The 60,948-nt window shown below is 35.1% G+C and overlaps 3 protein-coding genes, 1 long non-coding RNA gene, 1 other non-coding gene and 2 pseudogenes across 8 annotated transcripts; 4 read left to right on the top strand and 3 right to left on the bottom strand.

Moving 5' to 3' along the window:
• The first annotated feature begins 1,207 nt into the window (after nt 1-1,207).
• Nucleotides 1,208-2,211, top strand: LOC136217528 (probable ubiquitin-conjugating enzyme E2 24; annotated as a pseudogene).
• Nucleotides 2,212-7,977: 5,766 nt separating this feature from the next.
• LOC136217030 (probable ubiquitin-conjugating enzyme E2 24) lies at nt 7,978-9,109 on the top strand. Its single transcript, XM_066003600.1, has one exon. It carries the CDS (start codon nt 7,978-7,980, stop codon nt 8,992-8,994), a length of 1,017 nt encoding a protein of 338 aa, XP_065859672.1. The 3' UTR covers nt 8,995-9,109.
• A 7,102-nt stretch (nt 9,110-16,211) lies between these two features.
• On the top strand, nt 16,212-16,282 carry TRNAG-GCC (transfer RNA glycine (anticodon GCC)). Its single transcript has one exon. It is a non-coding gene; the product is annotated as a tRNA-Gly (tRNA).
• Nucleotides 16,283-20,839: 4,557 nt separating this feature from the next.
• On the top strand, nt 20,840-21,942 carry LOC136217527 (gibberellin 2-beta-dioxygenase-like; annotated as a pseudogene).
• A 4,112-nt stretch (nt 21,943-26,054) lies between these two features.
• On the bottom strand, nt 26,055-30,745 carry LOC136217028 (uncharacterized). Of its 4 annotated transcripts, none has more exons than XR_010683427.1 (5): nt 30,488-30,745; nt 30,216-30,407; nt 28,381-28,425; nt 27,644-27,752; nt 26,055-26,416 (listed from the first exon to the last, which is right to left on the bottom strand). It is a non-coding gene; the product is annotated as an uncharacterized lncRNA (long non-coding RNA). The 4 variants fall into 4 exon arrangements; XR_010683429.1 differs by having other exon boundaries at nt 27,644-27,723; XR_010683428.1 differs by lacking the exon at nt 28,381-28,425 and having other exon boundaries at nt 30,488-30,743.
• A 4,700-nt stretch (nt 30,746-35,445) lies between these two features.
• On the bottom strand, nt 35,446-36,729 carry LOC136220075 (probable ubiquitin-conjugating enzyme E2 24). Its single transcript, XM_066007766.1, has one exon. The coding sequence runs from the start codon at nt 36,724-36,726 to the stop codon at nt 35,707-35,709; it is 1,020 nt and encodes a 339-aa protein (XP_065863838.1). The 5' UTR covers nt 36,727-36,729; the 3' UTR covers nt 35,446-35,706.
• A 6,072-nt stretch (nt 36,730-42,801) lies between these two features.
• Nucleotides 42,802-53,612, bottom strand: LOC136217526 (probable ubiquitin-conjugating enzyme E2 24). Its single transcript, XM_066004113.1, has 2 exons — nt 53,519-53,612; nt 42,802-43,745 (listed from the first exon to the last, which is right to left on the bottom strand). The coding sequence occupies exons 1-2, from the start codon at nt 53,610-53,612 to the stop codon at nt 42,802-42,804; spliced, it is 1,038 nt and encodes a 345-aa protein (XP_065860185.1).
• Between the last annotated feature and the right edge of the window lie 7,336 nt (nt 53,613-60,948).

Genomic DNA, 60,948 nt, shown 5'->3' with positions numbered 1-60,948 from the left:
TTAGAATGTACCCAAAATAAAGAATCAGTAGAAAGCCTTTGACTTAAATGAATTTTCAAAATTGCATCCGCAACATCTGGTGAAAAATATCACCTTTGTGTTAGGAGGTATATTTTACTGCTCTAATTTGTATCTCTCTAGCTTTTTTTATCATATCATACTAAAACTTCATTATGTCTTTTTTTAAGATGATTTTTGTTATATTAATTAGTAAATAATCTGAACCGCTTATGAGCAATTATATGTTCGATTCAATAAAAATTGTGAATACGACAAAATTGGTTCGAAAATTTTGAAATTGATTCATGAACAAACTCGATTATAAAATTGACGAAGAATCCAACTTAATTTTTAATAATTATATTTTTATAGAAAAATAAAATAACGTAATTTTATATGTAAATTTTAGTTTTGTAAATTTAAAATTTATGTATTTTTGTATTAAAAAGAATTCACAACAAATTTTTTTTTTTTTTTGAGAAATTGCATGTAATTTCGTTAGATGAAAAAAGAAGTACAACAAGCAAAATGTAAGGAATAAAACCTAATAAAACCTTACATGAAGGGATGAAAATGACTACAAAGAGCAAAAAGAATCCATAAAAGGCATAAAAAACATAAAACAACAATATATTTCTCGTAAATCCAAATCTGTAGAAAGACATCTACAATCCAAACTTCATCCTTTAGACCATTCCGAACATTCGGATCTGAATCCTTTTTTTGTTACAGCCACGTAGATTTATTGATCTACGGACAAGATAAACCATTTCTACTCTTGCTAAATCCTAAAAAAGCATAAATAACAAAATATTAAACTTGAATTCTCGTCGAGAAATGATGAACCGATCTTGACTTGATTCAATTATATTACTAGATGGAATTATAAAATTTTAAGATAAAATTGTTATTTTTCAAAATAAAGCATAGTTGGAGAAGCTTGTGTTATATACCACAACAATCTTCTGTTAACTGCTCTTATCACCGTTGGATTAAAAAATACAGTGGGTCCACTGGTCTCTTTCCTACTACAGACACACATAGTTCCACGTGTCAAGTAACTTCTGACCCCACATAATACTCTCCCCTGAGAAATTCTATGGGACCCACACAGTAACAGTCCTATCAGAACTAAAATAGAATCTCTCATCTCTTCACCTTTAAAAGCCTTCCCTCATCATCCCTGAAGCTCCGATTTGCTCTAACAATGGCGCTCTCTGTGTCCTCCGGCGCCGTTTTCCCTCAATTCGACGTCGTATCAGGTTCAACCAATCACAAGTACCATTCCAATACTGCTAGCGGTAGAAAATTCCAGAAGAAGATAATGAAAGAGTGGAAAATCCTCGAGAAAAACCTCCCCGATTCAATCTTCGTTCGAGTATACGAGGATCGCATCGATTTAATGAGAGTTGCAATCATCGGAGCCGTCGGTACACCATATCACGACGGTCTCTACTTCTTCGACATTGCTTTCCCGTCAGATTATCCATCACGGCCGCCGCTGGTTTCGTACAAATCTTTCGGGTTTCGGATTAATCCGAACCTCTATGAAAGCGGCAAGGTCTGTTAAGCTTGTTGAACACATGGAGCGGGAAGAAGAAAGAGGAGATGTGGAATTCAGAGCAGTCGACGGTACTTCAGGTATTAGTCTCAATCCAAGCTCTTGTTCTTAACGAGAAACCCTATTTCAACGAACTGGGTATCGTCGGGTTTCGCGGCGTGTCTATGTGGGAGAAGGCGTCGAATGCGTACAATGCCGATATATTTGTTTTATGTTGTAAAACGACGCTGTTTCATCTACGAAATCCGCCGAAGCACTTTGAAGCTCTCGTCGCCGGTCATTTTAGAGAGCGAGGAGATGCGATTTTAACAGCTTGTAATGCGTACGTAAATGGTGAAGCTAGAATTGGGCATTATAATTCAAAATCAAGCTCTTCTTCTACTTCGTCTTCCTCGTCTGTATCGGTTTCATTTAAGATATCGATACAGCAATTGTATCCACAATTGGTTGCAGCTTTTGATAAAAATGGAGCTTCATTGGGCACTTTGATCGGAGAGATTGAGAAGGAGACGGAGACGGAGATGAAAACGACGCCGTGCAAGAGCCCAAAGCGAAGTAATGGAGGGGTTGCAAAGAGGCTTTTTGGCAAAGTAAACAAGGTTTTTGGATTCTTGAGTGTGAAGAAGATGAAGACGGAAAGGGCCACTTGAGAGGGACATAGTTGGAATATTTTTGATAAATTAGGGTAAAATAGTCAAAAGCTTTATTTTATGATTTATAAAATAGGTTTTAGAAGTAATAGAGTTAAAAATCAACTCTAACGGTCTCTAGGGACTTCTTAAATTAATCCTAAAAAGCATTTATATTATCTCTATTGATATATAGTCTATTTTTTTATTAATAATTTATTATTGAATTTTTTTATTATTGATAAATATAATAATAATTAATATATAAAATAATAAATATGAATAAATATGAATAATATTCTTAGAAGTAATATGTATTACTCTATTATTAAATTACTAAGAGTCAATTGTTTAGATTATTTGATACGGTATCGTTTAATTGGGCTGTTAGTCAAAAGGTTTCTAGCGTTATGCCGAAATCAACGTTCGAGTCTTGTCTTAATAAAACTCATGAACGAACCTTACTTCGGTCAAGTACCGACCTTCAGTTAAATAATACCTCTTTGGGACCAACACTTTCAATCACTAGTGAATAGTATGTTTGAGCCTTATTTAAGGAAATCTGTTTCGGTTTTCATTGATGACATACTAATATACATGTCCCTCATGATGAGCATCTGGTTCATCTAAAATTAGTATTTCAATTAGTGTCTTGTAATCAATTATTTGCTAAGGCATCAAAACGTGAGTTTGGAATGCTATCAATAGCCTATTTGGGACATATGCAACCACATGCAATCGTTGCGTTAAATTTTTTCATTTATAGCAACCATATGCAATCGTTGTTATAAATGCTTTCATTTACACCAACGACATGTCATTGTTGCTGTAAATATTTTCATTTACAACAATAACATACAATTGTTTACTTAAAAACTTTCATTTACATCAACGAAGCTATTGTTGCTAAAGTTGTCACCTTTTTCCCACAAATGTAAGAAATTTATGGCAACAACCTTTAGTAACGACACGAAAATTGTCGTTGCTAAAATCCATTTTTAGCAACGACTTCTTCTATTATTACCAAAACTCGTTGCCAAAAAGCAATTTTCTTGTAGTGCTGGAGTGATAGGTGACTTAGAAAAGATTTTTGTTATACAATGTCATAAGCAAACCATTACTATTCTTTTCAAAAAGAATTGTTTTAAGTAGTCTTTTCAAGGTTAATTTGCCTTTGACAAACTCAAAGTGATTATGACTCAAGTCCCAATCTTTATTCACCTGATTTTGAGCAACCATTCATATTTTACCGTCATGCTAATAGTACGAGGATAGGTGCAGTTCTTATGTAGGAAAGGAAATCCATATGCTATCTAACTCAGGATCTTAGTCCTATAAATCAACAACTTCCTACTTATGCGAAAGAACTCTTGGCAATCTTATAAGCTTGTTTTCTATGGAGGAACTACCTAGAGAACTCTCCTTTAATCATGAAAGCATCAAACGACTCTTAGAATAGAAGCTACACACATATGTTCAACATAATGGATTCCTAAGTTTTTTTGGACTGGATTACACGATATAATACAAAAAATAAACTGAAAATAAGGCTGCATCTGCCTTTTCTAAACAACAAAAAGGGTTGGATAATGCCAGTATCAGCCTACAAGCTCAACCGCCTTTTAGACCATCTCAAGTTGTATAGATTTTATTGTTACTTACCCATATATGGAGTAACAATAAACCATTAGGGAACTTTTTACAAAAAAGTAGTTTGTTACATATTCTATTCTAGTAACAAATAGTAAAACTATCCTTAAAATCCAAAATCATGTTTTTTGTAACTCGCGGAGGGCACCATAGACGTCAGATCTGGCGCGTGGCTCACATGCCCAAGATCCGACGATTTAGGCGCCCTCACTTTCTATCATAATCTGCTTTTTAGAGTAGAGTAAAACCAATTTTTGTCTGTATAAAATATAGTTATGTCCCTATTTGTAATTAATAATTGTTTTACATCACAAAATTTTAAATAATAACTCTCTTTTAATTGGATGTTGCTAAGACATCTAAAATCACAATGATTGTTACTAACTGTACTCTTAGAGCACCTCTCATGGATGTTACAAGAATGTTACTTGTAATTCCCAAACAAAAGGACTTGTCATTTTATTGTTAATGATTTGATAAATTATTAATAGAGATAACACAGAAAACATTTGATGAAAATTGAAATTATACAAATAAAAAGTGAAATTTGGCATCCATGCAAAGTAATGCCAATTGCTGCATATGGTGGTATGATACACGATTACATATAGTGATTGGTATCTCTTACATGAATGTGGTCACTCTCCTACCCTCAGCTTTACTGATTAATAAAATAAATTTATTTTTTATTTTTCAAAAGTTAACTATTAAAGTAAAAAAATAGCCAAAATTAATTTTTTATCGATTAAATTTTTCTCAACCTTACTTAAATGTTTTTTTGAAAACAACAACTCACATGCAACGATTGGTATCTCTTGTATGAATACGGCCACTCTCCTGTCCTCTACTTTAATAATTAATAAAATAAATTTATTTTTTATTTTCAAAACTTAACTATTTTTTTGTAGATCAAAACTTAACTATTTGAGCTAAAATTAATTCTTTATCAGCTAATTTTTTTCTCAACCATCAACCCAAATGCAATGATTGGTATCTCTTGCATGAGTGCAGCCACCCTCGCCCTCTACTTTACCGATTAATAAAATAAATTTATTTTTTATCTTTCAAAACTTAATTATTACTATTAAGGAAAACATTTTTTAAGCAAAATTAATTTCTTATCAACTATTTTTTTTTTCAACTATCAACCCACATGTAACGATTGGTATCTCTTGTATGAATGCAGCCACTCTCACGCCCTCTGCTTTACTGATTAATAAAATAAACTTATTTTTTATTTTTCAAAACTTAACTATTAAGGAAATTTTTTTAATCAAAATTAATTCTTTATCAGCTAATTTTTTTCTCAATCATGCTTAAATGTTTTTTTGAAAGTAACAATCCATATCCAGCGATTGGTATCTTTTGCATGAAAGTAGCCACTTTTCAGTCTTCTGCTTTGTTGATTAATAAAATAAATTTATTTTTATTTTTTAAAACTCAACTATTAAGAAAAATTTTTTTTTAGCCAATTAATTCTTTATCAGCTACTTTTTTTTCAACCATGGTTAAATGTTTTTTGAAAGCAGCAACTCATAGGCAGCGATTGGTATTAGGGATGACAACAGATACTCTACCTGCGGATATCTGACATTACTAAATCCTAATGGAACTATTCATACCCTCTATAAAAGGATTCGGGACGAGTATGAGATCAAAACAAATACTCGTTAGGGTAATGGTAAGGGTATGGGAATACCCCCAGGGTATGCGGTACCCGTTACCCTTCATAACTATTTTATATATTAAAAAATATTATTGTATTTTAGATGTAAGATGTGAGATTTGCACACCAACCTTTTGTTCTTTGACCGTTAACTAATACCACTAAGATACTTTATTTTTATTGATTAAGGTTCAAGTTGTTCAATTTTTAGATGGATGATTTATTAACTTATACTTTGTTAAATTAATAAATAAAACAAAAAATGAATTAAATGGATCGGATATGAGATGCAAAACATATACCTGTTAGAGTAATGAGACATGTACGGATAATTAAAAAATAAACGGGTAAGAGTTTGGGATTAACACTATCTGCGGATAGCCTACCTGTTGTCATCCCTAATTGGTAGCTCTTGCATGAATGCGGTCACTCTCCTGTGCCCTGCTTTACTGATTAGATCTTAAATAATAATCATAGTTTCTGGTATCCTTATAATAAAAGAACCATATCATGGTCATTACGGGTATAAAAGACCTTTGTTTCGGTATGATACATGTTTTTTGAAATCAACAATCCACATGCATCGATTAGTATCTCTGGCATGAATGTGGCCACTCTCATGTCCTTTGCTTTACAGATTAATAAAATAAATTTATCTTTTATTTTTTAAAACTTATCTATTAAGAAAAAGAAAATAGTCAAAATTAATTCAGCTTTTTTTTTCTCCACCATGCTTATATTTTTTTTGAAAGCAACAATCATGCTTAAACTTAATTTCTAAAAAATTAATTCCTTTTAAGTCAATTTTTTTTTAAAAACTTCTTTTTTTTTTTTTTTTTTTTGATAAAAATACCATATTTCATTCCATTAGATTAAAACGTACAGATACAACAGATAAGACTTCCTATCCATATAGGCTAAAGTCAGTAAAAGTTCCACAAAGGGAAGAAAAGAGACTACAAAGAGCAATAAAAGGACTACAAAGAGCAATACAAAGACTACAAAGAGCAATACAACAAAAAGTAAAAAATACAATAAAAATAGAAATCATATCCTTCTCGTAAATCGATTCCCGTTGAACAAACATTGTAACCCATACTTCATCATTTAGGCTCTTCCGGATGTTCGGATCTGAGTCCTTTCTTTTTTTGCAACCACGTAGATCTATAGATCTACGGACAAGATGAACCTTTTCCGCTCTTGCAAAGACCGAAAAAAGAATAAATGAAAGAAATATAGCTAACAAGTGCAGATCCGACGTAAAAAGAAGTTCAATAAGGAATATGGATTTCAAACTAACAAGAAAAAGTAGATCTAAACCTAAATGGGAGGAGGAAGAAGGAAGACAAACTTCCTTCTTCCTCCTCTAAGAGTAAATCTGATAAGAAGCAAGATCGGAAACATTAAACCACAATGATGATGGTAGAAAGTTACAAGAATGGGAGATTTAGAAGAGAAAAAAGGATAGAAATGTATGAGGAGTTAGAGAGAAGCTAGAGCTTCTCTCACTAGAAAAGCCACTTAAGAGTTATATTGATATTATTTTTAAAAACTTCTTTGTTTTTAATTAAATTAGGGATAAGGTATCAAAATAGGCCTAAGGTTTTTGGGGAAGTACTAATTTAGGCCCAACGTTCAAAATAGCACCAATATAGGCTTAACGTTTACAATATAATATCAATTTAGGCTTAACGTTTACAATATAGCATCAATTTAGACCTCACGTACAAAATAACACCAATATAGGCTTAACGTTTACAAAATAATACAAATTTAAGCTTAACGTTTTACAAAATATATACAATTTAAGCTAAACGTCACAATTTTAAATTACTTTTAGTTTACATATATTACATGAGCTATGGAATTTAGGAGTCATGGATATTTTGAATATAATATGGTTAATTTAATTGTGACGTTTAGCTTAAATTGTATATATTTTGTAAAACGTTAAGTTTAAATTCGTATTATTTTGTAAACGTTAAGCCTATATTTATACTATTTTGTACGTGAAGCCTAAATTGATGCTATATTGTAAACGTTAAGCCTATATTGATATTATGTTGTAAATGTTAAGCCTATATTGGTGCTATTTTGACCGTTGAATCTAAATTGGTACTTCTCCAAAAACGTTAGGCCTATTTTGGTACCTTATCCCATTAAATTATTTACTAATAATAAGTAATAAATAAATTAATTATTATTAATTAAGTAATGATATAATTATTTTAAGATAAATGGTAGTACTATTTAATTTTGAAGTAACAAAGATGGTGTGTTATTTATTGGGTATTTTTATACTTAAGACACACATCAAAAAGGTTCCACGTGTCAACTAATATCTGACCCCACATAATACTCTCCCCTGATAATAGAATCTGCATTGATCATGTAGGACCCACACGGTGACAGTTCTTTGACCTTTAAAAAGCATCCTCTCATCAGCCCTGAACCTCCATTTCGCACTAACAATGGCGCTCTCTGTGTCCTCTAAAAACCATGACGGCGCCGTTTTCCCTCAATTCGACATCGTATCAGGTTCCACCGATCACAAGTATCATTCCAATACCACTACCGGTGGACAATTCCAGAAGAAGATAATGAAAGAGTGGAAAAGTCTTGAGAAAAACCTTCCCGATTCAATCTTCGTTCGAGTTTACGAAGATCGCATCGATTTAATGAGAGCTGCGATAATCGGATCCGCCGGTACACCTTACCACGACGGTCTCTACTTCTTCGACATTGCTTTCCTGTCAGATTATCCAGCACGGCCGCCGCTGGTTTCGTACAGATCGTTCGGGTTTCGGATTAACCCGAACCTCTACGCAAGCGGTAAGGTGTGTTTAAGCTTGTTGAACACATGGAGTGGAAAGAAGAAAGAGATGTGGAATTCGGAGCAGTCATCGGTGCTTCAGATTTTACTCTCGATCCAGGCTCTTGTTCTCAACGAGAAGCCCTATTTTAACGAACCGTTTTTCGACGGGTTTCGCGGCTGGTCTAAGTGGGAGAAGAGGGCGAACTCGTACAATGCCGATGTGTTTGTTGTATGTTGTAAAACGATGCTGTTTCATCAACGGAAGCCGCCGATGCACTTCGAATCTCTCGTCGCCGGTCATTTTAAAGAGCGAGGTAGTGCGATTTTAACAGCTTGTATTGCGTATGTAAATGGTGGAGCTAGAATTGGGCATTATGATTCAAAATCAAGCTCTTCTTCAGCCTCTGTATCGGTTGAATTTAAGATATCAATGCGGCAATTGTATCCACAACTGGTTGCAGCTTTTGCTAAAAATGGAGCTTCATTGGGGACTTTGATCGGAGAGTTACAGGTGGAGGTGGAGACGGAAACGGAGACGAAAACGACGCCGTGTAAGAGTGAAAAGAAAAGTAATGGTGGGGTTGTAAAGAGGCTTTTTGGCAAAGTGAAGAAGGCTTTTGGATTGTTGAGTGCGAAGAAGAAGAAGAAGACGACGACGGAAACGGGGTCGTAAGAGTGATATACTTGGAGTAGGGTAAAAGAATTTAAAGGCATTAATTGTTAATTTTGGGATTCTAAGATTGCCAAACTTCTTGTCTAGATTGAATTACTTCTTTTTCATTTCACTTTTAAATTCTAAATTTTTGTTTTTTTTTTTTTTTTTAAAGTTTCATTTATTTGAAATACTATAAATGGGATAAATTAAATAAAATAAAGGGATAAGGTATCAAAATAGGCCTAAGGTTTTTGGGGAAGTACCAATTTAGGCCCAACGTTCAAAATAGCACCAATATAGGCTTAACGTTTACAATATAATATCAATTTAGGCTTAACGTTTACAATATAGCATCAATTTAGACCTCACGTACAAAATAACACTAATATAGGCTTAACGTTTACAAAATAATACGAATTTAAGCTTAACGTTTTACAAAATATATACAATTTAAGCTAAACGTCACAATTTTAAATTACTTTTAGTGGAATTTAGGAGTCATGGATATTTTGAATATAATATGGTTAATTTAATTGTGACGTTTAGCTTAAATTGTATATATTTTGTAAAACGTTAAGCTTAAATTTGTATTATTTTGTAAACGTTAAGCCTATATTTGTGTTATTTTGTACGTGAGGTCTAAATTGATGCTATATTGTAAACGTTAAGCCTATATTGATATTATGTTGTAAACGTTAAGCCTACATTGGTGCTATTTTGAACGTTGAATCTAAATTGGTACTTCTCCAAAAAAGTTAGGCCTATTTTGGTACCTTATCCCTAAAATAAACTATATTACACTTTTAAAAAATAAAATCATAGGATACCGGGGACGGATTTCTTTGAAACTCTGTATGGGACTCTGGAAAATCTGGTGCCAACGAAACACTAGTTTTTGGGAAGGTAAACTGCTCTCGGCACGGACTTCTGCTACTTTATGCCGTGATTACTATGACCAGTTCAGCAAAGCTTCTTGCAGTTCCGCGGACACAGCAGTGAGAGAGGGTCAAACAGTACACTGGAAGCCACCGATTAATGGATATTTGAAGTTCAATGTTGATGCGGCATGCTGCAAGGTCCGGAATAAGACGGGGTTTGGTGGAGTGCTTCGAAACTGCGAGGGGCAATTTGTTTTTGGCTTTGCAGAATGTCGAACGGTGCTGCTGAATCCCAAAATTGTTGAAGCGGTTGGCCTATGAAGAGCCCTCCAACTCGCTTGCAGCAGGAACTGGTCACATATAGTGTTCGAAACCGACGCTGAAGGTCTGTTTTTTGCTATCCAATCTGTTACACCGGATGTTTCGGAATATGGGATTATCGTGGAAGCCTGTCGTCACATACTATCGGTCAATTCGGATTTTTTTCTTCGCTTTAACCGTAGGTCAGCCAATAATGTCGCCCATGTAATTGCAAGGGAGGCCTTATCTTTGGTTACGCCTTGTTATTGGCATTTAGAGCATGTGTTTCTAAACCAGTCTTTAGCTGCTGATGTAATGATGCTTGATTTATAAAAGAACTATATTTTGTTTCAAAAAAAAAGTAATAAAATATATTGGAAGCGTCTCTCAAATACATTGGATAAATGTTTCTGATGTTAGCTAGTTTATCTCATATGTGAGAGTAGATATAAATAATTCTTATACTTTAATAATCACCATTATGATTCTGGATTGTGGAGTGATGTTTTGACGTTGTTATCTAGCATGACCCAACACTTCGGGTGTGCCTCGGCAGTGGTTGGATATCACATAACGTAATTGCAGGGTAATTGAATGATAGATTAAGCATTCATCGGTATATGAGAGATATATCAAATGCCACTTCATGGAAGAATTATTCTAAATCCTTGCAAGGAGATGAGTTATAGGTTGAACTGGGGTTTTCATGTAATCTATCTAGTTTGAGCAATTCGACCTGAATAAGTAAACAAACGTCTTTATATTTGAGACTTAACAGTTTCCATAGTCGCAATTCGTTTGGATATAGCTGATGAATGATTAAATTGCATCTATGCAGTAATAGGTAATGGTCAAATATCAACTTAACTTTTTATGGCTCTAGGGGATGAGACACTTCTTTCTTAAGTTGGTGTACTCATTCCGTTATACATTTGATTGAATTAATTTATACGAATTAATAGATAGAAATTTAAGAGTTAAATTATTATCTAAGAGTTAAATTATTATCTAATTCAGTTGAATTGCAATAAATTTATATGGCTAGTTATGATAAGAACATATTGAGTCACAATGCCAAATATAGATTAATAAATGATATTAAGTTGAACCAAACAAACATATGTCACAGAAATGATATTTTTAAGAGGAATTATTCAATTATCCATTTTTTTTAATTAAAACAAGTCATTTTATGGAGACATTTATTCAATTAAGGCGGCCGTTAAGGTTCTTCGAATGGTACTCTTTAACTTGCTAAGTTAGAGTTAAAGATTTAAATGTAACTATCTATTTATAGCGTGCAATTAGGTTAAATTTTAACTACCCACATAACTTAATCCGACCGATTTAAGTTATGGGTTGATATTTATTTATATATTTCACCAATTATACATTTCATAAAATATTACAATATTTTTAATTTTATTTGTTTTTTTGGTAAGAATGGAAGGCTTACAAGCCCGGACAAGCAGACAAAAAAAACAAAAAACAAAAGTGAAAGCAAGAAAACGAGGAGAGAAAACTGAGCTAGATACTGATCATTCTAGCCGAAGCTCGGCCAGTCCGATCCGCATAAAGAATATCCTGGAGGCCTGCAGGAGGCGCACCACACTCGTGATGTCCTAAGGCGAAAGAGCCTGCGAAATTTGCCATCCAGTCAGCTGCTTTATTTTCTTCCCTATAAGTATGAGTGAAACGAACTAGCCAATTACGATCCCGAATCTCCTGACAACCGCGGATTAACCATCCTAAAGGATGATGAGCACTCGAACTACTGGTCATAAGCATAAGAGCGGAGCTTGAGTCTAATTCAACAACTTTCTTGTATTCCCGGTTCCACGCCATTTTTAAACCAAAATAAAGCCACCAATAGATTGCTTAATTAAAACAAGTCATTTTATAGAGATATTTATTTAATTAAGGTGACGGCTAAGGTTCTTCATATGGTTTCTCTTTAATTTATTCCGTTAGGGTTAAAGATTATATGTAGCTATCTCTTTATAGCGTAAAATTAGATTAAATTTTAATTACCGCGGGTGGATATAAATCTATCTATTTATAGTGCGTAATTAGATTTAATTTTAATTACTACTGTAGATATTTATATTTTCAACAATTATATATTTTGAGGTTAAAAAAGCAATTATATATTTCATTAAATATTACCAAAAAGTTAATTTTATTTGTCAAATGTTGAAAAATTAATTTAAGAAAATTTTAATTAGTTGACTATCTAAAAAACATTGGGTAAATTTCATCTATGGTGTACAACATTTATCATATTTCACACTTTGGTGTACAACCTTCAATTTGTCTCACTAATATGTACGAACTTAGGGGTGACCTCACACTGTGGTGTATAGCCGGTGAAAATGACCGGTCAACGCAAGTCAACGCGCCACCTCACCATTTTTTAACTTTAATTAAACACACTGATATGCAATTACCAAAATGCCCTTTATAAAAAAAATAAAAATACAATCTCTCTCTTTTCATGGCTTCTTTCTCTCTCTAACTCTTATCCCACCCTAATTCCTTTCTCTCTCTAACTCATTCTCTCTCTAATTCGTTGCCATTTTGAATATCATCTACATCAGCAGTTTACAACAGCAGTTTTCTCCTAATCTCAATTCCCAAAGTATTTGAATATCATCTACATCTTAATCCATCTTTATTTGAAAGATCTTCTCTCCAACCTTCGCATTGCCAAGAGGTGCTAGATCGAATGATGCCATTGTGTTTTTAGAGCTCCTTCTTCCATAGTTAGAGAGAGAAGGAGTGGAGAGAGGAGTTGAGAGGGAAGAAGATGAATGGATGGAGAGATAGGGGTATAGAAGTAAATTTATATTAAGTGGTTGACTTTTTTTTTTTGACCGGTCAAAGCTGAGGTGTCGCGTTGACTAAGTATTGACCGGTTATTTTTACCTGCTGTACACCATAGTGGGAGGTCACCCCTAAGTTCGTACATATTAGTGAGACAAATTGAAGATTGTACCGATTAAATGACCACCGATATTAAAAAGTGTAAAATTTAATGCCAATACCGTTAAGAATTAAAGTTACAGCGGTCATACGTTCAAAATAGAGGACAATGGAAAAACCAACTGCCAAGGAGCTGTTGCTAGACCCCTCCCAATCGCTGTTGTGGGAGATTGATCCTGAGACCTCCCTACCAAACGCAGTCCCATGCTACCACTACGCCAACTAACGATTGGTTGAGGTTATTTATTTTTAGTTACGTGATATAATTATTTATTTGATTTTTTTTATTATATTCATGTGCTCATAAAATAACGGAATAAATTACATTTATGCCATTGAACTTTAACTTAATTAATATTATAACTACTAAACGTTACAATGTGACATGAAATTTGCTCGATTTTACAATTTTTAATATCATGTTTACTAAACTTTGATACGTTATTGAAAATGATAGTTGATGACTTTAAAATATAACATTTTAAGAATTGATGGTATTTTAAGCAATTTAATTTTCAATTTTTTTCGTTTTGAAATTATTTAGCTATAGTTTGATTATGAGAACAAAAATGAATGTCTAGAAAGCTCCATAAAGAGTGATTATTAATTTTTTGATGTTTCCATTTTACGGCTCTCAACGGTTATTTTGAGAAATTAATTAAAGTTCAATAATCATAATATCAAAAAGCGTAAAATTGAATGATTTTTATGTTACGATTTAAAATTTAATAGTGACATTGTTAAAATGAGTAAAGTGATCATGGAGGTAATTTACCCAATACTCATAATGTGCATTCTATTTCTTACATTAAAAATAATTATCTTAAAATATAATCCAAATTATTAGTAATATATTTTAATAATTTGTTGCTGCTTAAATGATAGATAGAAATCATTTGATGCTGAAGGTGGCTATTGATATTTTAGACTTAAAGTGTCATTCAACCCTTAATTTATTTAAAATGTTTATCATTTGACATTCCATCTATTATTCTGCCACATTTAGCCTCTAAACTATTTCAATTGGTAAAATTTTATCCAATTTAGATGAAGACAAGACAAGACAAAACTATTATCCCTTTAATATATGGTAATATTTTGATACATGGACTTGACACGTCACAACAACAACAACAAAGCCTTAGTCCCGAAATGATTCGGGGTCGGCTAACATGAACCATCATATAGAACCGTGAAATCAAGTCGTGTCAGCGAAACAAATTCGCTCCATCCACTCCCTCCTATCCACTACCATATTTTCCTCAATTCCCAGTAAACTCATGCCACTCTCGATCACCCTCCTCCAAGTTTGCTTAGGTCTTCTCCTACCCCTAACCACTACATCCCTTTGCCACTCTTCGGTTCTCCTAACCGGCGCATCAAGCGCTCTACGTCTCATATAGCCAAACCACCTTAATCGATTTTCTCTCATTTTATTCTCAATAGATATGACCCCTACTTTTGTCCTAATTATTTCATTACTCACCCGATCCTTTCTCGTATGACCACACATCCATCTCAACATACGCATCTCCGCCACCGACATCTCATGGATGTGGCAGTGTTTCACTGCCCAACACTCCGTACCATATAACAATGCTGGTCTAATTGCCGTCCAGTAAAATTTTCCCGTCAATCTATTAGGCATGTCAGGGTCACAAAGGAAACCCGTAGCACTCTTTCACTTCGACCAACCAACTTTAATCCTATGAGCAACATCTTCATCTACTTCTCCATCCGTTTGGATAATAGATCCTAAATACCGGAAGCAATCCGAGACCTGAACAACTCTCCCATCTAGGGTGATTGTCCCTGCCTCCCTACTCCTATTGCCACTAAACTTACACTCTATATATTTTGTCTTACATCGGCTCAACTTAAAACCTCTAGATTCTAAAGTTTGTCTCCATAGTTCCAACTTCATCTCCACTCCTTCTTTCGTCTTATCAACCAACACAATATCATCTGCAAACAGCATACACCATGATATACTATCTTGAAGTGGACTTGACATGTCACATGTTATTAAATTTAATTGCCACATAAATTCTTTTATGTAAAAATAATTAATTAGATTAAAAAATAAAAAGAAATCTCTAACTAAAATTTATCAACTTTAAGTGTCAAAATATCCTCAAGTGTCAATAGAATAATAATTTCATTACGTCTCCATTTGGGACCATATATAAAACAAATCATATATCAAATATCAAATCATAAAATCATAAAATTTTGGATAGATGAAGTATCAAATGGTTTAAGTTGATATTTTACATGTTAAGTGAAATAAGAGGTGACCTCCTTTTAAAAAATTAATGTTTTATTAAAAATTATACAAATAGGTATTATTACATTCACCTTATCTTATAATTTAATTTGATTAAGCATTTTTATAGTACCAATTAAGATTAATCTTCATATTTATGGAGTAGAAAATAATTAGTTTAATTAGATCAGAGCTCTAACATTAATAATAGGTAGGTAAAAGGCATCATTAAGCCTCTGATCTTTCATTTTTTGGTTCATTAAACCCTTCATCTTTTATTTGGATATATTAAGCTCCTGATCATTTATTTTTTGCCTCATTAAGCCATTGATGATCAAATTAGTAAATTGTGAACATTTAATTCTGTTAAAAATACGTTATTAACTTCATCTGTATTTGAAATTATTAAAAAAATTTTTTTTTTACAGTTTGAATTAAGGGTTGTACAGTTTTTCTATAGACACATAACACATCAAAACTGCTTTCAAACAATTAACAAAATACAAAATTCGAATGCATGTAGAATGAATAACAGTCTGTTAAACGAAATTTATGTTCACAACTTACTAATTTGGTCATTAAGGATTTAATGAGATAAAAAAATAAATGATTAGGGGTTTAATGTATCCAAATAAAAGATCAAGAGCTTAATAAACCAAAAAATGAAAGATGTGGCTTAATGATGCTTCTTGCCTAATAGGTATACATATGAAATCATGCCACGTGTCTTGATTATTCATTGCGAAGACGCTAACATCAAAGAAAGAATATGCCTTTATATATAATATTTATCATCATCATAGCATGAAGCACCAGTGGTCTAGTGGTAGAATAGTATCCTGCCACGGTACAGACCCTGGTTCGATTCCCGGCTGGTGCATTTCATTGAATGGGATCTATCTCTTTCATCTCATTTCAGGTGTTTCTGAGCTCTTTAATTTTTTTTTTATGCTTCCCTTTTTAGCTTTTCTGATCCTGTAATAATGAACCACATGTTTTTTTTAGATAGTCAACTAATTAAATTTTTTTTTTATGCTTTCCTTTTTAGCTTTTCTGATCCTGTAATAATGAACCAAATGTTTTTTTTAGATAGTCAACTAATTAAAATGTTGTTAAATTAATTGTTTTGATAATATTTAATGAAATATATAATTATTTGTTGAAAATATAAATATCCACTCGGTAATTAAAACTTAATTTAATCACGCGTTATAAATAGATAAATTTGTATCTACCCGCGGTAATTAATAGTTAATATAAGTTCACACTATAAATAGATAGCTACATATAATCTTTAACCCTAACTAAGCAAGTTAAAAAGTAGCTAAACGAAGAATCTTACCCGACACCTTAATTAAATAAATATCTCCGTAAAATCACTTGTTTTAATTAAGTAATCTACTGAATATTTTAAAATTTATGTATATATTTAAAGTTAAATTGATTTTTTTTAACATTTAACAAATAAAATTAAAAAAATTATAATATTTTATGAAATGTATAATTGGTGAAAATATAAATAAATATCCACCCGTAACTTAATCGGTCATATTAAGTTATGTAGGTAATTAAAATTTAGGACCCGTTTGGCTACTTGCTGTTTGATTTATATGGAATATGTATTTCCCCCACTGATCATGAGATTTCAGTGGGGAATTCAATTTTTCGCCACATGAAATGATATATCAGTGGGAACCCAATATATTCGACATAAAAGCATAATATATAGTGGCGAATATTTAATTCGCCACAAAATTAGATACATTTTTGTGTGGAATTTGTACTTTTACCCACAAAACAATGAAATTTCTTAGTGGCGAATACGTAATTCCCCATACAAAGCCATATAGTGATGAATTAAAAGTCACCTTTTATATATAATTTTGTGTACAGTGGAGAATTAGAATCCTCATAATATTATAGATAGGTTTGTGGCGAATTTGTGCACTTCCCCACAAAATAATAATGATATGTTTTAGAATAGGTAAATTCTATGGTTACTATGTTGGAAAAAAAAGTAATTATACTTTGTTTTAGTAACCAATAGTAATTAGACATGTGTTAATAGAAATAAGGTTAATTAAAATTAATAAAAAAGGTAACCTGCTATAGCAGGTAATATTGAATTATGGAAATTTTAAAGATTAATTACAAGGTAAATAATATATCAATCCCTATATTTTAATCTAATCACTATTTAGTCATTATATATTAATAATATGCTATTCAGTCCTTAATTTTAGCTCAATTCAACAGTTTAGTCCATTTTAGAGGGTTAATCTGTTCAATAATTTAAAAATTTAACTGACAAAAATGTTGATCAATTATAAAAAAATAAGAAGTAAACAATATATTATTAAAATACGAGAACTAAACAATATGTTAGATATTTAACATAGGGACTGATAAAATAAAAAATTTATGTAAAACTCTGTTTTCACAAAGTTCTTAAATTTGTTTCTCCTAAAATAAAAAGGTTACCTAAATTTAGCAAAATTATACGTAAATTATATCTGAAAATAAAATATTTACGTAAAGTTCAAAGGTTTTACGTAAAACTCTAATTTTCCCAAGGTTTGTGGATTTTTTCTTCTAAAATAACAAGGTTAAGTAAATTTAGTCAAACAATATGTAAATTATGTCTAAAAATAAAAGATTTATATAAAATTTATAGGTTTTACATAAAACTCTATTTTTACAAGGTTTGTGAATTTTTTTATCCTAAAATAAAAAAGTTACGTAAATTTGGTCAAACTATACGTAAATTATATCTAAAAATAAAATCTTTACGTAAAGTTCAAAGGTTTTACGTAAAACTCTAATTTTCACAATGTTTGTAGATTTTTTCTCCTAAAATAACAAGGTTACGTAAATTTAGTCAAAATATACGTAAATTATGTCTAAAAATAAAATATTTACGTAAAATCCATAGGTTTTACGTAAAACTCTATTTTCACAAGGTTTGTGATTTTTTTTATCCTAAAATAAAAAAGTTACGTAAATTTGGTCAAACTATACGTAAATTATATCTAAAAATAAAAGATTTACGTAAAATATATAGGTTTTACGTAAAACTCTATTTTCACAAGGTTTGTGGTTTTTTTTCTCCTAAAATAAAAAGGTTACGTAAATTTAGTCAAACTATACGTAAATTATATCTAAAAATAAAATATTTACGTAAAGTTCAAAGGTTTTACGTAAAAGTCTAATTTTCACAATGTTTGTGGATTTTTTCTCCTAAAATAACAAGGTTACGTAAATTTAGTCAAACATTACAAAAATTATGTGTAAAAATAAGAGATTTACGTAAAATTCATAGGTTTTACGTAAAACTCTATTTTTACAAGGTTTGTGAATTTTTTTTCTCCTAAAATAAAAAGATTATGTAAATTTAGTCAATCTATACGTAAACTATATCTAAAAATAAAATATTTACGTAAATTTCAAAGGTTTTACGTAAACGTCTAATTTTCACTATGTTTGTGGATTTTTCTCCTAAAGTAAAAGGGTTACGTAAATTTAGTCAAACATTACATAAATTATGTGTAAAAATAAAAGATTTACATAGGTTTTACGTAAAACTCTATTTTCACAAGGTTTGTGAATTTTTTTCTCCTAAAATTAAAAGGTTACGTAAATTTCGTCAAACTATACGTAAATTATATCTAAAAATAAAATATTTATGTAAAGTTCAAAGGTTTTATGTAAAACTCTAATTTTCACAATGTTTGTCGATTTTTCTCCTAAAGTAAAACGGTTACGTAAATTTAGTCAAATCTTACGTAAATTATTTGTAAAAATAAGAGATTTACGTAAAATTCATAGGTTTTACTAAAACTCTATTTTCACAAGCTTTATAATTTTTTTCATCTAAAATAAAAAGGTTACTTAAATTTAGTCAAACTAGATGTAAATTATATCTAAAAATAAAAGATTTACGTAAATTTCAAAGGTTTTACGTAAAACTCTAATTTTCACAAGGTTTGCGGATTTTTTCTCCTAAAATGACAAGGTTACGTAAATTTAGTCAAACCTTACGTAAATTATGTCTAAAAATAAAGATTTACGTAAAATATATAGGTTTTACGTAAAACTCTACTCTCATAAGGTTTGTGAATTTTTTTCTCCTAAAGTAAAAAGGTTACGCAAATTTAGTCAAACTATATGTAAATTATATCTGAAAATAAAATATTTACGTAAAGTTCAAAGGTTTTACGTAAAAGTCTAATTTTCACAATGTTTGTGGATTATTTCTCCTAAAATAACAAGGTTTCGTAAATTTAGTAAAACATTACGAAAATTATGTCTAAAAATAAAAGATTTACGTAAAATTCATAGGTTTTACGTAATACTTTATTTTCACAAGGTTTGTGGATTTTTCTGATAAAATAAAAGTGTTACGTAAATATAGTCAAACATTACGTAAATTACGTGTCAAAATAAAATATTTACATAAATTTCAAAGGTTTTACGTAAAACTCTAATTTTCACAATGTTTGTGGATTTTTCTCCTAAAGTAAAAGGGTTACGTAAATTTAGTCAAATCTTACATAAATTATGTCTAAAAATAAGAGATTTACGTAAAATTCATAGGTTTTACGTAAAACTCTATTTTCACTAGGTTTGTGAATTTTTTTCTCCTAAACTAAAAACGATACGTAAGTTTAGTCAAACTATACGTAAATTGTATCTAAAAATAAACTATTTGTGTAAAGTTCAAAGGTTTTACGTAAAACTCTATTTTAATAAGGTTTGTGGATTTTTTCTTCTAAAGTAAAAGGGTTACGTAAATTTAGTCAAATCTTACATAAATTATATCCAAAAATAAAAGATTTTGGTAAAATTCATAGGTTTTACGTAAAACTCTATTTTCACAAGGTATGTGAGTTTTCTTCTCCTAAAATAAAAAGGTTACGTAAATTTAGTCAAAATATATGTAAATTATATCTAAAAATAAAATAGGGGAAAGTACAAAAATAAACTTTGTGGTTTGGGTCATTTTCAAATATAGACTATGTGATTTAAAAGTTGGCAAACATGTACCTTGAGGTTCATTCCATTAGCAAACACATACCAAATTGACTAACGTTGTTAAAAGTCAAAGGGAAAAGAGTTAATTTTGTCCTTATATTTATTTATTTTTATAAATTAACCCCATAATTATCTAATTATCACAAACAAATCTCAAAATAAAAAATAAAAATCAAATACACCATCTTCTACATCTCTCTTTAATTTTTTTTTTCTCTTCTATCTATATGAAAAAATAGAAATAGTGATTCATTCTCGACAGCAAGACAGACAAAGGCAACCAGATGGCTTCTTCTTATAGTTCGTAACGCCTCTGTCCCAATTCTCCATTTATATATATATCCCACCACCTTTTACCTTTCTTTGTCATTCCTTCTTCTCTTCTATTCTCTGAAATATTGTAGCCATGGTTGTTCTATCTCAGGCTGCGTTAAACCATTACGGATTAAACCTCTGCTTGGGGCTGATTTAGGAGTTAAATAGAGAGATAGGAATAGTTAGGAAATTATTCCATGGGAGGGGCTGTTTTTAACTTGGGTTAAGGGAAGGTGCCCATTCCGACGCACTAGGCGCCGGAATGGGTACTGCGCACTTGCGCAGTGGAATGTCAAATAAATTGTCTTGTACCCATTCCGGCGTCTGATACGCCGGAATGGGTACAAGTCTGCGCAAAGTCTAATTAGGCTTTGCGCAGAAAGGTACAATTGTACCCATTCCGGCGTCTGGTACGCCGGAATGGGCACATCTCTGCGCGAAGTACTACTTTGCGCAGAGAAGTGACGGGTGGTACCCATTCCGGCGCCTAGTGCGCCGGAATGGCTATGTTTTTTAACTCCAGTTAAAGAACAACCCCTCCCTTGTAAATATGTTTTAACTACTCCCACCTCCCTATTTATCTCCTAAAATTGCACCACACAGAGGTTTAATCCAACCATTGCTCCCTACTCAAAACATGCAAGCCCACTTCCCTGTTTACTGAAATTCCAGTCATAGACCTCAAACACCCCCAAACTAAATCTCTCATAGTTGATGCCTATCACGAATTCAGCTTCTTCAAATTAGTGAATCATAGTGTTCCATTGGAACTCATGTCCAATTTAGAAACTCTAACTACCAATTTCTTCAATCTCCCTCAATCTTAAAAAGACAAAGCTGCTCCTCCTACCTAGTCCTTTTGGCTATGGTAACAAAAGAATTGGTCCTAATGATGATGTTGGTTGGATTGAGTATCTTCTCCTCAATACCACTTCCCATAAATCTCTCCCCATTATCCATCCTGTAATTTTTTCAATTTTAATGTTTCCTCTGTTTTTGACAGAGGAAAGAAGTGAAGAGAATGACATATGAAGTATTGGAATTAATGGCGGATGGATTGGGGATAGAGCCGAGGAATGTGTTGATTAAGCTGTTAAAAGATGAGAAAAGTGATTCTTGTTTAGGTTGAATTATTATCCACCATGTCCGAAGCTTCAAGCATTGAATGGTAGAAATTTGAACCCAATTGAATAATTTTTCTCTGTGAAATAAGGCAACATCCATGGTTTCAAAAGGGAGCAATATTGAAGCCAATTGAATCAGAAGAAACTGATCAGAAAGTTGTTCAAGAAGAGAGATCGCCGAGATTTCGTCCATTTCTTGTGGATTTGATCTTTCAAGCATGTTTGATTTTTAGAGAGAGAAATTAACAAAGAGGAGAGAAGACAGAGAAAGAAGAAAAAAAATAAGACATTAAAAAATTATAGAAAAGATGGTGTTTTTTATTTTTATTTTTGATTTTGAGGTTTTTTTATGATAATTAGATAATAAAAGGGTTTGATTTATAAAATAAATAAATATAAGGACCAACTTAACTCTTTTTTCTATGATTTTTAACACCGTTAGTCAATTTGGTATGTGTTTGCTAACGGAATGAACCTCAATGTACCATTTTGTAAATTTTTAAACCACAAGGCTGCGATCGAAAACAGGTGTAACCACAAGGTTTATTTTTGTACTTTTCCCAATAAAATATTTACGTAAAATTCATAGGTTTTATGTAAAATTCTATTTTCACAAGGTTTGTGAATTTTTTTCCTAAAATAAAAAGGTTACTTAAATTTTGTCAAACTATACGTAAATTATATCTAAAAATAAAAGATTTACGTAAAATATATAGGTTTTACGTAAAACTCTACTTTCACAAGGTTTGTGATTTTTTTCTCCTAAAATAAAAAGGTTACTTAAATTTAGTGAAACTATATGTAAATTATACCAAAAAATAAAATATTTACGTAAAGTTTAAAGGTTTTACGTAAAAGTCTAATTTTCACAATCTTTGTGGATTTTTTCTCCTAGAATAACAAGGTTACGTAAATTTAGTCAAACATTACGAAAATTATGTGTAAAAATAAGAGATTTACGTAAAATTCATAGGTTTTACGTAAAACTCTATTTTCACAAGGTTTGTGAATTTTTTTTCTCCTAAAATAAAAAGATTATGCAAATTTAGTCAATCTATACGTAAACTATATCTAAAAATAAAATATTTACGTAAATTTCAAAGGTTTTACGTAAACGTCTAATTTTCACAATGTTTGTGGATTTTTCTCCTAAAGTAAAAGGGTTACGTAAATTTAGTCAAACATTACATAAATTATGTGTAAAAATAAAAGATTTACGTAAAATTCATAGGTTTTACGTAAAACTCTATTTTCACAAGGTTTGTGAATTTTTTTCTCCTAAAATAAAAAGGTTACGTAAATTTACTCAAACTATACGTGAATTATATCTAAAAATAAAATAGTTACGTAAAGTTCAAAGGTTTTACGTAAAACTCTAATTTTCACAATGTTTATGGATTTTTCTCCTAAAGTAAAAGGGTTACATAAATTTAGTCAAACCTTACAAAAATTATGTTTCAAAACAAGAGATTTACGTAAAATTCATAGGTTTTACGTAAAACTCTATATTTTCACAAGGTTTGAGAATTTTTTTCTCCTAAAATAAAAAGGTTACGTAAATTTAGTCAAACTATACATAAATTATATCTAAAAATGAAATATTTACGTAAAGTTCAAAGGTTTTACGTAAAACTCTAATTTTCACAATGTTTGTGGATTTTTCTCCTCAAGTATAAGGGTTACGTAAATTTAGTCAAATCTTACGTAAAATATGTCCAAAAATAAGAGATTTACGTAAAATTCATAGGTTTTACGTAAAACTCTATTTTCAAAGCTTTGTGAATTTTTTTCTCCTAAAATAAGAAGGTTACCTAAATTTAGTCAAACTATACGTAAATTATGTCTAAAAATAAAATATTAACGTAAAGTTCAAAGGTTTTACGTAAAACTCTAATTTTCACAAGGTTTGTGGAATTTTTCTCCTAAAATAACAAGGTTACGTAAATTTAGTCAAACCTTAGGAAAATTATATCTAAAAATAAAAGAATTACGTAAAATTCATAGGTTTTACGTAAAACTCTATTTTCACAAGGTTTGTGAATTTTTTTCTCCTAAAATAAAAAGGTTACGTAAGTTTAGTCAAACTATACGTACATTATATCTAAAAATAAATTTTTTACGTAAAGTTCAATGGTTTTACGTAAGACTCTAATTTTCACAATGTTTGTGGATTTTTCTCCTAAAGTAAAAAGGTTACGTAAATTTAGTCAAACCTTACGTAAATTATGTCTAAAAATAAAAGATTTACGTAAAATTAATAGGTTTTACGTAAAACTCTATGTTCACAAGGTTTGTAAATTTTTTTATCCTAAAATAAAAAGGTTACGTAAATTTTGGTCAAGCTATACGTAAATTATATCTAAAAATAAAATATTTATGTAAAGTTTAAAGGTTTTACGTAAAACTCTAATTTTCACAATGTTTGTGGGTTTTTCTCCTAAACTAAAGGGTTACGTAAATTTAGTCAAACCTTATGTAAATCATGTCTAAAAATAAAAGATTTACGTAAAATTCTTAGGTTTTACGTAAAACTCTATTTTTAACAAGGTTTCTAAATTTTTTCTTATAAATAACAAGATTACGCAAATTTAGTCCAACTTTACGTAAATTATGTCTAAAAATAAAAGATTTACGTAAAGTTCAAAACTGTTGCGTAAAACTCCATTTTTCACAAGGTTTATGATTTTGTTGTCAAAAAATAACAAGTTTACGTAAATTTAGTCCAACTCTACGTAAATTATATTTAAAAATAAAAGATTTACGTAAAGTTCAAAGGTTTTACATAAAACTCTATTTTCCACAAGGTTTGCGGATTTATCTCCTAAAATAACATGGTTATGTAAATTTAGTCAAACTATATGTAAATTATTTCTAAAAATAAAAGATTTCCATAAAGTTCAAAGGTTTTACGTAAAACTCTATTTTCAACAAGGTTTATGGATTTTATCTCCTAAAATAACAAGGTTGTAAATTTAGTCCCACTGTACGTAAATTATGTCTAAAAATAAAAGATTTACGTAAAGTTCAAAGGTTTTACGTAAAACTCCATTTTTCATAAGGTTTATAAATTTTTTTCTCCAAAAATAACAAAGTTACGTAAATTTAATCCAACTTTACGTAAGTTAAGTCTAAAAATAAAAGATTTACGTAAAGTTTAAAGGTTTTACTAAAACTCTATTTTTCACAAGGTTCATGCATTTTTTCTCCAAAAATAACAACGTTGCGTAAATTTAATCCAACTTTACATAAATTATGTCTAAAAATAAAAGATTTACGTAAATTTCAAATGTTTTACATAAAACTCTATTTTTCACAATGTTTGTGGACTTTTTTATAATAAAAAAACAAGGTTACGTAAATTTAGTCTAATTTTACGTAAGTTATATCTAAAAATAAAAGGTTTACGTAAAATTCAAAGGTTTTACGTTTATCTCTAATTTTCATAAAATTTGTGGATTTTTGTTATAAAATAACAAGGTTACGTAAATTTAATCAATTTTTACGTAAATTATGTCTAAAAATAAAGGATTTACGTAAAATTCACTTGAAAAATTATATCTAAAATTTTCAATTCACTTGAAAAATTTATCTAACATGTCGTGCATGTGTCTATTTTAATGATTGTTATTACCTTAATTCACTTACATACAAACAATTAACATTCCATACAAAAGCATTCCATTAATTCTGACTCTTAATTTGACATTTTTGTTAGATGGAAGGACAAAAGTGTTGTAATTACAATAAATCAAATAGGCAATTCACTACAAAAAAAACCAACGATTTTATTTCAATTTAGGACGTTTAACTGTCTCTATATTTTTACATGGTTTTCATAACCGTCGAAAAAGTGTTGTAATTACCACTGTTGCTATATTACCGTTGGTTTTTCTCAGACATCGGGATAAGGTTTTTTTAGAGATGTTTTCCTAAATGCGGTTTAAACCGCCTCTACAATGATTTTCAAACGCTTCAAGAAAAGATTTACAAACACAAATATCGTCCGTAATCCGTTTGTAATTCGTGTAACCATCGGTAATCAACTTTATACTTTTCGGACGAAAATTTTCTGTCGCTAACGTTTTTTAAGGTCATGTCATCTGTTATGACGAAACTGGATTGCTGGTCAATAATGATAAAAATTGTTTTTTTTAGATTATAAGATGTTGTCATTGGTAGCAAATAAGCTTATGTCATTCAAAAACTCTTAGTACAATCAACAATTTATTTAAAAACTACAAAGACCTTTTTGTCTTGAGAGATACACTCGACCTTTTCTCTTCGTAAAAGGAACACAACCTAACAACCTACATATCATCATCTATTTGTACTGTACTGTACTAGTTTCATTTCTTTGGTTAACTACATTTTACATGTGCACCATATCTCTCCATCTCGGTCTGGGTTAGAATTCCTTCAATTTTTACCATAGAAGAATTTAAAATATCTGGAAGAATAAAGTGGTTGATCCATCACCAAATGATCTCAGATCTGCAGGTTTCACCAACACCCTGCACAACTGGCACATTCTCTCTCTTTCAAACCTGAAATCAGAATGTCACTAAGCAAAATGATACTAACAACGAAACATAAAAGAATATTATTAACTAACCATTCTGATACACAATCTTCACAAAATATGTGTTTACAGCAAAGTAGAATAGGAGCATGCATCTTCTCTTGGAATATATGAAACAACATGGTACTCAAGCTTTTGAGAGACTCATTAACAAGGTGTGTGTTAGACATCTTTTTAATCCGATTAATTAGTTCGAGGTTGTTCAAGCGGTTTTTAAATGGTTTCTCTTCAATTTAAGTTTGTTGTCTTTACTAACTTTAGATATCTAGCTTATACGGCTTGGAACTTTATCACTCAAATGAACCTTTAATTTGTAAACACGTGTTTTTCTATATTAATAATTCAATATATATGATTCTTAAGGAATTAAATAACCATAAAAAAAACACTATTTCTTTTAACATAACTTAGCTTAACACATTGATATGAAGCTGTAAAACAAAGACACATGTCAAAGAACTCTGCTTATTTAAAAAAGGGTTAAGGTGCAAAAATACCCCTAACGTTTTGGGCCAGGAGCAATTTTACCCTTAACATCTAAAATGGTGCAATTTTGCCCATAACTTTTGTAGCCAAGAGCAATTTTACCTCTAACGTTAGTAATTTGGGTCAATTTAAGACACTATTATAAAACACAGATATTTTCATTCACTATTTTGCACCAATTGCATATCAATTCATTCTAAAAAAAAAGATTTCATGTTTTTTATAATTTAATAATAGAATTGGAGATTAATATTTATAAATTCGGTGAATTGTTTGAATTTTTTTTTGTCTAATTCGTACAAAGACAGTATAATTTTTATATTTTTTTTATTTTTTTTCACATCCCAACATATGTTTATGATTTGTTACTCATAAAATGACGTACATGTGAAGTGTAGATGATTCATGTCCGAGAAGATAGTTTGATGAATTATTTCTGAACTTGATCCAATTTATCAACATTAGGGGTAAAATTGCTCTTGGCTACAAACTTTAGGGGTAAAATTGCACCATTTTGGACGTTAGGGGTAAAATTGGTCCTGACTCAAAACGTTAGGGGTATTTTTGCACCTTAACCCTTTAAAAAATCAAGAACATTAAATGATTTGTAAAGGGACAAAGTATCACAGCAACAACAATACAAGCTAAATTTCCAACAGACTTGTGAATTAATAGAAACAAGAGGAAAATTTGGGAGTTAATTTACCTCCTTGATAATTCTGAGTCCCCTTTCGTTAGCAGTATTTTCAATTATTGGGACCACAAGCTCATCATAATAACCGTGACCTAGAATTGATAATCTCCATGTTAGTAATCTGGAAAATAAAAGAGAACCCATAAGAGAAAAAAAAGTGTACATTACCATGTTTATGCTTGCATATGTGCTTAGCCATGTTATAGCAGTATGCATGAGAGAATAAAAGAAATTAAAAAGAGGACATGATAAATCTAAATTCCTCTGTTAACATAATTTTCAGATTCATATGCTGCATCTGAATTTCAACCGATAGTGGAAATATTTTTTCACATTTGCATGTCAGCAATATTTCACATATCAAACTATTGTAGTGTTGAATGCAGTAATATCTACTCATAAAAAAAGAACAAATTCATGACAGAGAGATCTACAAGGACTCTTAGGAAGTCTTTCAGCTTAAAGTATATAGTTAGATATTCTTGCATTAAAAGGGCAATACTTTAGTCTAGTGTTAATGTAAGCAGAGCATAGCACCATTAAGCATATTCTTCATGCACAATGAACATTTTCGAATCATTAATTCATTTCAACATCAAAATTAATTCACTTCAACATCAGAAACTAACCATTTCATCACATTATGCACCAAGGAAACACCATAAATTTGTAATCTGAGGGTCTTTTCACAGGAAAAAGCCTTGCACATATATGTATATAGTATGAAATTATTTTAAAATTGAAGCTACCTAGCTGCACATTTGATCAGCCATGAAAAAATCAACCATTACAACCTGCAGAGACAGTATATATGCTGTTTAGTTAAGCTTGTGAAACTAGGTAATTCCTTATCAAAATCAGATTTCCTTATCATCAATATGATCAGAAGAAAATATAGGTATTTGCTTGTGCGACTTTACAAAATATAATATTAATGTAGAACCTTATCTAACTTCAACTACATTAGACCGTTGTTGCTACTATTTACATTTTGTTGAATCAGCTAGAAGTGGTTTTGATCATGTTTCAGTAAGAAATGTCTAAGCCAGAAGCAGTGTTGAACAAGAACGACAAAGACTGAGACTGAGTATTGAGGAACAAAAGGAAACCCATCAGAAAACTTCGACCACGACAGGCAAACAGAGAACGGTGAAAGGGAAATGGAGAAAAGCGAAAGGTAAGTTTAACGAACGGGATCGGGAGTTTGGCGAGCTAACAATTTGAGACTGGGATACAGGAGATATGAAGTTAAGAATGTGTTATGGATTAGGGATTACAACGCCTATATAACCTGTGGATTTATATTAGTCAGGGCCAATTAATATTCTGGGCTTTTTTAGTTGATCCCATAAGACAGTTTATAAAACCGTTGTTACAAAAGTGTTGTTAAAAGCCTGTTTTTTTTTGTCGTGATTCATTATTCTAGTAGCAGAAAATTATTATAATCATGCATGCCCATGTGCTATTCCTCGTATATTATCATCATCATGCTTAAATAATTCTCAAACACTGATATTAAAGTAATTTATTTTGGGGTATAAACTACCATCATGTTAATCCTATGCTTCACGCCCTTTATAATTATAGTAAAGCATTGTAAAAAGTAGAAAAAAATACAACTAAGAAACTACCTTAATTAGTTACTATTCATATTTAGTCTATAACTACAACTAAGCTAACCACATGAATATAACTAGAACTAAGCTAACCACAAACATAGTTTCATCAGGCCCTATGGAGAACCTTATAATATCCTCAGAGTTTCAGAAATTTGCTTAAGTTCTAGCATTTGGTCTTCTAAAGCTAGGGGTGAATATCTGGCCTACTGCTTCAAGTGCCGACACGTTCCAGTTCTCCACATGTCTAACAACCTGTCAAATTGAACGCTTGCTACACATTATTAATTTGCAAAAATAACTTGTAATTTATTTATTTTTTTTTTGTCAAATTAGCATAGCTATGTTTTTTCTATGAACCATTACATATGATTCTGTCAATAGTTTGAATTTTCTTGTTTGTTAGGGGTATTATTTATTTTGCTAGGAGTTAATAACAACTCAGTCAAAGAGAGTTCTAACCTCATAACACAGAAATTAAGAGGTCCAGCTTCTTCTTTTAGTTTATAATTGCCCCCTTCAAATAGAAGTAAGGTTACAAGTGAAAGCTTTGTGCTCAAGATGAAGTTCAATCTGAGGCACACCAGTATGAATTTGATAACAAAAGTACATAAATGTGGTGTGAATTTGGTACGTTCAACTGACAGTATAAATGAGAAGCACCATCATACAACAAAAAATTAGGATGTGTGCTGGCAACAACTAATGCATTTAATTAAGCTTAAACATATTGCAAACTGATTTAGCATAGGTAGTCAAGTAGGATTCAAAGACAGTTTCATAACAATTGAGTTTTAAAAATTAGCAGAGGACTTTTGATTCCACAATCCTATTTTTCACAACACAATATTAGATCAATACATAAAAATCATTCAACTGCTCGTTACTACAGCAAACTCAAAATTGTAGTAAAATAACCAAGGCTTATTGTTTTGTATCTTAATTAGATGAAGGGGTTAAAAGCTTACCAGAATTATGAAAGGGCCAAACAATTCCATCGATACAATCTGGCTTCACAGAGGCGAGTTCAAGTAAGAAATCATAGATACTTGTTTGATGAAGCCCATGAACAGTCATCCTTCAATCTCTAGATACCTCTCCAATTCAAAGATTTCGAGCATCAATTTCAATTGGCAAAAGATTCTTTAGGAAAGCTAATCCTAACGAGGTTCAAACAAAAGAAGAAGAATTTCAATCATAAGTTATGGAATTCAGATTTAAAATTGGAAATGAAACTTACCAGAATTATGGAAGCCCAAAAGATGCGATTGAATTACGAGTTGGAGGATCAATTTCAAAATAGAAGCTAAACCCAACAAGATTCATATAAAATAAAAGAATTTCAAGATGGATGAGTTTGGCGGTAGAGTTAAATTTAGAAGATGGAAGCCAGTTGGGTTGAGGAGAGAGTTGAGAAGAGCAATTGATGAAGATCGAAGAATTAGGGAAGGAGTTGAGGAGGAGTACAGAACGATAACGATGTCTACTTTTGTGTGAATAAAGTTGGGGAAAAGAAGGTAACCGGAACAGTAAGTCAACAAGTTAAATTCCTCTAAAACGTTTACAAAATATTGAATGGTTCAGATCTATTCCAGTTACAATCAAGGTAAATCCAACAAAGTACTCCTTACTTTGTTAGTAAGGATAGACTGCACCTTTAGTATAAACCCTAAAATTTGAGCGCCGCATTCAGGCGCTAAAGCAAAAACACTGGCTACTCACTTCCTATTTTTTTTCTTCTCACCCAAAGTTATAGTTCTAGAAAGCAAATTAGGTTTTCACAAATCGATTTATTTTCTCATATGTTAAAGAAAGCAAAATCAATTTCTTCAACAAAATGGATTCCTTCTCATCTATAGCTTGAATTCCTAACTTATGCCATGGTTTAGAGAACGAAATGTGTTGAATGATTTCTTCTGGTACGATTTATCTTTCTATTTTTTCTTAATTTCTTTCTGGTACGCAAATGTGTTGAACGATTTCTTCTGGTACGATTTCTCTTTCCCTTTCTCTTTCTGTTTTTTCTTAATTTCTTTCTGGTACGAAATGTGTTGAATGACTTGTTTCTTAATTTGTTTTTATTGAATGGTTTCTTTCTTAATTTCTTTTCATATGAAACTCTAGGTTGTGTTGTGCCGAATGAAATAACTTTTATATATATTGCACTGAATTCTGAGATTTTCCCATTCTTTTTCTTTGGTTGTTTGGAAGAGAGGTATGCAATCTTCTTGGAAAAGTTGAAGGAGCCCCGTTTTCACTGGATCCAGAGTCATTAGAGTGCCGACTTTATTTTTCATCGATTCTATGGAATTTTCCTCTATGTTGGTTACATCAAATTTGGTGAGACCCTGCTTAAGCATAATGTCTGTATTGTGACTCACCAATATTAACATGAATGTAATAAAAAGGAAACTTAATTTTGGAAACATGTGAAGTATTGAAGTGAGTGATACCAACTATGTAGCATTGGAATGCTGTAAAGATGAAACTGAATATTATCTTTAATAAAGTAGATGTAAAATGGCTATGGTTTTCTATTTGATTCTTCCATTAATAGTAGGAAAAGAAGGAAAGTAGTTAAGATTCCTATGCTGCTGCTCCATTTATACAAACCTTAAATGCAATTTGCACAAAGTGATACAAGTGTTAGGAATGTGATCTAGAGGCTGTTATGTTTCTACAACATATACTTATCATAGATATATCAAGCAAACATTGTTTCTGGTGAATTGGGGTTTCTCTGCAACTATTAGTGTTATGAATACATTCTTTGGGTCTTGTCATAGAAAAGCTAATAAGTGGCCTGATTATGGGACTTGTTTTTGTGGTCAATTTATTGTATTTTTTGAAGTTTTTAGCTAATATATGAATTCAATTACCATTCATCTTTTGATTTGTACAAATCCTTTTCCTTTTTGTTCTTATTTTTATGGAACTTCTAGGTGAATTTACGTGAATATCTTATACTATAGAGATTAAAAAATATCCAGAGATTTCAATTATTCTTGAGATCTCGATGAATCATAAACAACATCTTATAATTTTTGGTTCGAAATGACTATTATCTCTATCTTACTAAATGTGATCATGTAATAAACCTACTCTATCTTACTAAATGTGATCATGTAATAAACCTACTCTGGATTTTCTTTGGATTGGCTAATGTCATTGTTTTAAATTTTTCAGTAATAGTGGTTGCTTTCATGTGCATTTTGGTTCATAAAGCATGTGTCTTGGAGCTCAATCCTCTGTAACAGAGCATTAATCTAATCTACAAGTGATGAAATTATTGCTCTTTTTTCCAGTACTTGGTTGTTCTTGGTGGTCTTTAGATTTTGCAGGCAACTGTTGTTTACAAGGTTTTTTCTTTTTATACCACTAAGTTGGTATAACTAGTTTACTTGCTGGTTTATACTAGTAAACTCGTTTATTACAAAAAAAATCAGCTAGTTAAAATATTTTGATTCTCAAGTTCCCAAAATTAAATTAAGATGTTGCTTGATGCTGTTAGTTTTTTTATTGGTTGAAGGCATTTGAATAATCAGTACTAGAGAACACAAGTGTTTGCTAGTAAATATTATCTTTGGACTTTATTTATGGGATGGAATGAGTTATCTACACAAATCAATTTCCACTTTCCATGATTATTGGCTTTAATTAATTTCGCTCATTTTATAGATATTACTGTAAAATTACTGTATTAGCTTTTTCATGTTTAAGAGTGTCATTATCAACGTGAATGTACATTTATTTATGAACAGATTTTCGTTTTTATTGAGTTTCCTTTCCCATTCGTTATTTCATTAATATGACGCGTGTCTTTAGTCTTTGATATGAAAGCTGCTTCAGGCGATTCTGCAGGCGGATATCAAGGTATTTTTTTCTAACAACACGATCATATTGGTATTTGAATTTTATTTATGAGTTATTAATATCATTCACTTCTGTTTCTGAGTTAATACTATGATTAATCACAGTGACAACATAAACCTGGAAACACCCGAGGTACTAAATGGAAGAAAATTAGAGACCGAAAAGGGCGACAAGTGGAGATTGGTATACATCCATGTTTACAACTTGTGTATATTTGAATTATTTTATATAGTCAATATTAACAACGTTGATAGTGTGATATTAAGGTGAAATTGTTGTAATTTTATTTTTGACAGATTTCAAGTTCAAAGTTAAAAGTTAATATTTATGGACACATTAGTATTCTGTAAATGTCCTAACATTAATATTAAGTTGAACTTGATGTAATTTTTGACACACTACCATAGCTAGTTAGTGCATTTTATAAAGTTGTTAATATTAGTTCAAACTTTATGTTGTTTAATGATGTATTTTGTCTTATTATTATTGTTAAATTATAAACTTTCACTATTATTAATTTTATTAAGATATATTCTATTAGAAATATCTAATTCAATTAATTAATAGATTAATATATATATCTATATATATATATATATCATGGGAATTATATTTCCATAAAAAAAGACCTATATTTTGTGGCGATTTTTTTCACCCAATAACACATTCTTTAAGATTTTTTTGTCATAAAATGCCCATAAGCAATGGTGATACAAAATATTCCCTATAAAATATAAATCATTTGTGGCAAATTTCTCGTCACACAATTTAACTAATCAGTGGCGAAATAAATATTCCACATAACATATATATCAATTATGACGAACGTTTCGTCACACAATGTTGCTCATCAATGACGAAATGTATATTCCCCATAACATAAATACCAATTGTGGGGAATTTCTCGTCGCATAATGTCATTCATCAGTGGCGAAATAAATATTCTTCATAATATATATATATCAATTATGGCGAATATTTCGTCACAGAATGTCACTAATCAGTGGCGAAATAATATTCCCCATAACATAAATGCCAATGAATGGGGATATATATTTCGTCACAATATAATACACAATTGTGGCGAAACAGAATTTCTTCATAAACACCTATTGTAGCGCCTATAGGATGGCGAACTGTGGACGAACTTTGGTTTCGCCACTAAGGACTTTTGTGGCGAAAAAATAGTATTTAGTGGCGAAATATTTCCCCACAAAACACACGATTTCTTGTAGTGTATTCTATGCTTTTGTAGAAAGTTGTTTTTCAGCTCTAAAAGGTAAACAACAGATGTCTAACCAAACACTTAAAACTCTGTATTTTAAAGTGAAAAGGCAAAAACGAACAATCAAACAAACAGAATTGGATGGTAATTTGATATACTTCCACAAAATGGCATTTGATATATTTCTCATCTACCAGGAGTGATATATGCTTAATCTATTATTCCATTGCCTTGCAATTACATTATGTAATACCCAACCACTGTTAAGAACACCTGAAGTGTTAGATCATGCTAGATAACATCGTCAAAACATCACTCCACAATCTAGAATCATAATGGTGCTCATTAAAGTATGAGGATTATTTATATCTACTATCACATATGAGATAAACTAACTAACATTAGAACCATTTATCCATCGATGGGCTTCGAAGGCAACCAAACTTTGAATTGATAGATTATTGCATTAGGTATAGCTCTGATTGTATTTGAGAGACGCTTCCAATATATTTTATTACTTAGTCTTAAGTTTACAATATATTGTATTTTTTTGAAAGTATAATATAGTTTGTTTTAGGCTTAATACACAAATAACTCTATGAACTTGTTCAAATATTGCAACTGCCCCCTCTAACTTTCAATTGTACTCTTTAAACTTATCCAATTGTAAAATATAACTCTAAATTGGTAAATTTTTTACCCCGTACTTGAAGCAACTGTAAAAACGTTTTCCGAATCCGTATCACACCAAAGATCTGATTATCACACTCCACAAGCGTTGTAGCTTTTGTATTTAACGTGTTTCTTCAATTGTAGTCCATATCAGCAATTTGGGATTATGTTTTACAATTGGACAAGTTTGAGGGATAAGTTGTTACAATTAAAAGTTCGAATGATTTATATCTACTCTCACATATGAGATAAACTCGGCTCGGAAGGCAACCAAACTTTGAATTGATAGAATATTGTGTTAGGTATAGCTCTAATTGTAATTGTATTTGAGAGAGGCTTCCAATATATTTTATTAATGGTTTTAAGTTTATAATATATTTTATTTTTTAAAAGTATAATATAGTTTATTTTATTTATAGTATTTCAAATAAATGAAACTTTCAAAATAAATAAACAAAAATTTAGAATTTACAAGTGAAATGAAAAAGAAGTAATTCACTCTAGACAAGAAGTTTGGCAATCTTAGAATTCCATTTGGTATCCAATAAGAGCGAATATATAAAGACATATCCCAAAATTAACAATTAATGCCTTTAAATTCTTTTAATAAAGCAAAATCTAAAACCTATCTCCATAAATCATAAAATAACAACTTTTTTACTATTTTACCCTACTCCAATTATATCCCTTTACGACACCGTTTCCGTCGTCTTCTTCTTCTTCTTGGCACTCAACAATCCAAAAACCTTCTTCACTTTGCCAAAAAGCCTCTTTACAACCCCACCATTACTTTTCTTTTGACTCTTACACGGCGTCGTTTTCGTCTCCATCTCCGTCTCCGTCTCCGTCTGTAACTCTCCGATCAAAGTCCCCAATGAAGCTCCATTTTTAGCAAAAGCTGCAACCAACTGTGGATACAATTGCCGCATTGATATCTTAAATTCAACCGATACAGAGGCTGAAGAAGAAGAAGAGCTTGATTTTGAATCATAATACCCGATTCTAGCTCCACCATTTACATACGCAATACAAGCTGTTAAAATCGCACTACCTCGCTCTCTAAAATGACCGGCGACGAGAGATTCGAAATGCATCGGCGGCTTCCGTTGATGAAACAGCATCGTTTTACAACATAAAATAAATACATCGGCATTGTACGAATTCGCCCTCTTCTCCCACTTAGACCAGCCGCGAAACCCGCCGAAAAACGGTTCGTTGAAATAGGGTTTCTCGTTGAGCACAAGAGCTTGGATCGAGAGTAAAATCTGAAGCACCGATGACTGCTCCGAATTCCACATCTCTTTCTTCTTTCCATTCCATGTGTTCAACAAGCTTAAACACACCTTGCCGCTTGCGTAGAGGTTCGGATTAATCCGAAACCCGAACGATCTATACGAAACCAGTGGCGGCCGGGATGGATAATCTGACGGGAAAGCAATGTCGAAGAAGTAGAGACCGTCGTGGTACGGTGTACCGGCGGATCCGATTATCGCAGCTCTCATTAGATCGATGCGATCTTCGTAAACTCGAACGAAGATTGAATCGGGAAGGTTTTTCTCGAGACTTTTCCACTCTTTCATTATCTTCTTCTGGAATTGTCCACCGGTAGTGGTATTGGAATGATACTTGTGATCGGTGGAACCTGATACGACGTCGAATTGAGGGAAAACGGCGCCGTCATGGTTTTCAGAGGACACAGAGAGCGCCATTGTTAGTGCGAAATGGAGGTTCAGGGCTGATGAGAGAATGGTTTTTAAAGGTGAAAGGACTGTCACCGTGTGGGTCCTACATGATCAATGCAGATTCGATTATCAGGGGAGAGTATTATGTGGGGTCAGATATTACTTGACACATGGAACCTTTTTTGATGCGTGTCTTAGGTATAAAAATACCCCATAAATAACACACCATCTTTGTTACTTCAAATTTAAATAAGACCATTTATCTTAAAATATTATACCATTACTTAATTAATGATAATTAATTTAATAATGATTATTAATTAATAACTTAATAAAAAACAATGAATTTTTTTTAAAAAAAAAATGACTCAAAAGGAATTAATTTTTTAGAAATTAAGTTTAAGCATGATTATTGCTTTCAAAAAAAGTTTAAGCATGATTATTGAGAAAAAAAATAGCCGAAAAAAGTTTTTCTTTTTTTTTTAATAAAAAAAATGAAAAGAAAAACTTAATAGTTAAGTTTTGAAAATAAAAATAAATTTATTCTATTAATTTGTAGAGTGGAAGGTATGAGAGTGGTCGCATTCATACAAGAGATATCAATCGCTGCATGTGGATTGTTGATTTCAAAAAAACATTTATCATACTGAATTGAAGGTCTTTTTTACTTTTAATGACTACGACATGGTTCTTTTATTACCAAAAACTAGGATCATTATTTATGATATAATCAGTAAAGCAGAGGGTAGGAAGTGGCTGCATTCATGCAAGAGATACCGATTGCTGCACGTGAGCTGTTGCTTTTAAGCATGGTTGAGAAAAAAAATTATCTTGTAAAGAATTAATTTTGGGAAAAAAAGTTTGCCTTAATAGTTAAATTTTTAAAAATAAAAAATAAATTTATTTTATTAATCAGCAAAGCTGCGAGGGGGGAGGTAGGAGAGTGGTCGTATATCTGCAAGAGATACCAATTGCTGCACGTGGTTGTTGCTTTTAAAAAAACATGTAAGCATGGTAGAGAAAAAAATTAGCTGATACAGAATTAATTTTGCTTAATAGTTAAGTTTTGAAAAATAAAAAATAAATTTATTTTATTAATCAGTAAAGGAGATGGTAGGTGAGTGGCTGCATTCCTGCAAGAGATACCAATCGCTGCATGTGGGTTATTGCTTTCAAAAAATATTTAAGCATTGTCGAAAAAAATTAGCTGATAAAGAATTAATTTTGGCTAAAAAATCCGTAATATTTAAGTTTTGAAAAATAAAAAATAAATTTATTTTATTGATCAGTAAAGTAGAGGACATCAGAGTGGCTGCATTCATGCAAGAGAACAATCGTTGCACGTGAGTTGTTGCTTTCAAAAAACATTTAAGTAAGGTTGAGGAAAAAATTAGCTGATAAAGAATTAATGTTGGCTAGAAAAAGTTTTCCTTTAAGTTTCGAAATATAAAAAATAAATTTATTTTATTAAACAGTAAAGCATAAGGTAGGAGAGTGGTTAGGGCTGTAAACGGGGCGGGTCGGGGCGGGGATTGCATTAACCATCCCCGACCACTAGTCTCTCGGGGATTCCCCGTCCCCACCCCAAATAACATATAGGGAAAATTTTGGCTACCATCCCCGCCCCGCAAGAAATCCCGATCCCCACGGGGAATCCCCGTTTCCGTTTAACTTTTTAATTTCTTTACTTTTTTTTAAGGTTTCAAAGGTTTTGATTATCTAAGATTTTCATCCTCACGGGGAATCTCTATTCCCGGTGCATGCATTACTTATTAGCTTTCAATTTTTTTATTTTATAATTTCCACTATTAATTGCATAGGTTCCGTTTTAATTTTAAACCAATCTAAGAGCTCTTACTTAATCTATCTTAATTTATTTTTAGAATATATTCCGTTTTAAAGAAACAAGGTTACAACTCAATCTTTTTAGTTTATTTTTTTAATTTATCTAAATCACATATATATATATTTTTTAGTTTATTTTTTATATTCGGGTATTTAGTCGGGGACGGGGATGGGGATTGAACACTTGTAACCATACCCGCCCTGTCCCTAACTATCGGGGACAAAATAAAAACCATCCCCACCCCATGGGGATCATGAACGGGGATTCCCCGTCCCCAACGGGTCGGGTCTCCAACGGGGATGGGGAATCCCCAACTAATTAAGAGTCCTAAGAGTGGTCGAATTCATGCAAGAGATACCAATCATTGCATGTGGGTTTTTGCTTTCAAAAATATTTAAGTATGGTTGAGAAAAAAAAATTAGCGGATAAAGAATTAATTTTGGCTAAAACAAGTTTTCCTTACTAGTTAAATTTTGAAAAATAAAAAATAAATTTATTTTATTGATCAGTAAAGTAGAGGGCGAGAGAGAGGCTGCATTCATACAAGAGATACCAATCGCTACTTGTTGTTTAAAAAAACATTTAAGAATGTTTGAGAACAAAAATAGATGATAAAGAATTAATTTAAGTTAAAAAGAATTTTTCTTAATAGTTAAGTTTTGAAAAATAAAAAATAAATTTATTTTATTAATCAGTAAAGCAGAGGTATGAGAGAGTCGCATTCATATAAGAGATACCAATCGCTACATGCGGGTTATTACTTTCAAAAAAACAATTAAACGTGGTTGAAAAAAAATTGTTGAAAAAAAATTAATTTTGACTAAACAAGTTTTTCTTAATAGTTAAGTTTTGAAAAATAAAAAATAAATTTATTTTATTAATCAGTAAAGTAGAGGGTCGGAAAGTAGCACCATTCATGCCAGAGATAGCAATCGTTGCTTATGATCGTGTATCACGCCGCGATATGCAGCACTAGCACTTGGCATTATCTTGTGTGGATGCCAAATTTCACTTACTATTGGTATAATTTCAATTTTCACCCAATGTTTTCTTTGTTATCTCTATTAATAATTTACCAAATTATTAACAATAAAATGACAAGTCCTTTAGTGGTTGGATGTTACAAGTAACACTCTTATAATATCGAGGAGAGGTGCTCTAAGAGCATCCACAGTTAGTAAGAATTATTGTGAATTTAGAGGTCTTAGTAACATCTCATTTTTTTTAATTGCAAGTTTCGAGGTCAACCCAAAAAAACCAAAGCATCCTAACTAGGCTAGCACACTTCGAAAGTAACATCCCATTAAAAGAGTGTTGTTATTTAAAATTTGATGGTGTAAATTTTTTTATTAATTACAAATAGGGACATACACAATAATTTTATGCGGACCAAAACCGATTTTTATCTATTCTAAAAAGCAGATTATGATAGAAAGTGAAGGCATCTAAATCGTCAGATCTTGCGCGCGTGAGCCACGCGCAAGATTTGACGTCTATGGCGCCCTCCGTGAGTTACAAAAAATAACATAATTTTGGATTTTAGGGATAGTTTTACTGCTTGTTACTACACTATGTAACAAACTACTTTTCGTTACAAGGTCCCTAATTGTTTATTGTTACTCTAGATGGGTAAGTATCAACAAAATCTCTACAACTTGAGATGGTCTAAAAGGACTTGGTGCATGCGCTTGTAGGTTAGGAGTGGCACTATCCAACCCTTCTTGTTGTTTAGAAAGGGCATATGCAGCCTTCATTTCAGTTCCTTTTTTGTATTATATCGTGTAATCCAGTCCCAAAAACTTAAAAATCCATTGTCTTGAAGATAAGTGTACAACTTCTATTCTAAAAGGTGTTTTATGCTTTCATAACCTGTTTTAATGATGAAAGGAGAGTTCTTTAGGTAGTGCCTCCATAGAGAACAAGCTTGTAAGATTGCCAAGAGCTCATTCGCATAATTAGGGAGTCGTTGATTTCTAGGACTAAAAGCCTAAGCTAGATAACATATGGGCTTCCTTTCCTGCATAAGAACTGCACATATCCTCGTGTTATTAGCATCACATTGAAGTGTGAATGATTGCTCAACATCAGGTGAATAAAATATTGAGACTTCAATCATAATCACTTTGAGTTTGTCAAAGACAAATTAACCTTTAAGAGACAACTGAAAACAATTCTTTTTTAAAAGAATAATAAGTGATTTGTTTATGACGTTGTAGCTGTATGAAACTTTTATAATAGTTAGGAATCCGTTTAACCCTTTCAAGTTCTTAAGAATGAGACTCTGTTGTATAACAACAATCTTTTTTGGGTTAGTTGTCACGCCAGCTGCAAAAATTATATATCCCGAATAGGCTATTGATGAACCAGATAATTGATGGCTCAAACGTACTATTCCAAACTCACATTTTGATGCCTTAGCAAATAATTGATTACAAGATAGTAGTTGAAATACTAATTCTAGATGAACCAGATGCTCATCTATTGATGGCTCAAACGTACTATTCATTAATGATTGAAAGTGTTGGTCCTGAAGAGGTATTTTTTAACTGAAAGTCAATACTTGACCGAAAGGTTCGTTCATGGGCTTTAATAAGACAAGACTCAAGTGTTGGCTTTGGCATAATGCTAGAAACCTTTTGACTTACGACCCAATTAAATGATACTATATCAAATAATATAAACAATTGTAGGGTGTTTGTTAGAAGGGATATAGGAGGTGGGATAGGGATAAAAAATACGAAATAAGTTATCCCGTGTTTGTTTGGGAGATAGAAGAGTGAGACGGATGGGGGATAAGTCTCTTATCCCTCAAATCTTATACCCAGAAAGGGGGTGGTATAAGCTCCTGCGATTTTAATAGGATGGAAAAGTCCATCTTATCCCTTAAATTAATGTTATGTAGTTTAAATAAGGTTAAAATAGTAAAATGTATTATTTTATCTCCATCCCTATCCCATATACTAAACATTGAATAATAATTCTCGACTATCATATTTTTATCCTTATCTCAACCATTTATCCTTATCTTTATCCCAACTTTTATGTATATCCCTATCCCAATAGAATATCAAACGCCCTGTTGACTCTTACTAATTTAATAACTGACTAATACATATTACTTCCAAAAATACCACTCATATTTACTAATTATTTGTTATTATATTATTTAAATTATTAATTATTATTATATTTATCAATAATAGAAGGAGAAAGTAAATAAATTATTAATAAAAAATGAAATAAAGAGAGACTCCAAGGCTCTCTTCTTTATGACCGAAAAGAAGTGAACTGAATTCTACTGAAACTGAAATAATAATATAATCCTTTAAAAATAGTAATAATTAAAATAAAAATTTGATAAAATTAATAATGGTTCTAAAAATTCATGGACAACACTTGATCATCTTTCCATCTTCAATATAAAAAAAAATATAATAGTTCTAAAAATAGTGATAATAATAATGGAAAAAATAATTATAAAAAATAATTATAATAAGTAATGATAAATTACTGAACTAAACTGATTGCTGAACTGATTGTTACTGAAATTAAGTAATAAAGAACATGACCTAAATCAAAAGAGATAATATAAGGACTCTTAATAATGATTTAAATAGTCAGTAGAAAAAACCGTTGAAGTTGATTTTTAACTCTACCTCATCTAAAACCTAATTTTTAGGGTTAATTACAAATAACTACCCTGTGGTTTGGCCGATTTACGATGTGGTACTTGTGGTTTTTTTTTTTTTACAAACACAACCTTATAGTTGCAAAATTTTACATGTTTTTTTTACTTTACCAAATTTGGCCGATAACAACTTCGAAATGAAAATTTTCAAGAATAAACTTGTTTGGTATCATATTTACTATGGAACCATATTCTTAATTTTCCAAAATCATCATTTTTGGAGTTTTCTCTCTCTAAACATTATCTTTCTCTCTCATAAAAAGCGACACCTAAATGACCTTAAACCTAAAAAGTTGAAGAATTAAAGTTGCTTAAAATATCATTTAGCTCCTGAATTAAAGTAAAAAAAACATGTAAAATTTTGCAACCATAAAGTTGTGTTTGCAAAAAAAATACCACATATACCAAATCGCAAATCGGCCAAACCACATGGTAGTTATTTGTAATTAACCCTATTTTTTATAAATCATAAAATAATTTTATAAAAATTTTTAAAAATAAATCATAAAATAAAAGCTTTTTGACTATTTTACCCTAATCTATCAAATATATTCCAACTATGTCCCTCTCAAGAGGCCCTTTCCGTCTTCTTCTTCACAATCAAGAATCCAAAAACCTTCTTTAATTTGCCAACAAGCCTCTTCGCAATCCCACCCTTACTTTGCTTTTGGCTCTGACACGGCGTCGTTTTCGTCTCCGTCTCCCTCTCCGTCTCCCTCTCAAACTGTTCGATCAAAGTCGCCGATGAAGCTACATTTTTATCAAAAGCTGCAACCAATTGTGGATACAATTGCTGTATCGATAACTTAAATTGAACCGATACAAATGAGGAAGACGAAGATGAAGAAGAAGAAGGGCTTGATTTTGAATTATAATCCCCAATTCCAGCTTCACCATTTACATACGCATCACAAGCTGCTAAAATCGCAGTACCTCGCTCTTTAAAATGACCGGCGACGAGAGCCTCAAAGTGCTTCGGCGGCTTCCGTAGATGAAACATCATCGTTTTACAACATAAAACAAATATATCGGCATCGTACGCATTCGACGCCTTCTCCCACCTAGACAAGTCGCGATACCCGGCCAAACCCGGTTCATTGAAATAGGGTTTCTCGTTAAGAACAAGAGCTTGGATTGAGACTAATACCTGAAGTACCGTCGACTGCTCTGAATTCCACATCTCTTTCTTCTTTCCGCTCCATGTGTTCAACAAGCTTAAACAGACATAGCTGCTCTCATAGAGGTTCGGATTAATCCGAAACCCGAAAGATTTGTACGAAACCCGCGGCGGCCGTGATGGATAATCTGACGGGAAAGCAATGTCGAAGAAGTAGAGACCGTCGTGATATGGTGTACCAGCGGCTCCGACGATCGCAGCTCTCATTAAATCAATGCGATCTTCGTATACTCGAACGAAGATTGAATCGGGGAGGTTTTTCTCGAGGATTTTCCACTCTTTCATTATTTTTGATAACTTGCTGGATCCGCTTTGATGTTCTTTGCCGGAGTTACCTGCAAAACAAAACCGGAGACAGGATCTCCGGGAAAACTCTCCGACGATCAAGTCAGTTTTTGTAAGGATGAGTCTATAATTTAGCAATAGCTCTGTGGGAAAAAAATGTGAACGTACCTCCTCCCTTATTCTTAAGGCCTTTTATAGGTATTTTTGGGTAACCGCCGAGGGCGGTTACTCCTTAGTGGGCCACGTTCTGAGGGCGGTTCCCCCTTTTTAGGCCATGTCCCTTTCGTGGTTTTCATGGCAACGAACGTGGTTCTGAGTGGGAGTCTTGTCGCTCCGTTTAGGAATTAGGGGCGGTTTACTCGCTGCGCCCGCTTCCTTCATTCGGGTCCCGTCCAATCTTAGCCCATGGAGCTTTAATATGGGCTGGGCTTGCGAAATGAGTATAACCCGTTTTGGGCTTCGCGGGTTATCACATGCCTCCCCCTTGGTCTAGCAAGAGCCCTTTTAGGGTCTTTTTATAGGGGACGCTTCGTCTTTGTCCGATTATTTCAAAGTTTTTGAATTTGTGCATTTCCCCTCTTTCGTTTTCTCCGGCGTTGACTTTTTAATTCCGTTACTTCTTTTCCGGCGTCGACCTCTTAATCCCGTCACTTCACTGTGTTGTCTTTTTCATGTAAGTTTTTCTTTTCAAATTTGCTCCTTGTTCGGCTTTTTGCTTCTGTTTTCCTTTTATCGATCATGTCAGACCTCGACTTCGCGCCGTTTGACGACGATTATGTCCGCGAGGTCTCTAACGAGGTCGAAGAGATGGTTGAGGAAGCTTCAACCAGCTCTCCTGGGTGTAATTCTCATCCCGCCGACTTCCTTCATCTGGCGAATACAACCGACGAGGGTTTAGGTTTTGACCCCAAAAAGTTGATTCCGCCACCTGTCCCAACCCCTCGTTTGTTACCCAAGAAGGACAGGTCGGGAAGTCTGGTTTGTCAAGAGACAATCGATGATTTGCGGGAGCATTATCCCTGGCTCCGAGGTCTCGAGACGATCATTCCTGGAGAGGATAGGGGGCCGGGCGATTACCCAAAGGGTTACTTCACTGTTTTCGTGGCCCAGATTATCTGCGGCTTCACTTATCCGCTGGCGGATGAGATTGCTTCCGTCTTAGGCGGTTATGGAATCGCGCCCGGGCAACTGCATCCTAACGGCTGGGCCGATTTGACTTTGGACAAATTTTTGGCGGATTGTTTGGAGGTTCCCTTTTCGCTCAAGATCTTCTCCAAGCTCCACCATTTCAAAAGCTCGGCGGGGTATTTTACTTTTATCCGCCAGAGCGGATACTATGGTTTTGACGAGAAGCTGAACAAGATCCGCGAGTGGGATCGATCTTACTTTTTTATCAAGTTTAATGAGGAAAACCTGAACTTCCTTCATTGCTGGAGCCGACCCAACGTAAAGAGTTTGAACTTCGGGTATCCCAGCCAGGAAGAATCCGCCGTTATCAAGTTCCTGAAGAGCACTCCACCTTTTGTATGGACATACGATCAGGCCTTTCATATGCTAAGGAGCCGAGTAGCGATTGCATACCGCGAGGGGGATCGCGTTGTCTATATTCCTTATCGCGTTTTTGTGCAAGGTACTTTTTATTTCCAAGTTGATGGTTTCTTTTAACCCTTTGCAGGGGTGATCCTTTATCTCAAATCGCTGCAGATCGGGAGGCCAAAGCCCTGGCGAGAAGAAAGAAGCGGATGACGGAAACCGCTTCCGTTGTAGGGGCGGATCCTTCTGGAGGGATGATTCCTTCTATTGGGGCGGCTTCCCCGGTTAGGGCTTCCGCTTCACAAGGTCCTGCTTCTGCCTCCGAGGATCTTCCTTTAACTAGGAAGCGGAAGATAAGTGCGGATACAGAGTCTTCTCGTTCTAAAAAGAAGAACACTTCTGTGTCCCTTATTGTTGGCGGCGCACCTGTATCCGCCTCGTCTAAAGGAAAGAGCAGTACCCCCATTCACGAGGTATCTTGATCTACTCCCTCTCGTATTGCTACTTTTTCCTCATGAGCTATCTGCCACTCCTTGATATTTTTCTTTATGCTCTTGCAGCCAATCCCCGATATTAGCGGATGGTGGACTAGGACTTTCGGCCTGGCCGTGAACTTCTCTTGCAAGGATATTGTATCTTCCATATGCAATGTCCTCGGGCGACTTCCCTCTGCCTCCCTTGTGCGCGAGTAAGTATCGCTCCCTACTGCTGTGGAAGGGATCGAGAAGTGTTCTGTAGAGGTATATTATTGCTTTGTCCTTTCGCTTTCAAATATCTTGTGTTCATTATAACCGCATATTTCTATTCGCCCATTTTTATTTGTGAGACGTGTTATATGCAGATTATCAATTTCGCTGAGGGCATTCTCTGAAGGGATGCAGAGCGAGCCCAGGAGTTGGAAAGTCTTGGCACGGAATTGGCGACTCAGAAGTCGCTTTATGATGATGTCCAAGGGAAGGTGAAGGTCCTAGAGGGCACCTGTCAGAAGGCCGTGGGCGAGAAGGAGGAGGCCCTTAAATCCCTTCAGGCCAAGTCCGATGAACTGCAAAAAGCCCTCGACGACCTAGCTGCTTTCAAGGAGGCCCAAAAGAAGAGGGTTGAGGAGATTTTGGCTGAAGATGGCGCCCGCATCTACTGGTATGGGGAGCGGATTCATGCGGCTTATGAGTACGGGAATCAGGGTCTAGTACTTAACCGCCCCAAAGTTCCCATCCCTGAAAAGGATTTAACTGGGGAGTGGGATAAGCTGGAAGCTGAGGATGCTGATATGGATGAGGTACTCTTCTTAGATTGGAAGAGTCTTCAGGATCCTCCGATTAGCTACGAGATCCCTATTCAGCCCGCGGAAGGAGAGGCATCCCAAGCCGTTTCTCAACCTGTGCAAGAGGTACCTCTCACCGAAGAGGTTACTGAAGCGGTTACCGATTCAAGGGTCGAGGATTCGCTTGAAGTAGATCCTCCTACCGGAGGAGATGAGGGAGTTGCCGCAGTCCAGGAGGGCATTAGGGGCGAAGGAGAGGAAGCTGTAGCGTAGCTTAACTTATATTTGGACTTTTGTAAGTAAAAACCATGTAACAAACCGCTCTGATATATATATTTTCTTTCGATTGTTGGTTTTCATATGTGTGTGATTGTCACTTTTTTGCCCTTTATATGTGCCCTTTGTCTTTTTGCCGACTCCATATTTGTGTTTCTTCATAGCTAGGGTGGCCAGACCCTTTTTGCAATTTTGAGTACTCGTTATCCGCTTAATTTTATGCCTTAACTTATAATTCTTCTTTCGAAAATAATCATAAGTTTTGATCATAAGGTTTTGCGAGTGATGCGTAATCATGCATCCGCCTTTCTTTAACAGGCAACACGTTTATGTGTTTTTGATTTTAACCCTAAGGTTTTTTGATTTTAACCCTAAGGTTTTTTGCGAGTGATGCGTAATCATGCATCCGCCTTTCTTTAAGAGGCAACACATTTATGTGTTTTTTGTAAGGAATCCGCGTTTTGTTGTAACATACTGAGTGAATGTAATAACTTTTATTGATGACGAGAAAAAGTTTATTACATATGTACACCAATTGTGCGGGATCGAAGCCTCATTAAAACCTTTTATCAGAAAAGCCAGTGGGAAAAACTCATAAAAGGAAAAAGAGTACTCGTCATTTCCTCGAACTACTCGGCCTTTCTATATAGGCGTAGATTCTCTAGATTCCAGGTGCGCGGGAGCTTCTTTCCGCTCATTTCTTCTATTTCAAAAGTGGTTGGTCCCAGCTTTTTGGATACTTTGTATGGTCCGATCCAGTTGACGCCCAGTTTGCCTTTGCCATCTCTGGATTGTATTTTATCCGCTTTTTTCAAGACCAAGTCGTTTTCGTTGATTATTACTTTTCGCATTCTTCTGTCATGGTATTTCTTGATTCTATTGCGGTACATTGCCATTCGCATGTAAGCTTTCTCTCTTCGTTCCTCCACAGAATCCAAAGCATCTCTGATGTTGATAGGATTTTGTGTGTCGCAATAATAAATTGTCCGATCTGTGGGCGACTTGATTTCAACAGGTAGGACTGCTTCGGCTCCATCAACTAGCGAGAAAGGTGTTTCGCCTGTTGCTGCCTTTACAGAGGTTCTGTATGCCCACAACATATGGGGTATCTCATCCGCCCAACATGTTTTTTTGTCACCTAGCCGCTTCTTGATGCCTTGAACCATGGCCCTGTTGGTAACTTCTGTCATACCATTTGATTGGGGATGGTTTACAGAAGAAAAATGATTCTTGATTCCCATGCTTTCGCAGTATGTTTTGAACTTGGCACAGTTGAACTGGGTGCCATTGTCGGTTATAAGCTTCTGCGGGATCCCAAATCGCATGATAATGTTCTCTCGTAAGAACTCGCTCATTCGCTCAGGTGTTTGTGCGGTTACTGCCTCCGCTTCTACCCATTTGCTGAAGTGGTCTACTATGACTATCAAATACTTCCTTTTCTTTGTTGTTTCTGGGAATTGGCCCACTATATCAATTCCCCATGTTGCGAATGGCCACGCCGTCATTATAGTGATTTGTTCAGCTCCGGGAACATGCTTTTCATTCGCATGGATTTGACAGTTGTGACATTCCGCAACCATCTTCTGGGAATCTTCCACCACCTTGGGCCAGTAGTATCCCAGCAGTTTGACCTTTCTTGCCAATGCCGCCGAAGCTTCGTGCGCGCCACAAATTCCTTCGTGTAGTTCTCGCAGCACATAGTCCCCTTCATTGCGACTAACGCATTTCAACCATGGACATGTGTACGATTTCCGATACAAAGTTCCATCCCGCATTGAGTATCGTGCCGACTGCCCAATTATTTTTCTGGCTAAGCTCTTATCAACCGGCAAATCTCCCTGCTCCAGATATTGACGGATTGGCATCCGCCAATCTTCATCGTCTTCCAGTTCCTCGATGATCATAATCTTGCCGATTTTATTTCCAATCTGCATGCTTTTTGACTCCATGGTTCTCTACTTGCCGCTGCCTTTGCCAATTCGTCAGCTTTTGCATTTTGGCCTCGTGGAACATGCACCATCTCCCAAACGACTCCCTTGTGCGTTAACTCTTGTGTCAATCGGCCGACTACCTGATGGTATTTTACGAGCTCCTCCTGTTTCACCAGATAATTTTTTATGATCTGGTTTATCATGAGTTTGGAATCGCTGTAGATTACCACTCTTTCTAGGGTGAGTTCATTGAGCAACTTCAATCCGCATATCATTGCTTCATACTCTGCGGCATTATTGGTAGTTTTGAAAGTTAATTTTGCTGTCGGATAACCTCCGGACCTTTGATGACGATTCCTAGCCCAGCTCCGTCTGCAGATAAGGCCCCATCTGTGTACATGCTCCACTCTTCTTTTTGTGCCTTTGGACATTCATCATCATCCCAGGTGAATTCGTTCACGAAGTCGGCGAGCACTTGGCTCTTTAGTGCTGGTCTTCCTTCATAGCGGATATTGAATTCGCCCAGGCGAATTGACCATTCCATCAACCGGCCGGATGCGTCAGGTTTCTGCAGTACCTTTCGCACTGGGATGCCAGTTCTCACAATGATAGTATGCGCCTGAAAGTATGGTTTCAATCTAGCCGCCGTGGTTATCACTGCGAGGGCCATTTTGTCCAACTTCGAATACCGGAGTTCTGCATCCTTCAGGACTTTGCTCACGTAGTACACTGGATATTGTTGCCCTTCTTCTTCTCGCACCATCACAGTGCATATCGCCATGCTAGTGACGGATACATAAAGAAACAAATCTTCTCCGTCTTCCGGCCTGCTCATTAAGGGCGGATAACATAGTAATCGCTTTATCCCCTCAAATGCTTCTTGACAATCCGGCGTCCATTCAAAGGACTTGGATTTTTTGATGGCATTGTAGAAAGGTAGACATCGCCTAGCTGAGCATGATATGAATCGCCCTAATGCCACCAACCGCCCGTTCAGTCTCTGTACTTCCCTTATGTTCCTTGGCGTCTTCATCTCCATTACTGCTTTAACCTTCTCAGGATTCGCCTCAACCCCTTTGCCGCTAACAATGAAACCCAGGAACTTTCCCGCTCTTGCTCCGAATGTGCATTTCTCTGGGTTCAATTTGAGGCCATATTTGATCAACACTTCTAGGATTTCTTTGATATCCCGCGGGTGGTCTTGCATTTTCTTGCTTTTGATGATCATGTCATCAACATAGATCGAGAAGTTCTCGCCGGATTTGTCTGAAAATATCTTGTTCATCATCCTCTGGTATGTTGCTCCCGCATTTTTCAATCCAACGGGCATCACCTTGAAGCAATAAGTCGCCTGGTGAGTTATGAATGATGTTTTGATTTCATCCGCCTTCTCCATGGGTATCTGATGGTAACTGGATTTCACGTCGGTGAATGATAAAGCTTCATATCCTGCAGTTCCATCTACCAATATATCAATGTTAGGAAGTGGATACATATCTTTCGGACATGCCTTGTTCAAGTCTTTGAAGTCGACGCACATTCTGTACGTTCCATTCGGCTTTTTGACTAGCACCACATTGGCTAACCACTCCGGATAGGTGACTTCTCGAATTGCATCTGACTTTAGCAAATCCGCCACTGCTTTTTCAATCGCCTTTTGCCGCTCAGGAGCATGTCCCCTCTTCTTTTGCCGCACTGGGGTTGCCCCTTTGTCTACATTCAACCGATGGGTTGCTACGTCTGGGCTTATTCCTTTTAACACTTCATTTGGGGCGGCAAATGCCGACTCACATTGGATCAATACCTCGGTAATGGCCTTCTTTGTTTCCTATGAGAGTCCAGCCGCTATTCGCACGTTCTTGTCATTCGAGATGGCGAATAGTTCCGTTTCTCCCAATGCTTCCGCCGGGAGCTTCTCTTTGACTTTATCCTCCTCTTCCGGTTTTGGTTCAAGTGATAATGTATAGGCCTGTTGAGATACAAGTTGATCACCTTCAACTATGACTCGCCATTGGTGTGTTGGCAAATGTAACGTTAAATGCTTCATTGAGATGAGCGACTCCGTCTTCGACAGGAATGGCCGTCCCAGAATTATGTTGTAGGCCAGTGGGAGATCAACAATTGCGAATTCTAAATCACCTCGCCATTTTAGATTCTTATCGCCCATTTCTGCCTCCAACACCACCTGCCCACTTGTTTGGGAGGATTGACCCCCAAAACCAGTTACATCCATGAAGGTGTGTTCCACCCGCTCGTCGTTGATTCCCAACTTGTTGAATGCTGTCCGGGTAATGACATTGCAAGAGCTGCCTGTGTCGATAAGGACCCGTTTGACGTCCCATCCTTCAACGGCCATCGTGATCACCAGGGCATCCGCATGTGGCTCCGTGATTCTCGCAAATGAGTAATTGAGGGCATCCCCCCTATGTGTATTGCTCTTTCGCCGTTCACGGCGAGTTCTTTTTGTTGGAGGCTCGTAGATTCCGCCTGCTATCACGTTTATCACCCCTTTCTTCTGCTTCTTTTCTGGCCGTGTTTCTCCCTCATGCGGGAGCGTTGTTTTCTCATCAGCTGTATCTTTTCTTACAAATTGACTCAGCTTGCCTCTCTCGATCAGTTTTTCTATTTCCTTCTTCAGTTCGTAGCAATCATCTGTGTCATGGCCATTCAACCTGTGGAACCTGCAATATTTGTTAGGATGTCGCCCCAAACTGGTTCGACCTTTTACCTCGGGGAACCGCACATCCTTCTTCAGGGGGCTCTTTTCGATCCAAAGTAACACCTCCTGGCGAGTCGTGTTTAGTGGCGTGTGATATCCTCCACCTTGAAAGGGACGATCGCCTCTTTGAACAAAATTACTTTTGGACTGGGTCTGACGCCAACTGTCCGAAGTGGTTCTAGCGACATCTCTTTCTCGCCGAGTTTGGGCCCTATGTTCCCTGTTGACATCATCCACTTCCATGAATTCCTTTGCTATCTTCATGAGCTCGGCTACAGTGCGTGGTTTGTTACGGATGATTTCTTCCCGCATGCTCCAATCTGTGGTTCCATCCGCCATGATGTTGTGAATACTCACGATATCTGGGTTCTGCAATCGCACCAGGATATCGTTAAAGGCGACAACAAATTCCCTTAGGGAATTATAGTTCCTCTGTTTGATCTCCTTCAGCTGCCTATCTGTCACATCTGCTGCTTTACAGCCCACGAACTTCGCACAGAAATCCCGACTATATTGTTGCCAATTGTGAATAGATTCTGCCGGTAAAGATCGAAACCAATCAGATGCCGCACCGCCCAAAGTTGTCGAGAATAACCTGCAAATTATGCTTTCGCTTGCCCCTGCAACATCCATTAACTCTCTGTAGTTCCTGACATGAGCCTCAGGGTCAGAATTTGGATCCCCATAGTATTTTGGTATGGCAGGTGCTTTGATTCTATGATCTGGAATGAATTCCCGTAACGAAGGGGCAAAAGGTGAATCGCTCTGGATCTCTGCTCTCGGCCTAGGCGAGTACCCCATTCGCTCCATCATGCTTCGTAATTGATCTTCTAAGTCAATATCGGGTATTCGCCGGACTTCTTCCATCCGCTGCTGGTGAATTCTGGGTGGCATCCATCCGCCCATCGGTGTTGAGACGTGTGCCTGTTGGGGGACTAACCGCTATCCCGTTATAGGATCAAAGTTCCATGTGTGCTCTCGCCCAGGAGTCATCAACTCCGAATGTCTGGGAGGAAAAGGTTCCACTTGCTGTGGCGGAAGAGTGCCTTGCACTCCTGGCAACGGTTGGGATGGCTGCCAGGTCGGATGTATCGTCGTAATGAGATCTGGGTGCGAGTAGTTGCTCGGGTGGCTGTGTGGGTTTGTGCGACTACTCTGGCCCACTTGATTTGGTGCCTGAGATGGCTGCGGGAGGGCCGACATGACAGGGATAGTCGGTGATTGTGTTGAGATAACCACAGGTTCTTGAGGAGCAGCCGCCACGGCGGTATTGTGTTCGGCGAGGGCCGTTAGTAAATTAATCATTCGATCTCCAGCCGCCTGGCTCATGTTCGAAGCCAAGACTTGTCCAGCCATCTGTACGAAATCACTATTGGACATTTCTATCTCAGTTTGCACTTGGACCTCCAATAACGGACTCAATTGTCCCGAAGGACCCGATGAGCTAGGAACCACAGGCTGTGTACTTGCAGGTTGCGAATTCGCAGTCCGTGGTCCCCTGGAGTTCATACTGGTTGATCTAGTGGTAACGCCGGTCGTTCGTGATGGTTCTGACATGTTCTTCATGTACCTTTAACCAAATGTTGGTAAAAAAGGTCCACGATCACCGCACCAATGATAACTTGCTGGATCCGCTTTGATGTTCTTTGCCGGAGTTACCTGCAAAACAAAACCGGAGACAGGATCTCCGGGAAAACTCTCCGACGATCAAGTCAGTTTTTGTAAGGATGAGTCTATAATTTAGCAATAGCTCTGTGGGAAAAAAATGTGAACGTACCTCCTCCCTTATTCTTAAGGCCTTTTATAGGTATTTTTGGGTAACCGCCGAGGGCGGTTACTCCTTAGTGGGCCACGTTCTGAGGGCGGTTCCCCCTTTTTAGGCCATGTCCCTTTCGTGGTTTTCATGGCAACGAACGTGGTTCTGAGTGGGAGTCTTGTCGCTCCGTTTAGGAATTAGGGGCGGTTTACTCGCTGCGCCCGCTTCCTTCATTCGGGTCCCGTCCAATCTTAGCCTATGGGGCTTTAATATGGGCTGGGCTTGCGAAATGAGTATAACCCGTTTTGGGCTTCGCGGGTTATCAATTTTCTTCTGGAATTTTCTACTGCTAGCAGTATTGGAATTGTACTTGTGATCGTTTGAACCTGATACGACGTCGAATTGCGGGAAAACGGCGTCGGAGGACACGGAGAGCGCCATTGTTAGAGCGAATCGGAGCTTCGGGGATGATGAGGGAATGCTCTTAAAGGTGAAGAGAGGAGAGATTCTATTTTAGTTATGATAGGACTGTTAGTGTGTGGGTCCCATAGGATCAACCTTGATGGGATTCTCAGGGGAGAGTATTATATGGGGTCAGAAATTACTTGACACGTGGAACTATGTGTGTCTGTAGTAGGAAGGAAACCAGTGGACCCACAGTATCTTTTAATCCAACGGTGATAAGAGCTGTTAAGGGAAGATTGTTATGGTATATAACACAAGGTTCTCCAACTCATGCTTTATTTTAAAAATAACAATCTTATCTTAAATTTTATCAGCCTATTACATCATCATAAACTTGTCCATAATAGATTTTTCAACTTGATTATTCCATATCCTCAATTTCTCGAATTTATCCATAAAATAAATTCTATAAACTTTATAAATATCTCATCAACTCAATAAACTTGCTTATTCGGTAATAACTAAATACAAAAACTATAATACTAACTCTCAATCATCATCATTCATTCGATCTCTCAAACTTAAAACATAAACTCTTATAATAGGTTGAAAGGTATGGGAAGAGAAACAATTACCTCTCAAATAGATGAAAATGTACGTTTAGAATTTAGGTTTAATAGGTGTTTGTATTTAGTTGTTACAGAATAAGAAAGTTTAGGGAACTGATGAAACACTTATAAAGTTCAAAGAGCTAATCTACTTTTATGGACAAGTTCATGGAGTTGGTGATACGAAATAATTAAGTTCAAGGAGCTGGTAAGATACTTGCAAAATTTAGAGAGTCAATCTACTATTATAGACAAGTTCAGGAAGCTGGTGATGTATTAAGCCTTCCACCTAGTAATATAATTGAATCAATCCGAGCTTTAACCCGTTCAAGTTCGGTTCATCAAGAAATTGACGAGTTCGAATTTGTGTTGAATATTTCGTTTACGGGTTTTACTTTCGAGCAACTAGTTAATTCTATTCATGAATTTCACTTACGAACTATTCATTAATTAGAACAATTTATTGATTAATAATGATTTGAAATTTGTTTGACATAAAACTATATAGTTTTAAAACCTACAAAAATACAGTTTATACAAAGTCACATTATTTTCTAAAAATAATCATAAACATTATAATCGAACTTGTTTATGAGCTTGTTCATGAATCTATAACCGAACTTTCAAACCGAGTTTCACCATACTCAATTACTCAATTCGTTTATAAATAGAACCAAACACGATCGAAATTTTATTGAGCTGAAAACGTAATCGCTCATAAGCGGTTTAGATCATTTATTAATCCATATAACAAAAAAAAAGTCATCTTCAAAAAAGACATAATGAAGTTTTAGTATGATATGATAAAAAAAAAGGTTAGAGATATATGAATTAGACCTGAAAACTAAGAGTTTATATTAGTGTGATACGTCTAACACAAAGGAGATATGAGGATAAATTTCATCAATGGTGTACAGCATTTGCTTCATTTCATATTTTAGTGTACGACTTTCAATTTGTCTCATTAATATGTACGAACTTATAGGTGACCTCTCACTTTGGCGTATAGCAGGTAAAAATGTTAGGTCAACGCAAAGTCAACGCTCCACGTGAGCAGTTTGACCGGTAAAAAAGTTAAAATTTGACTACCTAATATAAAATTACTTATGTACCCTCTTCTTCCTCCTTCCCCTTTGCTTTTCTCTCTCTAACTCATCTCTCTAAAAAGCAATCAGTTGTTTGGAGAAGTCTGATTTAAGCCATTGGAAAAATTGTAACATTAATCAGAATATAAATAAAATTATACAAACATATAAGGTCATTTGTACAAAATAAACAAATTTTCAAATCCATTTTCATTTTTATCTGCCGGAATCAGAATTGGGTGTAGGAGGCACTAGATTTCATGTATATATTTACTCGACGGCTTTGCAAATTTTGATAGATTTCTGGCAACTCGCTTTCTGGTTCCATTCCGTCCGAAATCGAAAACCTCTCCAACATAGCTGAAATATATTTAGGGTCCGTTTGTTTTATCTGTTGTTTGTTGTTGCTGTTTGCTGTTTCCTGTTACGGTTTGCTGTTTGAAAAGACTGCTGTTTCAAAAAGCAGGGAGTCCATGCTTTTATAAAAAGCTACTTTTCGGCTACAAAAGGCAAACAAGAGGTGTCTAACCAAACACCTTAAACTCTCCTTTTCAAAGTGAAAAGGCAAACAGGAGGTCGAAAAGCAGCTACCAAACGCCCCCTTAAATAACAACCAATTCATAGGTTCCATTCCTTCCACTTTAAGCTACTTTGGAGAAGTTGGGTGCAGGGGTGGAACCAAAGGGGGTTAGGGGGGCTCGTGTTCCGGCAGGCGGATGGAAAATTGAGAAATTTTTTTTTTTAGTAATGGTGCCTGGTAATATTTTGGATAGAATTATATTTACTCTATGTAGTATTATTTTAATGTTTAAAGATAAATGAGATGGTTAAAGATGTTTACTTCTATTTGAGAGGTTCTATCTTTGACTTATTTCAACCTCATTTTTTTTAAAGTTTTTATTTATTTTTATTTTATTTTTCAATAATTATAAAAACATGTTATCATTATTAATTAATTTAAATCGACTCTTTATTTTTATTTTGATAACACTTTTGAATTCATTTTTAATATGTCTTTACCATTAAAAAAATAGTAGATATATTTAATATTCATTTTTATTATGTCTTTACCATTAAAAAAAAAAGTAAACATGTTTAATTTTCTATTAGTTCAATACTATTAGTTTCTAAAAAAAATGATAATATTTTTACAGTTTTTTTTTTTTTTTTTTTTTGAGGAAACAGAGAGCTTTATTAATGAGAAATGTAGTCCTTACAGAACGCACTATCAAGCCAATGCGGGAAATTAAACGAAACAAAAGAGTTAGCATTGGAAAGAGCTTTGCGGGCAATAGCATGCGCGACTCCATTCGCTAACCTTGGAACAAATGACATAGTAAACTCTGGTCTAGTACTTAAAATTACACGACATTCTTCGACAATCAATCCGAAATATGAGCAGTCCGGAGCTTTAGATGCAAGACTCTGAACCGTACCCTGGGCATCGGTTTCAAATATCACGTTGTGTAACTGCATCGATTTCACCCATGAAAGGCACTGTCGTAACGCGATAGCTTCCGCCAATCGGGCATCCGCCTCTCCTTCGTACACACTGCTGTGCAAAGCGATAAACTTCCCAGCGTGGTTCCGTAGGACAGCCCCAAAACCACATTTTCTATCCTCTTTGAAGATCGATGCATCTAAGTTGCACTTTACTTGATTTACAGCAGGCGGACTCCATTTTACTTGGGATCTTTCAGGCCTAGGAAATCCCTGGGGCTGCTGGTGTGCTGATACTTCACGCTCATGACTCCAATCCGCGAGGAAAGCAAGCACCAGGTTCATCGCTACACTTGGTTGTAAGGCGTAGCCATTCCATAACAGATTATTGTGTTGCTGCCATATTCCCCAAAGGATCATCGCCATCCTTACAATCAACACTTCATCCTGCATTTCACACAATTCTAGGAACCAGTCGCCCACTTCTTCAACGTCACACTGCGGTACCTGCATCCCCGCCCCCAACCAGCAAGCCCTTGCGTAAGGACAACCCAGAAAAATATGAAGATCATTTTCATTGTCTGCAGGGCAATGAAGGCACGAGTCTGGGATCTGCACGCATTTATTCTGCAAGCGCCAGCGGCTTGGGAGGGCTTTTGAACATAATTTCCACAGGAAAAACATTACGTTCGGAGGAAGCTTCAACCTCCATAGGCCAATCCAACCCTTGTTTTGGACCAGACTAACTGGTCTGTTTCTATCAGCTAAGAGGTGATAACCAGACTTCGAAGAATAGATGCCATTTTTGGTGTAATGCCATAGCAGCCTGTCTGCTCTAGTCGTGTAGGGAACCACCAACTTCTTGATCTGGGCAATCTCTTGCGATGGGAAAGTTGCGTTCAGCTTGTTTATGTCCCAGCCATTGGACCCTTCTATTATCAGATCTTTCACTGTTAAATTCTCAAGCCCCTGCACACACTCAGTTTGAATACGAAAATTAGGTGCAGTTGGTAACCAAGGCTCCGACCACACATTAATTGCTGCGCCCGTGCCCACATTCCATCTTAAGCCTAGGGATAAAACTTCCTTTGCACTCCACATACTCCTCCAAATATAGCTAGGATTGTTTCCTAGTTCAGAAGAAAGGAAAGCCCCGTCTGCAAAGTATCTAGCTTTAAATATTCAGCTTACCAAACTTTGTGGATTATGAATAAGTTTCCACCCTTGCTTACCCAGTAGGGAGACGTTATAATCATGCAGCTCCCTATATCCTAGACCACCTCTGTCTTTCCGAGCACATAGCTTGTCCCATCTGAACCAATGAATGTTCTTTTTCCCATTCTCCTTCGAACCCCACCAAAAAGAGTTCATCATTTTTTGGAGATCCTCGCAAATAGACCGGGGGATTAAAAACGTACTCATGCAAAAGGTTGATATAGCCTGTGCAATAGACTTCAACAGCACATCTCTACTCGCCATTGACAGAAACCGGTGACTCCAACTGCTAAACCTCTTCCGCAGCCGTTCTTTCAGAAAACCAAAAACAGCGCTCTTTGACCTCCCTATTAGTGAAGGCAAGCCAAGGTGACGTCCGGTGTTCAGCGGGGTATATACCCTGAGGGCGTCACTGATAGCTGCTCTCGCATCCGGTTTAACATTGGAACTGAAGAAGATCCCAGATTTCGCATGATTTATTGCTTGCCCGGAAGCTGCCTCATATTCAGCAAGGATGTCAGTAACTACCCTGCACTCATTGGTGTTAGCCTGAAAAAACAAGAAACTATCATCAGCGAATAACAGGTGGGTAACACTAGGGGCTCCCCATCTGACTTTGCACCCGTGCAGCCTTCCTGCCGTTTCAGCCTAACCAATTAGTCTGGATAACACCTCAGAGCAGAGGATAAACAGATAAGGGGAGAGTGGGTCCCCCTGGCAGAGACCTCTTGCTGGATTGATCGGGCCCGTATTTACACCTCCACTCGACACAGTATAGCTTACCGTTGTAACGCATAGCATGATCCAATCAATCCATTTTTTATGAAATCCCATTTTTACCATCACGGCTTTCAGAAAACCCCAGTCCACCCGGTCATAGGCCTTGCTAATATCTATCTTCAGTGCTACCTCTCCCGATATTTCCCTTTTCATCCTCTTCATGTGGTGTATGGACTCGAAAGCAATTTGTACATTGTCAATTAGGGATCTGCCTGGCACAAACGCTGATTGAGATTCAGAGATGATGTCTGGTAGGATCTGTTTTAATCTGTTGGCTAGCACTTTTGCAATAATCTTGTACAGAACATTACAGAGAGATATAGGCCGAAGGTCTGTCATCTGTTCCGGATTATCACACTTTGGTATAAGTACGATTATTGTGTCGTTTAGTGTTAAGGGGAACTCATTCCTGTAAAGCCAGCCCTTACAGGCCAAGAACACTTCATTTCCAATTAGCTCCCAATAGTGCTGAAAAAACTCCGGGTTTAGGCCGTCAGGGCCTGGGGATTTGTCAGCCTGCATTTGGAACACTGCAGACTTAAACTCTTCAATTCTAAAGGTTGAGGTTAACTGCTCATTCGCCTCTACAGTGACAAGCGACGGTACCACATCGACGGTGTCATAGGACTGATCATTCGGGGCAGCAAACAAATTATTGAAATACGAGAGAATGATATTACCCATGAGATTGACATCCGTTTGTAGTACGCCGTCCTCACCTCGCAATTGAAGGATCTGATTCTGCTTCCTCCTGTCCTTTGTGCATGCATGAAAGTACCTGGTATTCCTGTCCCCTCCCTTTAACCAGAACTTTTTGGACCTCTGTTTCCAGAAAATTTCCTCCACTTCTAACCAGTGGTTCAGGTCCCGTTTAGCTTGGGAAAACCGAGCAATAGATCCCGGATCATTTTTGTTTTGCAGCCGATTAATGCACCTCTTACACCCTTTTATCTTACGCTGGAACTTTTTCTGAAAATTGCCTCCCCATTGCTCCATAGAGGAGGAACAGGCCGCCAACTTCACCAGAACAGAGCCAGTACCGCCCTCCCCCCACTTCTGTCTTACTAACTCGTCGAAACCTTCCTCCCTCAGCCAAGCGGACTCAAACTTAAATCTGCGCACACCTGGATTAAGACGGACCGGTTTCAGGTCAATAAACAGGGGCGTGTGGTCTGAGTACGCTGCTGTAAGCGTTTTACAGCTGTAATCCGAGAAACAGTCCATCCAATTTGGAGAAGCTAACATCCTGTCTAATTTCTCTTGAACCCAGTGGTCAGTGCCTCGACTGCGTTCCCATGTAAAGGAGCTACCAGCCATAAATAACTCGCTTAGGGCCAGGTCAGAGATCACTCTTTGAAACTCATTCATCAAGTGATTTGGATAACACGGGCCGCCTTTCTTTTCTTCCTGTCTAAGAATGCTGTTAAAATCACCAGTTATCAACCATGGCAATTGTGACCTGCTTGCTACTTCACGTAGTAAGAGCCACGAGTCTCGTTGTCTCACCCTCTCCGCGAAACCGTAGAAGCCCACAAGCCTCTAGTCCTCCGTCCCCGGATTATGAACAACCGCTTCTATGTGATGAGTCGAGAAGCCTTCAATGGAAATCATATCACTTTCCTTCCATAGTAGCGCCAACCCACCACTTCTGCCTTCACAATCTACAGTAAAACTACCACTAAAATTGAATTTCCGACATAAACAATCTATCCGATTCTTGCTAACTAACGTTTCACATAAAAAAATGATTTTGGGGTTGTGAGCTCGAATGAGGTCCCCCAGAGATCGAACTGCACGAGGGTTCCCCATGCCCCGGCAGTTCCAGGATAAGCACTTCATAGGTTTTGGCGGACCTGGATTTCAGGCCCTGCCATTAGTTGTGTGGGAGAGGAAGTTTTATCTGTCAATGCTTCAGAAGAAACTGGCTCTGTAATCACTGGATTGTCAGTTTTCTGGTGGACTAATGTGCCTTCCAGGTTCATTCCATCCCGTCTTCTCTTTTTTAGCTCCAGCAACACAAGCTCATCTGTTTCTGTGGTCCCCATCTCCACGTCACCCTCCTTATTTGCTTGCTTTGGGACACTTTGTATATGGGGGATGTTGGCCTTAGCCGCTTTGGACGGTTGGAGAATTTGAGTAACCCGTTTTAGGATCGGGCTACTAGTGCTACTGGCGATCTGTGGGCCGCCTTGAGGTGGTACATTCTCCTTTTGAAACCTAGGCCTATCGACTGGTTTGCTGCAG

This window comes from Euphorbia lathyris, chromosome 2 (genome assembly GCF_963576675.1).
Source record: "Euphorbia lathyris chromosome 2, ddEupLath1.1, whole genome shotgun sequence".
NCBI lineage: Eukaryota > Viridiplantae > Streptophyta > Magnoliopsida > Malpighiales > Euphorbiaceae > Euphorbia > Euphorbia lathyris.
This window is presented reverse-complemented; position numbering and strand designations above follow the sequence as displayed.

Bases quoted from the DNA above. Each gene is read 5' to 3' on its own strand.
- LOC136220075 (XM_066007766.1), bottom strand. From the start codon at position 36,726: ATGGCGCTCTCTGTGTCCTCTGAAAACCATGACGGCGCCGTTTTCCCT.
- LOC136217526 (XM_066004113.1), bottom strand. From the start codon at position 53,612: ATGGCGCTCTCCGTGTCCTCCGACGCCGTTTTCCCGCAATTCGACGTC. The intron at 43,746-53,518 runs GTAGAAAATTCC...TTTGTTTTGCAG, and splicing joins CAATTCCAATACTGCTAGCA to GTAACTCCGGCAAAGAACAT.
- LOC136217030 (XM_066003600.1), top strand. From the start codon at position 7,978: ATGGCGCTCTCTGTGTCCTCTAAAAACCATGACGGCGCCGTTTTCCCT.